At 39.3% G+C, this 72,089-nt stretch overlaps 4 protein-coding genes across 5 annotated transcripts; all 4 read right to left on the bottom strand.

Annotated features, from left to right (window-relative positions):
* Positions 1 to 20,388: 20,388 nt before the first annotated feature.
* klhl3 (kelch-like family member 3) lies at positions 20,389 to 37,535 on the bottom strand. Of its 2 annotated transcripts, none has more exons than XM_023398094.2 (15): positions 37,403 to 37,535; positions 35,797 to 35,955; positions 34,447 to 34,553; positions 34,238 to 34,359; positions 31,717 to 31,879; positions 31,349 to 31,458; positions 28,464 to 28,580; positions 27,742 to 27,891; positions 27,441 to 27,558; positions 26,641 to 26,838; positions 25,448 to 25,549; positions 25,211 to 25,339; positions 24,478 to 24,618; positions 23,778 to 23,921; positions 20,389 to 23,672 (listed from the first exon to the last, which is right to left on the bottom strand). In XM_023398094.2, the coding sequence occupies exons 1-15, from the start codon at positions 37,450 to 37,452 to the stop codon at positions 23,644 to 23,646; spliced, it is 1,839 nt and encodes a 612-aa protein (XP_023253862.1). In that variant the 5' UTR covers positions 37,453 to 37,535; the 3' UTR covers positions 20,389 to 23,643. The 2 variants fall into 2 exon arrangements, with proteins under 2 accessions (XP_023253862.1, XP_023253863.1); XM_023398095.2 differs by having other exon boundaries at positions 35,797 to 35,931; positions 37,403 to 37,497.
* Positions 37,536 to 40,899: 3,364 nt separating this feature from the next.
* LOC111648264 (heterogeneous nuclear ribonucleoprotein A0-like) lies at positions 40,900 to 47,441 on the bottom strand. Its single transcript, XM_087171781.1, has 2 exons — positions 47,315 to 47,441; positions 40,900 to 46,983 (listed from the first exon to the last, which is right to left on the bottom strand). The coding sequence occupies exon 2, from the start codon at positions 42,473 to 42,475 to the stop codon at positions 41,582 to 41,584; it is 894 nt and encodes a 297-aa protein (XP_087027907.1). The 5' UTR covers positions 42,476 to 46,983; positions 47,315 to 47,441; the 3' UTR covers positions 40,900 to 41,581.
* A 358-nt stretch (positions 47,442 to 47,799) lies between these two features.
* On the bottom strand, positions 47,800 to 49,573 carry hnrnpa0a (heterogeneous nuclear ribonucleoprotein A0a). The gene has a single exon (XM_023398096.2). It carries the CDS (start codon positions 49,490 to 49,492, stop codon positions 48,599 to 48,601), a length of 894 nt encoding a protein of 297 aa, XP_023253864.2. The 5' UTR covers positions 49,493 to 49,573; the 3' UTR covers positions 47,800 to 48,598.
* A 1,549-nt stretch (positions 49,574 to 51,122) lies between these two features.
* maea (macrophage erythroblast attacher, E3 ubiquitin ligase) lies at positions 51,123 to 64,810 on the bottom strand. The gene is made up of 9 exons (XM_023398092.2): positions 64,697 to 64,810; positions 60,301 to 60,483; positions 58,174 to 58,377; positions 57,691 to 57,813; positions 56,833 to 56,909; positions 56,531 to 56,639; positions 53,722 to 53,855; positions 53,249 to 53,444; positions 51,123 to 53,080 (listed from the first exon to the last, which is right to left on the bottom strand). Exons 1-9 carry the CDS (start codon positions 64,808 to 64,810, stop codon positions 52,985 to 52,987), a joined length of 1,236 nt encoding a protein of 411 aa, XP_023253860.2. The 3' UTR covers positions 51,123 to 52,984.
* Between the last annotated feature and the right edge of the window lie 7,279 nt (positions 64,811 to 72,089).

The raw sequence follows: 72,089 nt of genomic DNA, 5'->3' as shown, positions 1-72,089 counted from the left end.
AATTGCAAAACAACCACAACATGACGAAACATTACTACAAAGAGAGACAAAAGGACCATAACACCACCAGAGAGATGCAAAACAACCACTTAAGCCTCTTTCCCACTGGTCAAAAAACCTGCTAACATCAAGCTTTTGTTAGCAATGAAAAATATTAATCGGCTCTGGCTCGGATCAGCATTGAAGTTAACACCCGAGTGAAGCCGCTAATTTTCACCCCCTTTCCCGTTTTAACGTCTTTCAGAGCACACAGACAATACCCACACCCACACCCCACCCCTCAATAATATCGTTTAATGCAATATTTTGGGTTGGAATGTATCAAGATATTAAATTTTGGATCTCACCAAAACCTAATAACAATATGCTCGGGAAGCATGAGTCACACGGAATGATATCAACATGTGTTTCTTGTGTGTGTATTAAGGTCTAACCGAGTTGATTCAGAGAACAGGTACGATTTTTGCCTAAAATTCACTTCACACAGTATATCTCACTTTGTGCCCCCTGGGAGCCTTTTGTCTTGCTCTTTTGGCTTTGTCCTGCTGAATGTTTGTGTCTTTTACAAACCATATCCTGTAATTTCCCAGTGGTTTTGATGCCGTTTGGAACAATGACTTAAATTACTGAGCAGCACGGTGAATATTTCATTCTCCACCCCACTGATTTGAGATGGTGTATGAAAGACTAAATAGCACCAAAAGACAAAAGGACTGTGAGCCTATATACCCCACACTCCATCACTAAGCCTTGCATATTCAGTACTTCCTTGATACTGTGAAGGACGTCTGTGTAAATCCAGATCGTGCAAAGAGACTGCTTGAAACTTTCAGAGTTGATGCAGTGCAGGAAATCAGTTTTCAGAAATTCTCTACTCCCAAATCAAAAGCTTCCTATTTACCCTGTTCTAATAAGCTCCTTTATTAAAGTTTCAAAAAAAAAAAAAAAAAGATCTTTTGGAAGGACATATTAATTCTTAGGGAAAATATTTCATAATGCATGTTTCCTCTGAATAAAGCCTACCTCACCCACATTTTCTTTTCTCATGACAGTCTGTTCCTGTCATGAAGTCATGAACAGAAAAAAAAGAATCCATTCCACCTTGTCACGTCTTTCATTCTTCCAAGAGTCACAAGAAAAGTAGGTGCTGTGACCTCTGACCACTGAGTAAAAAGTTATTCACCCATTACGCGCATGTCAAGTAACCACACACAGTTTGCACAAAGTGAAATGCAAAGCACATACTCAAAAAATTCATTGTTAAAATGCCAACGTCACATTTCTGGCAGAATAATCAACTATCGACCCCAACCCCAAAACAACATCAACTACATATTAGCCTTTTTTAACTTCTAACCATAAAGCCTAAAGCATTATCCACCCTAAAATACCAAACAAAAAAAAATATCACAAGAATATTTTTCCCTAAGCTGTGAAACCTTCTAGAAATAGAAAGTTTTACCAGAATGCCAAACTGAAACAGCCTGTTATTATTCAAAAGTTCAGTTGCCAAAATCCATTTTTATTTAATTTGACATTAAAATTTATTTAAATAATCTGGTATCACAACGTCACGTCTCAAAGGGCCAGAGGGATTAACACCACTTCCCAACCCTCCCAGGTAGAAAAGCAGTTACAAAAATTAAGACAAAATGTGAGATATTACTTAATCACAAATGAATAATTTCACAGTAACATTTAAACGTTCTGTGCTGATGTACAGTACTGAGTCCAGAGTAGGACTTTCCATATAGCTCCACAAAATTAGTTTAGATCAGTCCAAAGTATAATTCCTGACCAAAACCGAGGCTAGTAAACAAAAAACTTGGACTCCATCCATCAGTCCACACCGAAATACTTCAACAAATATACTGCCATGAAATTTTGTACAGTCAGGAACACATCTTTGTTATCTGAAATAATGTAATATTGTTCATCAGCCCTGACATTTTAACCGTCTATCTCTATCCAAGAGTAAACATAACCAAAGAGTGAATGTTAAAAAAAATAGCAGTCGTGTGCTAGGACTTTACTAATTTAACAAAGAGATAAACATGTCTAGTTTCTGTTAGTGATGGTGTTTATTCTGAATCTGCAAGAAGAGAAATAAGGCCATTATTGTATGTGGTACATTTCCTTTTTTTGCCAGTACTGTATCTGTACTGTGAGTTGTACATGTAATGTTTCAGATATGCTCTCATGGTGTCTTGGGCCATTTTCTTACACACCAAGTTGAGAACTGCACCCAATGTCATTATCCAGAAAAATGCACCTGGTAAAAAGACACTATTTCTGCATGGAGTCAACTCTCTCATCGTCAAGTACAAACAAGCTGCTATATCTTTATCCTATCCATTTTAATTTTCAGTATCCATAATCCCTGTATTTACATAGGTTAACTAACAGCTGCATGGCAACCAAAGTACATAATATATACAGAGAACATGGTGCTGCAAGAACCAGCAGAGAAATTGTTGTCTCTAATACCAGCCACTCTGATACTACAGACTGTAATTTTACTGCATTTGTGTCTTTCTAACATTAAGGAAGTAATGACAGATAATGCTTAGAAAAATAACAGGAAAGTTGGCAGTTTAAACTTCAGATAACTTATCCAACCTTCTCTGCTCAGGTCACAAACTTTAACTATGATATTCTGGGCTGTCAGAATAATTCAAAATGTCATCTTTGAGTGGAATTCAAATAAGAGCTGTAATTCAGGATTGCAACAAGCAATCCCTAATTACAGCCCTTCCAAAGATGAATAATCAGCTTTTCTCAGTGAAATGAGTCTCATTGTTCTTTGTTGATGCTCTGTGGAGAAAAGCTTAGATGTCGACAAGTTAGTTCTGATCCCCAGAGCTTGGAGACAATATCGACAGTAAGTATTTTGGCAACGCAGCTCTTTCAGGCGTGATGGGTTTGTTCAAACCTGTTAAGTTATGGGAGCTGTCTGTTTGACATGATGAAAGAAAGTGATTTAGCACGTGTTTCACTTGATCTTCTCTCAGTCCACTTCCTCATGTTTCTATCTGTCTGTATCCATACAAATCCCTCCATTTTCTGTTTTCTTTGGATGGCTCTAATCTGTCTCCCCTCTCCCACCACTCATTCCTTTACAGGTACTTTAAAAGGTTGGTTTAAAAATAATTATTTCCACCCTCCTCTATAGCAGTATCCAATCATGCATATAATTTCGGCTTCATTAGTCCAGGTTTTCATCTACTTATTTGTGAGATTTCTGCTTCAAACTCAAAATAATCAAGAAGGATACACTCCTGCTCTCTGCTGTTGCTCACAGCATTTAAAACTTATAATTAAAAACTCATCAGCAACATGTCCCTCCAGAGACAGTATCCCTGTTATGCTGCATAATCTACAACACAAATGTCAACAAACAGTTTTTACTGGAACTAGGAGACCTGGAAAGCCCCTCTTTTAAAAACACTGTGGATGGCATTGGCCTTACTGCCACAACTGACAATGCAGAATTTATGATAAGTGGATATCAGTTCTCAGTATCGTGGATGAGAACAAACAAGTGCAACTTCATTGTTGTGATGCCATCCAGCAGGAATGTAATTTCTGAATTAAAAAGTAATTGTTTTTGTCCATACAGTATCAGTGCATTGACCAACACAAGGCTGATTCTAAAGCATTTTCTGATTGAAGATTCCACTAGCTGATAATTTATCGCTAAGTTTAAGTGTGATTATGTCAATGCAACTGCAATAACTCTGTTTTCCTTTTTCCTCATTTACCATGAAAGACAACCTCAAACAATATTTATGGTAGCCGAACGCTTTTTGGAAGATATTTTCTCGACTAATCAATGAATCATTTGGAGTATTAAGTGTCAAAAACATTGAAAAATGACTATCAGAAATGTCTTTAACTGTGTACGTGTCGAGCTCTCTCCACCTAAATCCCTCAGTTGTGTCTTTAATCTCCCTGAGCTTCGCATTATTTACATAGGGAGGAGTTTTACTGCATATTATGGCTTATCCAGTTCTGCAGTTCTTAAGCAGTTAAAGGATATTCTCACTGGGAGTTGTACATTTTAACCAGTCTACCTGTAGACAGTGTAGACAGGTGTCATTCCCTCAAATTTGTTTCGTTTAAGACAGAAGTAAACTTCAATCAATAATCACATGGCTATGGGCAACCAAGTACACTAACTAGTAGTGTGGTCTGAGGTTTTTCATCTTACCTGCAGGCTACCATAGTTCCAGTAAACACAGAGCAGTAAGATTACAGAGATATTGAAAAAGAAACAAGAGACATATTTAGTGTCAAGTCATCAACAATTACTCAGCAAGTTAAATTAAAGAACTTTTAAAAGAAGATTGACGCTTTGATCCTCCTGACAGGCACTGACTTGTTTAAACTCACATGTTTTTGCATGTTAATGCCACCCAGGAAAAAGGTGTTTGTCACCTGAAACTCAGATCTCATATCACAGCATGTTGTGGCTAACAGATAGGGATTAAACTATTCAATACTAGTTTAAGTTTACATATTAATTTTACGTAAGGTCAGAGGTTTGGAACAGTTGTACTGGGGATTTTCCGGCCAGTCTTTGTTTTGTAAAAATAACATTACCGCCTGTGGTGGGCTAGAAAAAAAATACCTTATACTTTATTTTTAAAAAAGCTAATAACTGAGACTTTAATACATCTAGATGCCTCTTTTAAGAAAAGTGAAATCTCAAATATCAAGACCTGCAGATATCATGTGCAAGAAAAGTAATCTTAATTCAAAAAGTCCCTGGAAAAAGCTAGTAAGTGGACACTGAGTTAAAATTACTTAGTCAAGCTCCTATTGTAAAAAGAAAACCACATCACTGCATCAGAGAATCATTCCTATAATGTGCTGAATCACAAATAAAGGTGTAAACTGCTTTTAAGATGTAAAATCTGACTGTTGAAACCCCTAAACTATAACGGGGGGGGGGGGGTCAGGAAATCAGACCATCCTGTCGCCACTTGAGGACTTCAGTCTGACAGCCTGCTGGCAAGTTGGTTTGTGATTGGTCAGCTTTGTTTGTCTTTTACCAGTCATTATGATTGGTGGGTTCTATTTATCCACATTGACCTGCTGTTAACATCTGTCATCTGTCAATCACACGCATGACTCCTGAGAGCTATCTGTCAATCAGCCAGTGTCAAAAGATGAGAAGGAGAGTGTGTAGAGGGAGGGAGGAGAGAAATGGTGGAGATTAAATCAAGGGAGAAGGAAAGAGACAAATGATAGGAGACAAAAAAAACATCAGACAAGAAAGAAAAAGAGACAAAGGTGACAAAGAAGGAATGAAGGGGTGAAGTAAATAGGAGAGAGGTAGGATGGGGAGAGGGAAGGAAGGACAGAAGTGAGGGAAAAAAAGGATAGAGTGGGAGTTGAAGTTGGTCAGGGAGTGAAAAGCAAAATAAAGAACGAGAGGAAGATTGATGAGGGATGAAGCATGAAACTCAAAGGAAAAGATGGCTGTCTTTTTAAAACATCCTTGAGTCATCCAAAAAATGTTAATAAATCAGTGGGGTGGGGGGTGGGGGGTGACCCAGGGTGGCACAGGAAGAACATGAACTCTCCTAAAATATCCAAAAAGATCAGAACAATACCCGTATTTCTAAGATTTTTGACTAATAATCACTTTAGTATTCAAAAGAATGTTTGTGAAATATCAGAAAGTAAAATTAAAAGTAAATTATATATTATGATATTTTCTGGATATTTTACTTCCCAAAAAATAGTTTTTCCCCTTTTCTTTTTTTCAATACATGAAATCTACTAGTGCAGACTGAAACAGGTTCCCCTTGTCTGAGGTGTGAGTCAAGGTCGGGGGCAGGGAGTTACTGTACCAGGTGGTTTATGGACTACAACACAATATGTGACAGTTTATGATTGTGGTGTTAATTCTTCTGACATAAATGATTTGTGAAATTAATATTTGCATCTTTGAGGCTTATTCAAACAGTAAATCATGTAAAAACTGCCTGACCTCTCCGCCTCACTTCTTTCCACACACATTATTCTTTTCTCTAAAATATCCTCTGCCAGTGCAAATCTCTGTCCCTGACACCACAACACTACAGCATTCATTATACAGTATCTCAGAGACGCTGAAAGAGTTGTTTTGAATGTGTGTGTTACACCTCACCAACAGGCTGATACTCACAGACAAGTTTTATTTTTTTTTACGTTTTTGAAGGCTAATACAGAAATTAATTTTTAAAGTTACAGTAGTCTAGACAAATAATTTATGACTCCAATGCTGTCGCAATTCTATCAGACACAAGTCTAAGCTTTTTGATAATATTTTGTCTTAAAGGGAAACTAAAACAGCTAAGAAAATGGAAACTGAGGCTGTAACTAACAGCTATTTTTATCAATTAATATGTCCATTATTTTCTCGATTAATTGACTGAAGTTATTTGGTCAATACAATGTCAAGGTGAAATCTCTAGGTGTCTTGTTTTGTCTGATAGAGTCCAAAATACAAATATACGGAGTGTCAAAGAAGACAATGGAAACAGAAGCCATTCACATGTCATGAGCGGAAACTAGAGAATTTTGACCTAGTTTCTTAAAAATGGTTCAAAACTATTTGATAATTATAAAAATAGTTGCAGTTTATTTTTCTGCAATCAACTGATCAATCAATCGACTACTTGCTGCAGCTATACCATAAATAATTACTTTTACTTTACTATCTTTGACCACAAACTGAATAAAAAGCCCCGACAAACTATTGGCTTAAAGTTGTTTCAGGAATATTTGCCATCATCACATTGGAGTCGTGTTTTATGTCAAAGTACTTGATGCAATCCAACATTCACTCTCCTATTAGCTCTGCTTTGGTCTCCAGCAACTGTGACAGAAATACCTAGTTCTTTAAAAGCTCGATTTTCCACTTTCATCACTAGTAAATTTCAACCCTACAGTCTATACTTGGACAGCTAAACCAAAACAATGAGCTAGAAGAGTCTCACGGCTGCATACAGGCGCAGAATTGAATGTGCTGATTGATGGATTGTATTTACAACATACTTACTGCAGCATACAGTTACCCTATTGCTGCTGTATTAGGGAGGAAAAATATTATAATTATATTACTACTATATTATAATTATATTACTATAATTATATTATAATAATATATAATATGTTAAATATTGAAACTGGACTCTGTTTTGCTGGATATGGAAAGACGTGGACTGTGTTTAAAAAAAGTGATCTTAATATCACCATTAGCGCTGTACCATGAGATTCAAACTATCAACTAACTAACTAACATCAACTATCAAAGATGTCCTAAATTGTTGTAAAAACTTTATGTGCAAACAAAATCAAATTCCAGGCTTTTAGTTAAAAACAGGTCAGGAATGTCCTTCACTCTGACATGACCATACAATGACACATTAAACCATCCACACAACTTCCTTCTCTTCCGTCACCTCTGGTTCCTGTTACTGCGTGCATAACAAAAAAAAGTTAGATTGGTGAGTTATGTTGACAGTTTAAATGCAGATCACACTCCTAGACCACTCCTGTCAAAGCAACTTAATGCAGATCCAGTACCAACTAATTTAACTTCAGCTTGTTGTTTATCACCTGGAGCTGCAGGGACAGTCTCACTCTCACATTAATACGTTATCTGTATGAAATGAAATTACTCATTTAGTCGTGTTAGCTTTTTTTTTTTTCACCATGTTCTTTGCGAGTGTGATCCAAGAGGCCAAGCATGTGATAACATTGACCTCGTTATATTTCACGCAAGGAAAAGTTGAGTGCAATTCAACTGCAACTACAGTCATTGTTGGTCACTGTGCTACAAAAAACCCATTGCAACAATATCTGTTACATGAGGAGAGAGCATTTCTTATTCCCAAGTATATTATTGCATTTTGTGTACTGTAAGTGTTCAAATCCAATACAACTTTTTAGATCACTTTCCTGATGCCAACAGATGCCAAGTTGTAAAATATTTATCCAGCTCTCTGAAATCTATTCTCAATATTGTGGAGGGAATTTGACCCATTGCCAAATTACAGAGGGTGTTTACTAATATCAAATTAATATTAAGATATATAGAATATCAGAATATTTGAACAAATAGTGGCAAACTTCAAAGTTCTTCAAAATACAAGGTGTCATCCGGGATGAGGACAAAATTGTGGAAGAACCAAAGTGGGTGACAAAAAACATTCAACATTTGTGACTGTATAGCACTGGGATAGGGTGAAAATATCACATATCTGTCCCAGACACGACAATAATCACTACCCATCATCTGCAATTTAAAATCCCTGAACTGAATTCTTGTTGTATGGCATTTCCCAGAATGAAGCAGCAGTTCAGCAAGTGTGCAGGAAAAGAAAATTAACTGCTGTAACTGCTTCATGTGTAATTCAAAAGTGAGGGGGTGTCAAGGTTTACTCACGAGCTATTCCAACTTTCACTGCCATTCATTAGGGTATGTAGACACACAAAGGCCCTCATTCACACCTTTAGATTCAAGATGAGATAAACATACTGACCTGCAAGTCACAGCATTAAGCAGCAGAAAGGAAGACCAGGGGAAGGGGGTGTTGGCATGGCAAAGAAAGGATAGCCAAGGCTCTGTGAGCTCAAGGACCTCCATCAATGACAAGAGTGCCTGTGTGGAGGGAAAGGATAAAGAATGAGAACTCGCTGAGAATTGATGCACACGTCATTTCATTTGGGGGTTCTCAAGTACATTTTTCTGGATATTCTCTATGATTTAACCTGACTTTATCGACTCCAGCTTGTCTGCATAATATTCATTGGGTTATTTTCCATTCCTCCCCATTTGTCATCAGTTTACATCGACGGAAGTTTTGATGCCCCCGAAAACCCAGTAATCTCCAGTAATCTGTTGATTTTGACGAGCAAGACCTGGGGGTGGGCAATATAGAAAAAAATCTTCTTGTACTGCTCATATAATTCTATACAGACAAATCAATATGTGCTGTGATATGACAAATGTAAGTTTTCTACAAAGTCAATTGAGAAGCTGTTTATAGATAAAATAACCAGATGGGAATGTCTGTCTGGCTAATACGGTTAAACAAATACCTGACAAATGAAAGTAGTGCACTTCATCACACTGTAATCCTGTAAATCCACTATTACCATACTGCAGCATGCTCACTGACTTGGAACATTTCCCTCAATGGCCAAATAAAACCAGAGATGAAGAGATCCAACCCCAGGACAAACAGCAGATCTCTGGTGGTTGATACATTTGCTGAACATCAAATTTCCCAGTATCAGTGGCAGCAAAATGGACATTAGAAAATCTCACTTCTAATCTAAATTTAAGTGCTGGCCAGTACAAAAGAATACACCTAACTAGAGACCATCTTGTCATGCCTGTCAACATGTTGACGTTCTAACCGATGAGTACTCAGCAGTCATTGCTAAATTATTGAGTACTCAGTACTCATTGGTTGGACCACACCCATCTTCAAACTTGGCCTTCGTTTTGATCTCAGCTACACACCTGTAAAGTTTAGTGACTATCTTGCACGGTTATGACGCTACTGTGTTGACAAAATCTTTCCACAGACAGACAGACGTTAAACACTTCTACCTCTTCCAAACTGCCACTGTGGTAATTCCCCCTAGAGTACCACATTTGGTCATGATGACACACACACACACACACAGTGAAAACAACACCAGCCACACTGTTGCGGCTGGTAATCAGCCTTATTTACAAAACAAAAACTGCAGGAAACACTCTTTATTGTAACTCGAAACTTAAATGTTAAATGTTAGTACTTGACTCAGTAGTAGACACAGTAAGTTGTCTGTGAAGTTATACTGCAGCTGAAAGATCCAGAAGAGGAGGAAATGTGAGCAATCTTGGATGTTCCTTAATGAAACATCTTTTAAATCTGATCTAAAATGCAGCCTCACCCTTCATAACGCGTACTATCCACATACTATTTTGAATGTTTAAGCGGCTCCAGTTCCATCATGAGATCCTGATGAAACCACTCCCCGAATCAATACCAATCGGCTGCATATCCTTACTTAGAAATCTTGCTATCATATTGGTGGTGGCATTTTTACATGCTTCTGCCAAAGGGCCTGCTGAAGCTAAGTGTCCTGAATAGTAGGGAGTTAGAAAGCTTGTACACCTGATGCTGCTCCTCTTGTCTGAGGTGCCTTCGCTGCCGGTCACTTGGTTGGCCAGCTAGCAGGTGAGTCCGCTGATTTGTTGTCACTGTTGTGTAAGACAGCTGCTTTGTACAAAGGCAATAAAACAGCCTTATCTCTGTTCATTATTTTTCCATCTTCAGTGTAGAACCCAAAATACGTTCACACAATACTTGTCAGATGTTTTAGTGTCGTGACTGTCTGTTCAGGACGGCTTTACTCGCTAATGCTCTCCATGTCCGTTTTCATAGCAAACAACATAACATTACTGAGAGTCAAGTTTTAGAGTTCCCTCTGCTGGATCACAAGGCAAGCTACTTGACTGTTGCACTTACAGACTGTAAATTTACAATTCGAAGTCATTACAGTTCAAATTGGGCCTGCACAATATGCAAAAAAATCATATTGCCATTATTTTGGTAGACATTGCAGTTGCGATATGAGTCATAATTTCAGCTGGAATGATCATTTTTGCATTTAATTTTCACAGGGAATTTTTTAAAATGATGATGATGTGATTTTTGTTGGGGCTTGTACGAAACAAACATGTTCCCTTATGTCTGGAGGATATGATTTGTAGGCTGGGGCATCTCTGTAGCACCACAACACTTATGCTTCTAACAATGCACAACAATGTTGTGACGCATTTCACCCGCGATTTTTTGAAGCTCCTCCAATTTGGATATTTAATGTTTAATTTATGTTTGAATTTCTAATAAAATGTGACAGCCCTAAAACACACACAGAGCACAAATTCAGAGACAGAAGTTGACTGTGGTTGTATTGCTCAGCTAACAGGTGTTTGTGAAACAAACTATGACTACGAAGCAAAAGGAACTGGAGCTGAAAATAAAACTTCCCCTGGACAAATAAAACTTTATAAAAACGTACACACACACACACACACACACACACACACACACACACACACACATTAGAAAGTGGTGTAGCTCAGGTAAATTAAAGTGGCCCATATGAGTGCAGGACAAGAACTTCATGTTCCTGCCAAGGAGGCAAGATGCTGGGTCTTGCATTGTCGTATAAAAGAGATGGAATGGTTGATAACAGTGTGTAGGTGTGGAAATTACGCAGCCAGTCTGTGGATTTCAAACAGCGACGGCCCTGTCTTAGAAAAGGAACTGGGCCGTCGGCATGAAGGAGTGGTGGGAAGAAAATTTGCTGTCAGACTCTGCAGGCCTGCTGCTTTCCAACAACAAACAACCATTGATGGAGTGTAGACTGAGAAAATAAGTAAAGGGGAAGAGATGGAGAGACGAGAAGGCAGAGACTTAAGCAAAATGTGTTGCAACTTGCAGTTAAAATCGGTGTCATGGATACTGATTTTAACTGTATCCACGAGTTGAAATCATTAACAAAACTTGATGATGTTTCAACAAAGGCTGTTCAGTTCCCGTTATCGACACAGTCGCTTCTAAATGGTTACAGCCTACAGCTACAGTTATTGTTAACGCTGCAATGTCATGAAGTCACAATTACACAACTCTGCATTGGGCTTTTAATTTTAAACATCGGAGAGAGGCAGTTGAGACATGTCGCGATACCCAGACGAGACAAGAGGCAGAGAGAGAGAAAGGAGAGAAAAAGACATGAGAGGGAGGTAGATTTAACTAGCTAACATTAAGTTAGATTTTTTATTACCCTCTGATATTCATCCCGACCACTGGCGTACTCGGTGTGCACACCGCCCAGGTACAACAAAACACCTCATAATCCGACTGGCCATCTGGCATACTGGAACAAATCCTGGTGGGCCGCTGTGCGTGTTCTGGGACACGGACACAAGCACCCCCAAGCAAACAGCAGTCAATCATACCCACAACCACCACAAATCAGAAGATTCACTTGCCAGCTGCAAACCAACTGAATTTTGAAAACATGAGGCACAGATGAATTATGCAAATTGATGACTTTGTTCTCGTACAGTGTGTTTTAAGAATAACTAAATTATGAATATGCTGTTAGTTCTGTCCAGAACACTGCATTGTGGGGTGCTGTGAACACTGCAGCCTCTAGAAGGCGCTAGCATGAGCCGAGAGGAGCCTGAAACACAAGGCTGCATTGTAACATTTTTGCTGATTTTGCTGATTTGACATGTCACACATATTAACAAGTTTTGAGAAGATTCACAGAGGAACATGACGTCCATCGGATTAAATTTAAAACATATTGTATCATTCCATCCATATTTTCACCAAATCAGAGCTGCAGAGACACTGACTCACATATCACTGCCTGTTGACACCCAATGACTTACAAAACCATTTCAAACTGCTGAGACTGGGAAGAATTTGTTCTCTTTTCTTAATGGACACAAAATTAATATTTCTTTAGTTACACAGCATTACAGGGCACAAAGCGGAGTGCACAATGTTTCGCAGCCTTTAGAGGCATGTGAAATCATAAATTGTGTCTTGTCTTTACATTGATCTGCTTGTATACATTCATCTGCATTCATTGGTTCATGTGTATCTAAAGCTTTTGAGCAGATGCTGTTTCCTTAACAGGGCTTGCTTCAAAGAGAGCTAAATCTAACAATTGACTGTATGGTTAACAGCACATTAATACAAGCAATAACTGATTTATGGTGAAACTTAAGTTTATTTTCATTGTCAATTAATCTGTCAATTATTTTTCCATTTATTTGTTTGAAGCTGTAGTTTATAAAATGATGAAAAAGAGTGAAAAATCTCCTACACAACTAAATCAGCTTATCGTTTTGGGGCTACATGAATTTATAGTCTCAAGAAAATCAATCACAATGTCATATATTAGAATCTCAAATGCTGTTCAGACAAAATATGCAATTACAAGACAACATTTTGAACTCTGTGAATACTATTTCTACCATTAAATGTCCATTATTCATAAAATATAGTCATTAGATTATCAATAATAAAAATAATCCTGAGTTACAGCCATAAATTTAACATTCCTCCCCTCTGTGCTGTAACTAACATGTCTTTTAGTCCCAGGTGGGAAGGTTTCTTAGATGTAGGCCATCGACCCTGAGGCAAGAGCTCAGTGTCAGTCAGGTTTCCAGTCGATCACAGCCTCCAGGTGTGAAAGTGGAAGTATAAACTGTGGGCTATTTAAACTGCTGCCCCTGTAACTCTCTCGCCCTCTCTCTCTCTCTCTCTCACACACACACACACACACACACACACACACACACACACACACAAAAGTGAATGGTTGGCTAGATTGATAGTCTGTGTGTGGAGCCAGCGGGCTGCCACACTGTGCAGCCGCGCTGGGTAATGAAAATTCAATGACGTGCTTGAATACTCTTTCAGTGTCGTGTAGAAAGTGATGGGGGACGCTGATAGAAGACAGATTTTCACATCATCTGTGGGACTGAGACCTGAGGGTCAAGAGAGGATCTTTAAACCCTCTGTGTGACTGTGTGTGTGACTGTGTGTGTGTGTGTGTGTGTGTGTGTGTGTGTGTGTGCGTGTGTGTGTGTGTGAGGTAATGCAGGATTAAAAAAGTATGTTTTTAAAAAAATTATATGATTTTCAGCCTCTAATGATTAACAAGGTTAATCACTATCAAATGTTTATTGTGGTAATGATTTTTTGTGGTATTATTTTATAAACATTGTTATCTTACATGAAATAATATGCAATTGTTAGCAATACCTCAAAAAGAGTTTGGGTTTTTCAAAGCCAGAGAATGATCAGTGTTCAGAATTCACTCACACACACGTGCACGCACGCACACGCACACACACACACACACACACACACACACACACACACACATACATACACACAGCTGTGTTATTGCACTGTTCTCACAGAGGATGACAATCAATACTATATCACCATCTTGTGGTTAAAAGAAAAACACAACATCACTAATAATTTAAACTTGACTTTTGTTGCATATCTGAACACAAATGTTATGGGAATAGTGTTGATTTAACCACACTGAAATTATTGAAGTGCAAGATGATGTATAAAGAACCAGAAACATCCCCAATAATCATGATGGGTTTTTATCATTAAAGACATACGCACATTATGTAGATAAAACTGACTCAACACATAATTATCCTTAATATTAAAATTTGGACAGAACTCTAACTTGACTTTAATATCTACAATCATAGATAAAACTTGAGGGAAAAAATACTCAATTAGGGACAAACTGATCAAGTCGTGATACTACTAATACTTTCCCTTTAGCTGCTTTTTAGTGACTAACTAATGTGGAACAGATTTATTCAAGTGAATACATATCTCCCTCAAAAAAGCAATAGAGGACCTGGTGAAGTGAGATGGATAAATCCAATCCAAGCAATCCACCTGATACACAGCAACGGGCTCGAGCACGTCAACAATGCAGCAGGTAATTATTAACTGAAACAAATCAAACTCACAAAAATCCCTGACTGAGACTTTGATCTTAGCAGTTTAGGTGTAATCAGTAAAGATTTGTAACTCAAGCTAACAAGCTAACACCATTGTTCTCAGTTTCCCATGAGGTCAATACTACGGATAATTAACTATGAGAAGGCTATGAGCAAGTCAACAGTCACAGTGTTTCCTCTAGGATTTTTTTCAGCAGTGGGGGGCATGTTCTCCGGCTTCCGCTACCACTGAACTTTTACAATATATATCTCAGCCATATACAATGTCAAGAAAAATAAATACCTTTGGTTTGTGAAAAATAAATGTTACTTCAACTCTAACCAGTTGAAAATGTAAAAAGTAAAAAATAAATCAAACAATAACATTAAATAAATAAAAATAATAAATAAACATATAAAGATCAGCTAGATGGGGCTGTAGAGTCAGTGGCAAAGTTTGCACCCAGGCTCATCTCTCTCTCCTGCACCTTCACCCAGCTCTCCCGCTGCTCTGCTCTGCTCTCCTCCACTTTGTTTAACAAGTCCTCCCTGTCTAATGTTACTTGTCTAATCAGATTACATTAAAAGTGTGAGTAACGTAACGCTAACAGCGTTATATAGTTTACACTCACATCACATCTGATTACAAGTGTGAACATTAAAATACAATTTTTTACATCATTTACGAGTCAGTAAAAGGCTTATGACGCTACCTGACTAGCGTCTTCTTCATCTGTTGTCTTTCTCTTCTTAGAGAAGTATCTGAACAAGCTCATCTGAAAATGCAGTCAGCAGTTAATACACTTCTACTGTACTACACTTCTCTGACTCTCACCTGGTGCCTGACGTGATGTCACTTTCAAGGCCGAGCTCTCGTGAGTAATTAACTCCAACAGGATCCCCCAACCCCCCCCTCCCTCCTCCCGCCGCTGTCGCGCTCATCATCACACAGGCTGTGCTGTGAAGGTGGAGAAATGTGGCGGTGGTGCATTTGCAACAATAAAATAAATAAATAAGAAATAAAAAAATTTGAAGGCGTGGCGGCTATGATTTAGCAGTGGCGGGCCGCTGGAGAAATATGAAGGAAAAGGGAGGAAAAATTGTAGTATAGTATACATTGTGTATTGAACTCAGTACAACAAGATACCAGCGAGAAGAGGAGACAGAAAATAAGTTAATGAGATAAACCTGAATGTTTTGCTGCATGTAGGAAAATTCTATCAGCGACTGACTTTTTTTAATAACATGAGAGTGAGATAAGTTAAACTATATTATCTATTATATATCCTTGTCCTGCAAATGTTCACGTTTGGGACCAGGTACGGTTAGCATAACAAACACTAAGTTACCCGCTAGCTAGCTAGCTAGGTTAGCAAAGTGTTAACTGTCTCCTGTTCTCCGGTCAAAGCACGTAGGGAAAAAACGAACTAGCTTTTTTTACTAGCATCATACACATTAAAACTGTAAGACGTTCAGAAAATAAACATTTACTTACCGAAAAAAACTGTATATCATCATCATCTCTCCAGTTTGTTAGTGACGAAGAATGAGCCATAATTACTGTGAACCGAAAACTCATTGAAACTAAATAACTAACAGCAAAACTGTCAGTGATAAATTATTCTTCCACGGACAAATATTGGGAAAAATAATATACAACACAACTGATTCAATACGAAACGCTAACGACCCAAGCTCTCCTCCGGTGACTGATCCTCCGGTGATCGACCTCCCGGACTGCCGCGCCATCGGATCAATCATTGCAGACCAGGTATATCAATCAAACAGCCACGCCCCCCAAAATACCTGTTTTTAAGGCCTAATATTTAATTAATTTGGTGATTATTTTCAGATGGACCACCAGAACACTGAACAAGAAGTGTGAATTTAGCCCATAAAACAGTAATGAGTTCCGGAAAAAATTAATCGAGTGAGTATTTCATGAGAGAAGTTGGTGTTTTTATAATGAGTGTGTATTGGAACCAGAGTTTTTTGGAGCCCGCCCCCAGCGGAACCTCGGTGGTATTGCACATTAAGGCACTTCCGCGTTGGCTTCACTTTTCCGCCCCGTAGACTACGTCCATTTTTATATACAGTCTATGACTACAGCAGGTTGAATCTGAAGCTTGGGAACAATAGTCTGTATGGGGGGGAAATGAAGGAAAAGAGAGGAAAAATTGAGAAATCGAGAGAAATTAAGTGAACTGATAGTCATTAGTGTCTCTGCTGTCCATCACAAGTTATTGGACACAGTTGACCAAACAAGACACTTAACTAGAGTATGGCACAGGAAGCTGCGGATCCAAAGGTCGCCGGTTCGGTTCCCGACTGGAACATGTTGCTACCCAAAATTACCAAGCATTGTAAATCTATCAAATATCACTTAATAAGTGATACAAATTGGATGGGGACTTCGTGTGAATGTCATACAGCCAATTAGCAGTTCATTGTGTTTTTTAGTGTTTACATAATGTCAAAATTTATTATTAATAATGAAATAATAATAAACTTTATATAGCAATGTAAGAAATATTTGTAAAAATCACCACACCTAGACACATACGTTTTGCATTTACTTTTGGCTGGAATATATTTGATATTTATTTTTAAATTTCCGACTAATGAATACAATAAGTATTGAAAGTACTGCAAGAATGTAATTCTGACTGATTAGTTTGCATGCTTTCATGCAATGTGGAACTGTTTGTTCCTTTGTTGTATTTTCATTATATGCTAGTGTTTGAATAAGTGAAAGATACTTTTGTAGAGATATAGCAAATTTATTACAAATTACACACACACACACACACACACACACACATAATTATAGAACACATACTAAGAAATAAATGAAGTGTATAAAATAAAATAAATAAAATTTAATAAATGAACTAAAAATAGAAGATAAATAAGGCTAGGAAACTATTAGAATAAGACTAAAATATAACAAGACTTTTTTTTTCTTTTAAAACTATTTACATTGTGTACACATAGAGACAAAAAATGTCACAAATCTATTTTTTATCTGCCCCTTTCCTCCGCATCTCCTCCATCCACTGATCAACTGGCATGTTGGCTTTTTGGGGACAGTATATGTGTCCATAATACTGACTGTGACCAGTTTCCTTATTGCGGGGCAGGCGGCACTGACTACATTTATTCTTTTCAACTGTCCAGGTGTAAGCCCTGCGGGCAGGTGGCGGAGAGGGAAGTGGGCCAGAAGGAGCCATCTGTTGGGCTCCAGGTACTTGTGGGGTTAGAAACATAAATGGAGCGATGACAGGGCCGGGGTTGGGGACAACAGGCAATGTGGCAGATGTAGGTGGAGGTGCCGGCGGAGGGAACAACGGCCTCTGAGCTGCAGACTTCCTCTTGACCGCTGCCTGTCCTGCTGTACTGTGGGGCAAGTGGTACTGATGCTGGGGGCCAGGGCGTGGGGGTGCAGCTGCGGGGCGCACCTGTACAGGTGGGAGAGGCGCAGAAGCAACTGGAATAGAGGCAGGCAAGTTGACCCCTTGAAGCAGAATACTACTGCCCTGCCTCTTCAGTCTCTTGTTGTTCCATTGAAACAGTGTTGTTTGACCGATCTTAAACAACTGCAGAGTAGTGCACTGCATTACTACGGCATTACCCAGGACCAGATGCCAGATCTTCCTGCAGTCAGTGACGATCAGAGTCCATCTTGTCAGTGCGTAACTGCCCTGTTTTTTGGGGCTCTTGTGAATGTTACACAGCTTGACACAGATGGACTCTACCAGACGACTACAGCCTGGCCACTGGGCTGGGGATCCTGAAGATGCCAAGGAACAACGTGTCGTGCTCTCCACACCTGGTGTAAATTCAGGTCTCTTTTTGGCACACCTGAAGCGTCCTGTGGTAAGGCGGACCAGGTGCCGCGCAGCATACACCGCTCGCTGCTTGTCATATTGCAGAAGGTTCTGCCACAGGGCTATAATTGTACTGGCCTGTTGGTTGCTGAGTGTTTGGCCAGTTTCACTCCTTGGCCCCACCAAGTACTCTGCCAGGCTGTCCACTCGGTCCATCCCTGGGATACCGTGCTCATCAACGGCCTGAAAAATATAACAGTACATCAAAATCAAGATCACAGGCAGAAAAGTAATACATCTGTCACAGTCTAACTCATGGCAGGTTCCCCAGAGGGACCAGCAGTTTGAGTGGCGAGAGTAGCTGGTAGGATGGTGATGTAGGGAGGGGAACTTACCTTTTGCTGAATAACTTTAGAGGAGGAGAGCGTTAGCCAGATTACGATAAACTGTCCCAAATCTTTGACTTGGTTTAGGCTATAAAAATAGAAGATTGCGTTCATGTCGGACACTCAAGGCACCTGTGTGAGCTGCCCAGTTAGCACACCTGTTCTCTTGAAGCTCCTCAGCCTGTCGCTGTCAGGCTGTCGCTATGGGAACAGGTGCCGGTTTAGTAGTTAAAGTTAGCTAATATATAATTAATATATAATTTTTTAACAAAACAAATATCAACACTAGCAGCCATACTATCAAAGACCTTAACCAGGTCCTGTCACTTCGTATCTTATAACCGTTAACAAGTGTATGTTACTTCTCGCCGATTTTTTTTTTTTTTTGGGGGGGGGACACATAGAAGATACATGCTCTTACTTTGAAAAGTGGAAATGGCATCGTCAGCAGGTGATCACGTGTTTTCCGAAAGTGGCCGAGTGATTCAATTTGTCGATTTTGATTCAGACTGGCGGAAGGTTTGTTTCAAAACTCCATGTGTGTAAAATTGAAATCCACAAGTGTAGAATTAAGATCCACAAATGCTTTTCCGCATCACAAATAGAAAATTGATACACAAAGTGTTTGAAAGTTGTAAATGTTCGCAAGATATTCGCAAATGCCTTTCATTTATTTGTAAATTAATTGAGTGTATTCACAGATAAAAAAAAAATTATTTATGGAATTTGTTTGGGTATTTATAAATCTGTTTTATATTTGCAAGACATTTTTGTGAATCTTCAAATTTATTATTTATGTTTGTGTTTACATTTACGCACGGATTGCCTATCTGTTCACACAAATAATATTGAAACAAATTTACCTCCATAAAAAGCAAATTATTTAACAAATAGTGTCAAATATTAATTTAGTATGAAGTGAGAGAAACTCACTCACCGCTGAGCGCCACAAAAATCCTCCTACAATCCTGCACACGTCGTCCACCACCCATGGTTTATTTAGTAATAAGTCCACTGAATATAAAATCTATATTCATCTTCACATGGAATAAATTAATCCATGTTTTAATGATGAGAAATCAAGCTAAATGACGACAATTTCTATTTTTCTTACACACTAAGCACTGTTGAGCACTGCAGGGAGGTCGCCGAGTCCCCAATTAGACTAATTACACCTTACAATCACACATCAAAGACCACGCCCACATCAGAGCAGCATTAAGTATCTAGACATTTTGCTTCAGAAAACGCAGCAATACTAACAATAATAATAATACATTATAATATTGATTGATTGTCTACATCACTTTTGTTGCAGGTGTTCAAGGTGGAGCTAATACTTGTAAAGTCTTATTGATATAATAATATACTAATTAATTTGTTTATATTTTGTATTACTATCTGAATCTAAAAAAAACAAGAAACTAAAGCTGACATATAAATGTAGTGGGGTAAAAAGTACATTTTCCTCCCAAGTATGAAAAATATATAAAAAATATAATTAAAATATATATAAAGTATAAAACAGCGTAAGGCATATATATAATTCAATATTAATATTCTAATATTGTAGGATATGTAGAGGATGCACGGTTAGAAATAAAGTTTCCCACTGTCCTTAAAATATATCACCAATTTTTATTTTTTATTTTGTGCTAACATTTACTTGACAAATCAGGCGTCTTTTTAGTTAATGGCAGATATTATTTTGTATAATGAAATTCCTCTATTGTTCAATGACATTTTCCATCAAACCAACATCTTTAGTGTGTCAGAGACCCCAGAAGGTGACAATACAGGCAGATAAAAAACCATCACTGAAAAGCTGCTCACTGTATGCTGAGTTCAGACTTGATGGAAAATGAACACAATCCATGTACCTGTCTGACCATCCTTCTGCTTCCATTTGTACAAAAAACCTTGCTGTGTATCTGTTCACAATGAACATAGGATAAATTAAACTTGACAGAGGAAGTTCTGTTCAGCTGAGTCAAAATAAACATCAGTCTCTATTGTCTTGTTGAAGGAAAATCCCTGTGTTCATGTATATTCTTGTCTGTTCAACCAAAATTTAAAAAAAAAAAGTGACAGGAACAGGATTCTCATTTTATACAAAACATCCTAAAGTGCTAAATGCATAATGTTACAATTTCAGACAAAGGAGCACAAGTCAGTTTAGAGCATTTTTGCAAAGTAAGCCTGCTTAGTATTTGTGTTGTTAATTCAACTTGTTTCAAGTCTGAAGGTTTCCAATCATTTGTGGAAACAGCTCACAAGCTTAAAACTATGAACATACACAAGTCCAACCTTCACAAACCACAACCTCACAATATCAACCGTTTAGTTCACAACATCCACTATTTATGATATTAAAAATATAATATCTGCACTGAGTAAGAACATCATTCATCTGAAAACTTCAAGGAGCAGCCTCACCTCAAGGTCCATTTAGTAGCTGTTCTGGAGCTTTCAACCAGGTCCTTTTTGTTTTCACATTAACCCTTTAGTGATGTGCATGCTGCAACACTAAAGTGCACATCCCACCTGCAGAAACATGAACACGCACGCACGCTCTATGCTATTTACCAGCATTCCTACTTGATGGTACCCAACAAAAAATAAAAGTAGGATGTGGAGTGGAGCTCTGAGAACGTGGAGCACACATTAAGCTTTTTAGGAAGGTGCAGCAGCTGATGTTTCCACATAAAGAGTGTCTGCATCATGAGGCATGTCCAAATGTTACCTTATCAAAAAGCTCTAACTATAACTGTGTGCTCCAGACCTCAGCACTCCAGATCCTGTCCCAGTTGTTCTGTCTGTTGAGGCAACAATATGAGCTCCAAATCCATGTCTGGAGATTTCTGCAGACAACAGGAATATTCAGTGATGGATCACTGACAGTGTCGCCAGCAAGTTTCAAGTTACTCCAAGTTTTATGCTGAAATCATATGAAGTCAAAAACCAACAGTAACAACTTTCTGGAAGACACGAAAAAACACATTCAATCTTAAATGTATGATTTGTAACATGGGTGGAAGTAACGTAGCACACATGACCTGTAAATTGATTAAATATAAAAAAAACAACAGTACAGTCTTTTAAGTATTTTATATACTTCTTGGTCAAAGGGCTTAGAAATGACAGCAGGTTGTGTCCAGTTTCTCTGTGATTTTTTGGAAGATTGTGGACAGAGGTGAAAGGTTGGCTGAGAAAACCTTTCATCAAACAGCTTCTATAAATCTCTTTTCTTAATAGAATCAAAGCTATGGCACCAGTCAGTCAGCTAAATAACTACACCTAAAATATAGCCACCATTATCTGAATGAATGTCAGTAGAGCACAAATGTAACATTATTAGGATGAGAGAACTTTGATATGAATAAATGCAGTGTAATCAATTGAACCAAAACAATAAATAGAAAATCCTAAACCTGCATCTTTTGCATTATAATTTTACAGCTGAATTTCTACAGTGCATTTTGACACACTCCCTTAGACAATGAACAGAAATAATTAATCATTTCAGTTTGTTACTAAGCGATAAAAACTTTTCCAGCATTATTCTGATTCTGATCATTAGAACTGGCACATTTTCTTATAATTTCTGATGAAATTATTGGCCTTTAAGTGTTGAGTTTAAATGCTCCCATGAAGACATCTGACAGCAGGTCAGTGATCCAGTTGGTCGGTCAGAAAGACAAGGCAGACATCCGACCAGGCCAATCGGTGAGTCAGCCATCCAGCCAGTGATCCAGCCAGTCCGCCGGTCTGTAGCAGTCAGTGCAAGTGTTCAGTGCATCAGTAGTGTGTCGAACAAACAATCTAGTCCCACTGCATCAAATCAGATCAACTGGTCTGGGTCTGAAGCCACAGAAGTGGTTATCAACCTCTTTGAAAACAATCTCAAAAATATTAAATATGATACTTAATTTGCATATAAGATGTTTTCAACATTCTTTAAAATTATCTTGCAGCTCTCTAGGTCTTTAGGTTGAGGACAAATACTGGAAACTGTAGGCTTTGCTAACAAGCACAGCAGCTCTCTGCAAAGCTGGTTTTCATTTAGTTGAAAAGCCGGAGCTGCTGACGATCAGCACAGGAATCAATCAACTTGGTTCATTTCTCAGGATCAAGCTGAGCAAATTGTTGCCATAAGATGATTAATATTATAGGAATTGTGGCAAGTCTCAATTTTAAGAAATGGCTCCCATGGCGTGCCTGGGTTTCCAGGATTATTGCAGCAACACTGTTAACACTGTAAGCAGAGTCTGTCTGAAATTTAGTGAACGGCGAGATTTGTGCAGTCGATCGATCGAGTTGATGTTTCCGTCAGCTGGTGCATTGAAGTATTCAGTTCCCTGGGTTTGATAAAGTCCATCACATGAACGCCACCTTTACACCACTGAGCATCTAAAGCACTTCACTCGGTTTGGCCTATCGATGTCAGCTGCTTCCTGACAAAAAGTCTTCCCAACATCAGCGTCTGAGTGAGTCTTACGTCAGCTGATACAGCTGCGTGTTATGTGCTTGGGATCTGGAAAACCTCTCACTAAGACAGACTAAGAGTTATTTTAAGCCTGCGCTCCTGTGGCTATTGCTTTTTATCCAGTGCAACAATGTCCTTAAGAGTCAGGATCTCACAGGGCTTAAATGGAAATAGCTTGGAGACAGCAACAAAATCAGGATGTGCGTTGGCGCCAAACCGTCAACATCCATCCGTGATTGTGTCAGCTGAGATTGAGAGCCTCCCGTCCATTTGGACAGCTTTATCACAGGCGTTACTTCTCTGCTTGCCTGTTGAGCTTCAGGCGTCATTGTGAGTCTCTGTGAAACTGGCTGTCGATGCAGAGCTGATGCTGTGGGATGACTGTGGTCATAATGGCTTGTCAATCACTGCAACTCCTGAAGAAGTGAGAACATGACAGACAGTGAGACAGAGAGAAACCGCTACATACACAGGCAAAATGTCATATTATATTGCCTGTGGTATGATCAGTTGAGACATACCGGCGTAGCTGCGTCCGTTGCTCATGTTGGTGGGAATGAGGCTCCATTTGTCTGTGGCTGGGTTGTAAAACTCTACAGAGGAGAGGTTACAGGACCCGTCGTCTCCTCCAATCACATACAGCAGTCCGTTGATGGCACAGACACCTTGAAGAGAGAGTTTAACATTGAACATCTTTGTTTGATCCTTATATATTTCCCTTCACCCACCCAACCAAAACTAGTAATTCACATTATAAATTTCCTGATTTTTATATTTTAGGGGAACGGAAAAAAATAATGCTTATGGATAATGCTTACATAAAATATAGTCTGTAAGGGCAATAAAATTTAAATTTGTCATTATATGTGCATCAGAATACATGTACAGTTCATTTTGTTATTATGAGAAGAACCTACAGCAGAGTGTTTTGCTCCTGGAGATAATCTGCTTTGTGTTTTAATGGGTTGTAGCTTATGAATGTCTTTCTACAGTAAGGTCTTTTATCAAGTTGGTACTTACATACTTGCAACCTAAAAATAATAGCTGTTGACTGGAAATGTATTTGTGATTATATAATTGTTGGTAAAGGCTTGAAACTACAGGATCAAAAACTGAAGCTTTTGCAGATTTTACCATGAAAGATCAATAGCGATAGCCATGACCAATGATCTTCATGATAATGGATTTAAGGGATGTGTGTGTCTGTGGGCGATATCTGACCTGCATTTCGTCTGCACATGTTCATGTCACAGACCAGTCTCCAGCTGTTGGTGTGTGGGTCGTAAACTTCAACACTCTTCCTCACTAGAGGTCCGTCATGTCCTCCGGCTGCATACAGCTGACCGCACAAAACTCCCACACCTGGACAGAAAGACAAGAGGAGGCACCAGTGTGAACACAGATGAAGTAGTAGCTGTAGATGAAGTTGTACTGTTGTCATAATACCATTTGATGTAATACACCATTCTGATTTAAAAATATCAAAACTTTTGATGCTACAACACTACAACAAAGTAGAGCTATCTAATGTTGCTGCTGTTCTTTTGACTGTGTGACCTATTACAAATCCGTAGAGTCCGATTTGGCTGATCAAAAGCCAAACGCATTTTGTGAACAAACTGACTCTTTAAGAAAATCCACTACAGCAATTAAACACTGTTTACTGATAGTTGTGTTGTTTCTCAGGTTCTTGTGTGTACAATTACAGACAAAGTTCACCAGGTGGCACTGTTGCTCCAGATAACACTTTTGCTAAAACCAAAATACTGCATCATTTACTAGAACACAATATCAACTAAAAATCTCCAGTTTGTAAACATGTCTCTTTTCTGTAGAGCCACTATTAAGGGTGAAAGAAGTCTTGTTTTGTTGCTCCTAGTGTGCATAATGTACTTTGTACTGAATGTAGAGTAAGATAAAGTGTGTAAATGTGTGTGTGTGTGTGTGTGTTTACCTGCTCCACTGCGCCGTGTGCTCATGTCAGCCACATAGCACCATTGATCAGTGACAGGGTCATACTCTTCCACTGTACTAAGACACTGACGGGATGCTCCATCGTAGCCTCCTACTGCATACAACTTACCTACAGACACACAGACACACAGCCATTCAAAATCAGTGGCATTTGGATTTTGTATTTTTGTTGAAAGAGCATTTGAGAAAACCCAGGTCACACACACTTCAGTCTTACCATCGACCACCCCTACACCCACACTGCTACGTCGGGTGTTCATGGAGGCCACATACAGCCACTCATTCGTTTTATAATTGTAGGCTTCTACTGTCGACAGACCTGAATGAGAGAGAAACAGGGATAGAAAGATACAAAAGAGAGAAGAACGGAAAGGCTAGAAAATTAGTGAGAGACTACATGTGTGTTCATCAATCTGTGGGTGTTAACATTCTGCATTCAGCGGGTAGATGTGTTAAGAGAAGAGAGGAAAATGGCTCCCCTGTCTCTTGTGTTTACTGTTAACACTGTAGTAGACAGTTTTGCTACTGCAAGCAATTACATCTGCTCACCCTCAGGTGGTAATGAGCGAGAGAGGACACAGCCACATAATGATGCTGAGTCAGATGGGGAAATTTGTTTTAAAGAACTGAACAGGGAAACTCAATCAGAGTCTTGCTCAGTCGAACCAAGTCTTTTACTTTACCTGCCTCATCTTTAGTGCTCATACATTGTTCGTCTACAATTTCATTTCTTCCAGACATTTCTTGACTGAATCTGTACATTTTTAGTTATCTTTCTTCTTGCAGCTACACCACACCAGAGAAGACCATAATACCTCACTTCACATCACATTATTTTCTAACAATATGTCACAGATTTTTGTAATTTTGCAGTTGTTTCAGAATCTGGAAAATATTTTAATCTGGCCTGTTTTGGAAAAGATGTGGTAATTTCTGTGTGTGTTCTGAGTGATACACACCCAGAGGCTTTTAACTATCAAAAACAATGTCATAATAAGGCTCTATTTGGCTCAACTTCTTTACAAGATCGTGCGATAAAAGGTGAGAAGTAGCAACTATGACAAAGCACCTAAAAGTATAAGGTTGTTTCAAAGTTTCATTATTTTAAAGTCTTAATCTATAATTACAGCTTGTATTTTACTTGAGATATTCCCCAAGAAACATATTTCAACACAAAACACTGTTATAGTTTCTGAAACAAGTGATAAAAGAAATTCTGTAAATTCTCCCACACTTTTTTTTTTACTTTTCAAGATTAGAAAATTTTCAAATGCATTGATCTCCAGATGTGCACAGCAACTGTTAATTAAAAAGTGGAAAGAGATAAGCATTAACTAACTACTAATAAGTACTTCAGCCACAATTGTGCAACCCTATGATGTGTATGTAACTGTGTGTGTAGGTTTGTACCTATACTTCCATTGAAGCCACCCACAGCATACAGTAAATCCCCCAACACAGCAGCTCCCAGTGTACTGCGTCTCTCCTGCATACTCGCCACTGCACTCCACTGGTCTCTCACTCCGTCATACACGTCCACCGTCCGTTCCCGCAGTGAACTGTTGAAACCCCCGACTGCATACACACGGCCTGCCATGGAAACAACACCTGGGGAAAGTAGGAGAGAATAAAATCAATTATTCAAAAACTGTAGGACAAATTCATGATTTGTGGAAATGTATTAAAATGTGTTCATGGAGCCTTTCTATTTCTGGGTGATTATGCCCACACTAGTGGTTTTGGAGGTTTTACCTCATTACAACAGACTGCTAAAGCCAACCTAAAATTTTTTAGATATTTTTTTTACTTTTCAGACAATTGACTATTCAGTTCATTTCACTTCACATAGACTTGAATCGTGTATAGTTCAGGAAAACAATTGTAGGGTACATTTCATCTGCTTTAATTTTGTCCAAATGTTAGGTTACTGCATGGAAGTGCAGGTGCAACAGGGATTACTTCACTTGAACGGAGAGGAATTTTTAGGATATGCTGTTAATTACACCAATAAAAACTGTGAAGCTCAAAAATTAAATTTGTCAGTTGATGTGTTGACTGAACTCCATGGAGGAGGAATTTTGCGTTGTTATATGTATTGTCAGATATTTCTGTTATTGTGTCACTATACTGCAAAATCATATTCAGCATGGAAAAGCTGCTAGTCACTCCCTAAGCAGCCACCCCACACAAGGTACTGTAGATATACTGACCTGCCCGGCAGCGTCTTGAAGGAAGGTCAGCTACTTGGTACCAGCGGTCTTCCTGGAAGTCGTAACACTCCACACTGCGGATTGCCTTAGGAGCCTGACCGCCAACTACAATCATCACCTGTACATGCACGTGCGCCCGCCCACAAACACACACACACACACACACACAAACAGAGTCAAGGCTAGACAGTTGAATCACTTAAGTGTGTTTACAAAAGAGAAGAAACTATAATTAATACTGTGAGCTCACGTTCTGTCTGTCAGCGAGCGGCATGTGAGATGTTTGTGTGTGTTTGTTTACCTTAGGGATGCTGATAGGTGTCCTTGGTCGGGTTCTGTCTGTCTTGATGAGGTGCCGCTGGTCGGCAGGCAACAGGTGATACTTCATTGCTTCTATAAGAAAATCTTTACAGGTGTTGTTGTTCTTTATCAAAGCCTCTTCCTCCACAATCTGAAACAGGGACACAATTCAGCCAAAAGTCACCAAACATTATAACTGTAAAAACACCAAATTGTGGTGCCAGTGGACAAGGGGATACATTGACAGAATATATATATGTGTAGAAGAACAAGTTTGATATTACCGACTACCCGGCACACACATCACGCACAATTAAGAGAACTTCATTTTAAGGCACTGTGGTGTACTAAACTATTTTTTAGGCTTTCTTCTTAACACACTTTTGAAAAGACAAAAACGTGTTAATCAACTGAAGCACGCTGGTGAAGAGCACCGACCCTATCTGAAGGTATTAAATTAAAGGCATATGGACTTGTTGTTACGTGAAGACTCTTTCTAACTGAAGCAGCATCTTGGTTAATTCACTAAACATCTCCAGGCCCTTACTACAGTATTTCTAGATGATGATTTGGTGTTACTCACAACTTAATCTAACTTATATCTAAGTTTAGTTACATTTTTTATGTAAGTAACATGCACAATAACACAGTGTGCGGTGTGACGTGGACAGGGAAAAGGGTGAAGATTTTAGAGAAAGAAGCAGAACAGAAAATGTATTTTACCTGTACCAGGTAATCCCTGGAAAGTAGTGGAAGTCTGACATGCTCCATCAGTTTGGGCATGTACTCCAGACGAGCCGGCTTATCATGCTTGATCCAAGCTATCATAGCCTCAAACACCTGGGAGAGAGATGGAGAGCTGAGTCAAAGAGCAGTGAGGGAGAGAACAGAATAGAGTAATAAAAATAGAAATACATGGAGACAAAGACTCAGAGATTGAGTGAATAATTAAGATGTATTCACATTTTTAATTCAAAGTCCTTGTCTTTGACCAAGAAATGCAATGATTCAAGTTTTACGCTTGAGCTGAATTTCCTCACCTAAGCACATCTGGTCAATCACTGCATGAGATACAGTGTTATTCACGGTTTTAGACAGTTGTTTTTCTGATGTTGAAAGGGTGTGAGGGGGTGGGGGGTGTTATACACTGTTCAATGACTTACAAGTACTCTGTTTTAAGCATTCAGACATTCTGAGTGTGGACATTGCACATGCCACGCCTCACACGCTCAACAATTTCACTCACTGTCTGTGTGAAATGCATCGTTCAAGCTGTAGATACTGTGTTCTTTCATAGTGAATTGCTTGTGCTTCACTGTCAGCACACTGAAGGTGGCAGACCTTTATTTTACACCCCTTTTCTATCCAAAACAGGATTTGGTGAAGGCACCACACCCTGTCAGTAATGTGCTGATTCAAATTCACTGATTTACACACATTCACACTTGATCATCTCCTGTTGGCCTGTGGAGCAGCTCCACTGGAGCAAACGAGGGACTAAGTACCGCTTGTTGTGCACAAAGGGATATTTACAATGATTGCTGAGAGAGAGAGAGAAGGTCAATACTCGACAGACTTTCTTCTCTTCCAGGGTTTGAACGAGCCGACCTCTAAACTCAAACCGCAAACCTTATATCAACACACAGCATAAGCTATTTCGAATTTAGATTTTCCACAAGCCACAAAAACGGACACACGTGCATATTGTAATACAATCCAACACAACGGTACTGTAATAACAAGTGTAATTCTTATAATATAGCGCTGCGTGTTGGTGTGTGTGGGTGTGAGTGTTGCATTAAATACTGATACTACTTCTGCTGGATTTCTGCTGCCGATAGCTACAGCCTATGTAGCTGACTTCACATGACACCACACAAACTGTAATTAAGTGGAAAAAATAGTTTTAACTCTAAGTTGGAGATATCAGGATCTCTTATTTCAATGAAATTAACTCCATAGTGTCTACAAACTAGAGGCAACATGGCAGTAAACATGAATACGGTTTAACTCTGATTATGTGAAATGAACCATTCGAGCTGTACCTACGTATTGCTTGTAGTTGTTCCCAGCAGGATATCAGCATCAGAGGTGGCAGACCCCTGATACTTCGGCTAATTAAATAAGAAGCTATGCACTGTTTACTTGTATGTGGTTTCACCTGCACATTTATGTAATACAATAAAAATATCCAGGGTAATAAACTGGATTAATTTCTATTTATCTGTCGTGACTACAGGGTTAGCAATGGGGGTAACCATCTTTAAATGTGTGAAAGCTCCCACGATGAAACAACAGGACGTTTTTCCACATCCTCAAAATGTGCCACAGGATTGAATTAACACACAAACAAGCTGAACAAGGACAAAAGTCGATGAATCCCACATCTTTTAAAATTAATGCAAAAGATGTGGGCAGTTATAGTATTTATACTTTTGTATTGATCCACCAATAATAAATGAGCAGATAATTCAGTGGGAACTGATTTTGTTTCCAGATGAAGCTGGTTTGACAGTGACATTATGACAGTGTCTGGCTCCCTGTGTGTCTATGTTTGACTGAACCAGTCACCTTGACCGCTGCTGCCCTGACAGCAGAATGACACATAGATGCTCCCTCTGACTCCTCCTGTTGACTGACTAACAGCAAACAGAGATGCCATCCCCTGGAATATGTCTGCCGGCCTAAGTCAGATAATCAGACACAGCAAGTGTGATGAGAACATCTGTCTTTAATACAGTTCCAGATCTTTCTCTGCTCCCATTAGAGCTGTCCCAGAGTCAGGATTAGAGTCGGCATCTCTAATCAATGCATCAACTCGTGGGGATGGGTTTTTTTTTTGTCATCTTCTGTGTATTAACTGGTCAGATGCTTGCAGTTCATTGGTTCGTGCCTTTTCTTCTTCATCATTACATCTTATCTACAAATAGGAGAAATATATATATCGTTCACTCTCCTGCATGTGTTGTGTCAGCTCAGCCTCCCCACACCATCCTCCTGTATATGACTCACGTTTTACCTAAAAACTTGAGTTTTACTGTCTTTGTTCACCATCTGAGATGTGAAAACATCAGATTTCCAAACAGTCAGAGACAGTAAAAGTTGACATCTTGGTCATAGCTCAGTAATGAAATCCTACTGCACTGCAGAGTGTGTCTTCTACGCTGTCAGCCGGCCACCAGCGCGGAGAGAGCTGGAGCAGCCAACAGAAACGAGTCGCACTGTTAAGCATTGTGATGCCCTCCATCTCCATCACCCATCTCTACTTCCATCATAGTTTACTTTTGTGGTTTGGACTCGGTTTGTAAAGTTTACAGCCTGCCACACTGTTGCTCCTGTGTACTGTGAGGCAGCTAAATAAAAGTGCAGTGAGTTGTCTCACAAAATGCAAGTCGACCTGGCCATTGACTCATCGACTTATAGAAACAGCCCTCGCTCCAATTATACCTCACATTTCTGAAAAGTCATTTGTTATTATTATATTTATTTATTTTGTGCTCCTGTAAAATCCCTTATGAATATAATTCTCACATATCTTTTCACGTTCAAGGAAACAGGCTAAACTTTGATGAAAAATTGAAGTGTGTGTCCGCGTTGTGCTGTCTGACCTTCTCCTCCGTGGAGACTGTGAGTTTGTCGCTGGAGATGAGGCTGCACACTTGCTGCAGAGTAAGGCCTAGAAATTCCTCACCCTGCACCACCTCTGTGAAATGCTGCTCTGAGAGACACAAACATGCAGGGTTACACACAACACAACTAATTATTTCACCTAATAACCTGAGAGAGTGTCTCTGGTATCCTTTTCACCATTTGACACTGTCACTTTCAACATGACATTTTCACACTCTCTGGACATCGTGCAGTTTTCCAAACATTTCAGCATATTTCAACCGTTACATTAAAGCCCCACCACCTACCACACCACACAGTGGCAAAGATGACTCAGGATTCGTGTTGTGAACAGCGGGAAGCTTACCAGCGTATGCGTGGGCCTGGTTGAGAAGCTGTGTGCATGTGTGCAGGTCAGCAAAGGCTCTGATGCCCAGACAGTTGGTGGGGTGAAGCTGAGACTGCAGGAACTCGCAACAAACCTGACGGACATCCATCAGCTGCAGGAGACTCGCTGCTGGCAGCAGAACCTGCAAAAAGGACACAAAAAGTCAATTTAAAGAAGAACTTATGCCCAAAGTGTTAAAAAAATGAAATGGTAGAGCACAGTTAAATACCACCCACAGCCAAAGAAAGGTGAGTTAGCCGTTTATCAGAACAACCGCTCTCCCTCCGATTAATTCATTACTTCAACAACCTTACTGGTCAGTCAATCAATTTGTGCATTAATCAACAAGCTACTCAACAATCTATAACGCAGTTATCTAGCAATCAGTCCTGAAAGCTGATCAACCAGCCAAACATAAACCTCTGTCAATTAGTCAGCAGGCCAGAAACAATTAGTCAATTTTAAACAATTAGTTGATAGACAGAAAATTAATGTTTTTTGATAATTTTGATAATGAATGTTTTTTTTGTCATATATTACAGTACAGTGACAGTGAGTAAAGTAATGTATGTATTTGCACTGCCATATTAGACCGCAGTACATCAGCCCTTGAAAACACATCAAATTTAATGTAGTTTGACACCTACAAATGACACTAGATACTGTGTAAAACTGATGATTGTAACATTATGATATACACTAAATTTGTATCTTCTTTGACTTAAATGTTGCAATAGTCATTCATCAACACTGCAACATTATATAAACATGTATCTATACAGGTATTTGTCAGAGGGATTGTAACATTTTATTCTGTCTCTATTGCTCAGGCCTGCAGTCGTCTTAGGTCTGTTAGCCAATCAGTTAGCAAAACAGGCAGGCAATGTACTGTTCAAACGGTGATGCTAAAAGACAAAGCTACCCTTTGATACGTCCCTACACATTAGCTTAACTAGGTCAGTGAGACAGTGTCTGTCTGCACACTCACTCATCCTCTGAGTGTGCACTGTTACTGTCTCCTCAGTTTTCCAGCTGCCCTGAAGGCTTATGTTTTCTAAAAGGGAGCATCAGGCCCGCTTGAGCTGTGCTTACAGCAGCTGTGACACACACAGACAGGCCTGAGGGTAGCACATACTAATACTGGGTAGGGCCTCTCTTTGCTCTAAAAACAGCCTCAGTTCAGTGACTTTGGGTTTCTGTATATAAGTGCATGAATAAGCAGCTGTGCAGGTGTACCTAATAAAGTGCTTGCTGACTGTATGTGAAGAAATGAAAAGTAAAAGCAACCTTTTACTGAATATTAGCCCCTAGTCAAAACACACGCGTCACACATTTACAAGTGAGCCAATCAGACAAGCACGCTGCTAACAGTGGGAGGATTTCCTGCTTCTCTCCATGCACACTTCCTGTACTAATAATCAGAGGAAATATCCAGCCTGCAGCTTGATCCTGGTGCATTTATTCAACCCCGCAACAGAGCCATGCAGACACCAGGAGTTAATGCCACAGAGATAAACAAGGTCTCAGTCCTGTGCTTTCACAGCAAAGTACAGCTCACAATCATTACCAGCTCTTACATCCTTTGTGGTAAATGTCTACTCCTCAGGCAGGTTCATTGTGGCCATTCTGAAACTTCAACTGAAAAACCAGATAATTAAAGGGATCAGGCCTTAAGGGACAACTTCCCTTGTGACAGGCAAAAACAGTGACATCCCTTGTGACAGGCAAAAACAGTGACATCTATAAAATCATTCAAAAAAAATAAAAACAGCAGTTTACCAACCAGTTATGTCACTTTTAAAAGTTCATTACACATCATGTGTATTTTGAATTAATAGTGTAGAAAAAGAGGGTTAGAAAGTTTGCAATAAACACTGTAACTACTGCAAACATCTTATCAAGAATCTTGCCTGAAACTGTTGTTTCTCCTCAACAATTTCTGTATGCTTGTTTTCCATTATTTTCAGTTCCAACTAGTTATGTTATTTTTCTGAGTTGTGCTCAAACTGGTGAGGAAAAACAAAAGATGTTTCCTTCTCAACAACAAGGAAGTTCTGTTACTGTGTGACTAATACTGTGAGCCCAGATCTTTTTGCTAAGAGCAACAGTGCTACTTCTAGTTATCATCATCCGCACTGTAAAACAGCTAGAAAATGTGACAAACATGAACTGAGCTAGTGTTTTGAAATACTGGTCCTCAGGCAGCAGCGACATGTTACTTGTTCAAAACAGAATCCTTCAACAGGGAGAAGGGAGGAGAGGACAAGCTGGAAGGGCTATATGGACATAACACACAAAGAGAATTGCTAGTATCCTCTTAATTCCTCATATCACTGTGTTTTTAAATGAAATTGGAGTTAAAAACAGTAAAAACTACCATTACAGAAGAAAAAAGTAAAGACTTCAGGAAAAACAGGAAAACATTTTTTTACCCGCTCTCACACCCTTCCTCCTCGCTCTCCCTCTTCATAAACACTCTAACACACACGCACTCTCTTACCTGTACATTGTCCTCTGTGACCTCAATCTCAGCGGTGTAAATGTAATCGACCAATTTTCTCAGGGTTTGCCCGTCCACCTCTCTGATCTCCACCTGATGGGCCTTGCTCTCACTCATATCACCTGCACACAGAGAAACACACAAATAAGCACACATTAGCACACACCCACAGCAGATATGATGCCAAGCAAACAGCAGTGTAAGTCTACCTGTGAACATGGCACAGAAGTAGGGGCTACAGGATGCCAGGACCACCCTGTGAGCTGGCACTTCAACGCTCCCTGCGATCAGCTGGACATCACACAGCAACTTTTTGCTGAAAGGTGAAGTGACAGAGAGAGAAAAAAATGCACGTTTGTTATTTTCATTCCCAGTGTATGTGATAAAGTTGTGTAAAAATAAATATGCATACAGGAGCCAGGAAAAAGGGTGCATCCTTTAAGACAAGTATGGGCCGGACAGCTGCCAGCAAATGTGCCAATTAAGGTGTTAATTACCAGGATTGTACTTAAAAACTCCTATAGAATACAATGATTTGTTCCATTTGGGAGTTTCACTATCAGGCAAGAGTGGCATACTAATTTTAAGCTGATTTAATGATGTATCATCTTACCCTTTTTCCTTTCTAACAACCAGAATGGAAGTAAGCTTTTAGTTTTATTGTTCGACAGTAACTAATTATTATTTTCATTATCCATCCCATTGATTATTTTTTCAATTAATATATAAAATGTCAGAAAATTGTGAAAAATGGCCATCCTAGTTTCCCATGGTCCAAGGTGATATCTTCAAATGTCTTGTTTTGTATGACCAACAGTCTAAAACCCAAACCGATTCAGTTTACTAAGTTACTTGTATTTACCTTAACAAATCTATCTACAATGTCTAATATACTAATCTGCTATCAACAACAACATATGAGCTTCAGTACATGGCATGTGTTGTTTTTAAGCATTTTAAGGGAGAGCAATAGCATAGTAAAACCAGGTAAACAGCGTTTTTTCCAGTAAAGAAAAAGCAAGACTCAAAATGCAGCCTCTTGTTTAGTGGCAGCTTTGCATTGTGGTGTGTTCAGGCCCCTGCCAGCAGACAAAGTGGGATATCTTTGATCTCTTCTGAAATGGACTTTTGCTTGTGAAACACTGGGGTAGTGGTACAAAGTGGTCTAGAAGAAGCACTTACTTTCTATTCTGAAGAAAAGACACTGAAACCTGACACTTATCACTGGAACATCTGTTCCAGGTAGCTGAATGGTTTGTATCAAATTGAGGCCAGCAACAACAAATACAAGATGGGTAACCACCAGCTGGATTTTTCTGTTTAAAAATGAAGCAGTTCCTCCTCAGGCAGAAGTAATTCACTCCTACTCTGACATTTTCAGACAAACCAGGTGGACCAAAGATGACTTCTCCATTAATACATTATTTCTGACTTTCTGGCAGAGTACAGCATCTTCACTCGCATACTGAAAACGGCTGGACACAGTGAAATGGCCAACTGAATACTGGCTTTGTTTTGGGTTTTTTTTGTAGGGACATGCGCCACTGTCAGCAACACACCTCCTCAGGTCGTTCATCAACTGGAAAGCTTTCCTCATATGCGTTTGGTTGAAGGTGTGCATCCCTCCATTCACCGTGTCCTCCTCCGAGTCCGTGGTGCAGTTCGGACGCGGTGAGGCCGGTGTGGCCACCAGACTGGTAAGACATGAGAGGCAGTGTCTGGATCATTGGAGATAGATGGTGACCCAACAGTTAGGCAAAGTACTTCATGGTTCATCTCAAGGGTTATAAAAAGAGGATGGGACAGGGACTAAAAAACTGGTAGAAGTAGTGAAGCCTCCACAATCAACAGTGGTAAGATGAGTTCTAGAAATATACTAATTTTGTTACTGTTGTCAATCAATGTTGTACTACACCACAGAAAAGGTTGTTTCGTAAATGTATGCCAGGAGCTGTCTGTTGGCTTGTTTCACTGTCTGCAAGTGTTAGCTATTTTTGAAAACTTGTATGACACCACTGACCCATCCTCCTTTAATAATCCTCAATTCTTCATGGTAATCTACTTTGGTTTTCATAGTACTCAGATGCTGCTGTAGTGTCTGCATAGTGTCTGAATCCTTTGAAGACATTTCAATCCCGTGGTTATATGGTCTCTTCTTTTTGGAGATTTGTTGACAAAATAAAAATTGTTTATAGCCAGCTTTATCTTTTACACACTCCTCAGACAAATACACAAAAAAAGAGGAAAAAAACAAAACTATTACCTGTTACCTAATATTTCATAAAGCAGCCTGACCACAAAGAAAAAAAACCCGCTGAAGAATCCTAACCCCACGAGGAATATTCTTGACCATATGTAAATTGATTTAAAACTTTTAACCGAAGGTGGTCTGCACTGAGCTGAGAGCAGGTGGCAGGAGGGAAAGGAAAATAGAAAACATGACAATCACCCTGAGCTCATCTGACAGAACATTTTCTTGGTTAATGTTTCATAGTGTTTGTTTGAAAATGACACCGTGGATTTACTCAACCGCATGTTATCTGGACTCTTATTATGACCCATCCTGTGTCCGCAAAAACAGTTTGGACAAATAATGATGCAGCACATACAAGCCATGGGAATATTATGATAAGTTAGGACACAACAGCACGAGTCGGTAAACTAAAGAATACAAAACACACTGCCGATAGGTTGTGGGTTTGTGTATAAAAATCAAAAGAAGTTTGGTAGAAAATTGTGTTTGTTTTGAGTTTGTTGTGCGTCAAGTTGTCAGCTTGGCTAGCTCTTAGCATTGCTAATCATTTAACTATCATAAGCTTATGACAGCTGCCGTTAGCTGCCATAAATAATTGGTCATATCGTGGTTATAACCAATTTTAGAAGCCAGTGCACATTCAGTTCACTGTCTGTAAGTAACAACTTGATGGCAGTTCCCAAATGTTTGCTTAGAGTTTGGTTTGGAGCAGCCAACGATGCTAGCTAACTTACCGAAGCTAACTAGTCAACAAGGCTAGCTTGAGTTCGTTTGCTGGGAAAGTGCTCTTTTGACTGACCGTGTTGGATTTATGGTCAGTAGATCATGTGGCCTAAAATGTTACCCAACAGATGTACATGCAGCGTGAATCACAGATTTACAAAATAATCCCCACCGCTAAACCAACTCACCCTAAAGACACACCGTCCATCCTCCCGGAGCCAGAGAGCACAGCAGGCATGAGCGCTGCACGCAGATCCCGTATAACCGAGAGGTATCACTCCGTAGTTCACAAAAGGAACCGACATACGCAGTTTATCACGGTGGTATCACTGACCAGATGAAAAAAAAAACTTTATTAAATGGGATTTATTTACATTTTTATCACATTATGTATCACATGTGTTATATATCAGATTAAAATGATCTGTTAAGGTTTGTGTCTTCATCTATTTTTATTGAAGTTATATATTAACAGCCACAGAGGCACAACCCACCCTCCCTTTGCAACAGGCTGCAACAGAACGTTTAAAATGTGAAATAACAAACCACAGAAATAACAATGACAAAAGTAATAAGTTAATCATATACACATTGATATAATGTGTTGATAAAGCTCAATGGCAAGATTAAATTCCTGCACATAAGGAGCACGACCTCCTTGGGGGTCCCCTTTTGACCTCCATTATACATTACAATTTCATTATAACCTCAGCCACCCTGAAACTGACTAGTACCCTGCAGCTGAAATGATTAGTTGATCAGGCAATTAGGTAACTGACAAACAATTTATTGATTAATTGTCTTTTTTCTATGCAAAAATGCCAAATATTCATCGATATCAGCTTCTCAAAAGTGAATATTTGCCAGTTTTCCCAGTTTTCTATGAGAGTAATTGCAACTATCTGGGGTTTTTGACTGCCTGTCAAACAAAATGAAACAATTAGAATATGTAAATTTTTTTACATTTTATACACTGAACAATCGATTGATTAGTAAAGGAAACAATTGCCAGATGTATTGATAATGGAAATAATTGTTGGTTGCAGGCTTACAGCACACATATGAAGAAATAATACTGCAATGCAAAAACATAAAGTAAATTAATGCAATTTCACAAAACACTTCACAATCAATGGCCATAGGACCCTTCAGAGTTGATATTGTAATAAAGTAGTAAATGGGGCTTTTGAGTCCATTGGGCAGTTACCCACTTTGCCCATTTGGTAATCCAGCCTTACTATAAATCCCTCAATTTTTTATTTTTTATCCTGGTGGTCATAGAATAGGCGATATAGCCTATTTTCTCATTTTTTTCTCTATCATAAATGTGATATTCAAGTTTTGAATGAAAAAAGTGTTTTTTCATTGTCTATTAATCTATTTTATTATTTTCCAGATTAATCGTTGTCTATAAATGATGTGGTTCATATGTTGTGATCTGAAGACTGAACTGCAGATCACAGCACAACCAGATGAATCAAAGTATCTGTCAACAATTAACATCTGTCACAAGGGGGGGCTAAATGTCAATAAATTTGATACAATTTAGCTTTCTGTTTTTAGTTTTTAATGAACATCATGTACAATATTAAATTGCATAAGCCCATCTTTACTATATGGAGAGGAGTCATGGGTTTGTTCAATGATGTCATGTCTTATTTAGAAATAGAGGGCCCAGATCATGTTCACACATATCACATATATCACTGTCTTCATTGGCTAGAAGTGGATCACATCAGTACAGTTCTCAGATCTTTGTGTTGCATTCCCACATGCCAAACAATTCATTTAAAAATACCACTGTTTGTTTATAAAGCACTGAATGGTTTCTGATCTGCTGCCACATTATGACCCATCCACACCTCTCAGTTCTGGGATGGAACTAATTACTGTCCACAGAGTCATTTTTTGTTCATATGGTTTGGCAGTGTTGCTAGATTTTGGCAAAATGTCTCAAGTATTATGTCTAACATTACTAGGAATGTGAATCCCCCACTCACAGTGTCTGCTATTTCTTTATGCTTAAGCCTAAGCTTGATTATATTACGCCAAAACACAAAATATTATTTTCTGGTCAAAGCTACTGGAGAAAATTATTGTTTTAGTATAAATGTGTGTGGTTAACTTTCTCCTTTCCTTATGTTTTTATATATTTGCTTGCTTACTTGTGTTTAAAGGAAAGACTAACTTGGTGTCTTAGTATTGGTTTTGGACCATCAGAAAGACAAGAGATATTACAAAAGATAGTCCCTCATTTGGTATTTTGATGATAGTGGTGGAGAGCACTGACACACTCCCACAATCTCCCATAGGTGTTGAACTCAGTTGGGATCTGTTAAATGTGAAGGCCACAGCATATGATTCAAATTTTAAATCACTTTCATCAAACCATTCACTGAACCCTTGTGCCCTATTGATGCCCTATTTCCAGGATTTTCCTTTAATCTCTTACCAGTCTGTATCACTATATGTATTTTCTTTGGTTACTTCATATATATACACATGTACTTCATGTGTACTCTGCTATTTTTGTGGATGTCATCATGGATAATCGAGGAAATTGGCGTAACTTTGGTGTGATTTAAAATGAAGCCATCACACCAACAACTTATCAATATATGTAGGCTGAGTTATGTAAACATTTGCTTGCAGAAGAGACTTGGCTCTTCAGGTTTTCATACCCGGAAATAGGGTCAGAGTGGTAGCTCACACATTTTTTTCTTTCTTCATCTCTGTTGGTTGTCCCTGCTTGCCACAGTTCAAAACACAAAAGCAATCAGGCATGTACATTTACTCTTAACACCAGTCTCTAAAAGATGGTGCATTGTTTACAAATTCTCAGAGCATAATTTCATTAATGGTCTGCAAGTAGACATCCCAACAACACCAAATTCAGATAATATTAGAAGAAAGATGACACACGTGGTGACTCTAAATGAGTTAAGCCAGTGTTCAAGTGGGTTAAGCTTTCTTAAAACAGACACTCATCCTGTGATGATGTCATTTACAACAAATTGGCTGCATGTGTGTGGGTTTATGGAGGTAAACCAAACCTGATTTTCCAGAAAAAACATTCAAATTGCATTTTCTTCCCCCAGTGAAACCATTTTACAAGTCAAACTGAACACTTTAAAATACTAATACTTGCAGAATAGGGACACTTTCCCCCAACAAAGAAATGTTCATATGAATTTTATATTATGGGCACGCACTTTTCAAAATTTACCAAACAAAACAAGAGCATCAAAATCATAAGTAAAATCATTTCACCGTGAATTCACGTGGGAAATATTGAATTTAATAAGATTGCAAAAGTTGAGTATTTGCTCATTGTATATTTAAATTATTCTCCAAAAATTTTAATTACAGGAACAAAACAGTTTAAAAAAAAAAAAAAAGCCGTTTTTGATGATGTACCAAATCAGTGGGTTAGACCTCTGCCTCCAAAGTATTAGCTTTGCCGGTATAAAATGGCCGATGAACTGGAAATGTGGGAATTTACAGGCAATACTCCCTCCTGGTGGTGGCTTTATGAACTCAATTCACAAGATTACAAAAGACATGAGGCAGATTACCAACTAACACTGATGAAAATCATCACACTGCAGCTTCCACAGTGCTGATATTTATGCACTCCCCTCTGAAATGTAACCCACAGGATTTGAATTAAGACTGCGAGATAAGATAGATTTTCAAAACATTAAAAACTTTAATAAAAGCAGAATACAACATAGGGGCGAACTGAACACATGGATTTCAAACAGTTTTAATCTAAACAAACGCCTGTAATGGGACGGGAGAAGTGGAAAAAAAGTAATTTACAGTTAACAAAACAGTCCGTGACATTTCTCCAAAAAAATACTTTGTCACGGAAGTGTTTAAGATCAAGAAACTCAAGCAATCGAGTCCCATGCTGCCCGACACTGCCACCAACTTCACTTAAAACCCTGAGTTCATGATGCAAAAATAACAGACACATCTGGCTGGTTTGCAAGACAAACAAACTCATTTCTGAGTGAGCAGTGACTGACATTGATTACGGCTTTACAAATGGTTCAAAACAAGTCTTTCCCCCAAACATAACAAAAGTACGATTCAATAATTCACAATTCTTAGTAGTAAAGTCCATAATGTGTGGAATAAGAGGACAGATGGGGTCCGGGTGGGGGAGAGCCAGGATCCAGAGGACAGTCTCATTCATTCCGTGTGGGTGATGGGCACTGCTTCATTTGAATGAACAAAACAAAGACCCCTCACCCCCACCTGGGCTTATATGATGTGTGTGTGCGCATGTGTGTGTGTGTGTAAATTCAAGTTCGTTGTAATCAGAATTTTCCCCATGAACATCTCAAAACTGGAGGAAGCCACTAATAGCCACCGCCAAATCCACCCCCCCTGCCGTAGCCACCACCGCCGCCGCCGCCTCTGTTGTAAGGAGCCCCGCTCCTGTAGGAATAGCTGCCCCCCTTCACTGCACCATAATTTGAGTGCTGCTGTCCATAGCCGTCCCCAAAGTCACCATTACTGTACCCACCCCCCATCTGGTTGTCGTATTCTTCGTAGCCCCCATAACCCCCGTAGCCTCCACCACCGTTGTAACCCCCGCCATAGCCGTAGCCGCCTCCGTAATTGCCGCCGTAGCCTCCTCCGTAGCCGCCACCCCCTCTTCCGCCGCCATAGTTTTGCATCCCTCTCCCTCGACCCCTTCCTCCTCGGCCGCCGGTGGACATCTCCTGCTTGGTCAGAGCTTTCTTCACTTCCACCTTGTTTCCATTGATGGTGTGGTATTTGGTCAGCACCGCTTTGGTTGCAGAATCGGTGTCCTCAAAAAAGACAAAGCCGAAGCCTCTCTTCCTGCCGGTCTGCTTGTCAGAGATGATCTCGGCCTTCTCCACCACGCCGAACTGGGAGAAGTACTCGGTCAGGTTATCCGGCTCAATGTGGTCTTTCACGCCGCCGACGAATATTTTCTTGACGTTGGCGAGGATGTCCGGGTTGTTCGCGTCCTCTCGAGCTATGGCCCTTTTCAGCTCCACGTTGTTGCCTTCGACGACATGTGGCTTAGCCGCCATTGCTGCGTCGGCCTCCTCCGGTGTCGAGTAGGTGATAAAGCCGAAACAGCGGGACCGTCCGAGTTGCTGGTTCATGACCACAACGCAGTCACTTAGCGTCCCGTACTGCTCAAAATACTTGCGGAGGCCATCTTCCGTGGTCTCAACATTCAGTCCTCCGACAAAAAGCTTGCAAAGTTTAGCCGTCATGATTGAATTTCTTCTGTGGATGGTATGATGAGACCGTCCCTCTTCTTCTTCAATGGACGACGTCAGGGCGGGCCGTTTGACTCAATCGCCATCGTAAAACGTATCCGTCGCTGATTGGTCATCTTGAAAAAATCTCCACCCACATTGGCTGGCGAGCGACTCACGTTTCTGCCGCCTTCTAGTCCTGTCGGAAATCTTAAGTTCCTTGTTAGACGCGTGGATTTCAACCGTTGTGATGGTTATATTCCTTTTTTTCTTACTGCTGTTGCATCGGATCTCTTACTGTATACAACTTTGTAAAAATGTAACACTGTAAAGTAAAAGCAAGTAATTGATATCTCTTTTTTTTTTTTTTAGCACATGTACTCCTTAAAATCACATGACATCATGAAGACCCCACAAAGTAAAACTATATCCCAATTAATTCCCTTAGCTTATATCACTGGTACTGTACAACCAGCGAACACAACTATGCAGCATAATGCCTACCTTTATATGAACGTAAAACAGACAGACATGCCCTTATGTTCTTTAAATATAACAGAAATCAACATTTTATAACATTATGACAGAAATAATGTTAACAACAGTTTTAGAACAGGACTATAACAACATTATTTGAGTACCCTTTTAAATTAACTTCCTTCAGATGCAGACCACCAATGTTCAAACTGTACTTCCAACATGTAGCTGTTGAGCCACCTACAAAGTTGCATAACCTGACTGAGGGCTGATAAGGAATCGCACTTTTTATTAAAATGCCAATTGTCTTACCCAACAATTTTCAATGTAATGGCCACCAGCTGATCCACTTAGAGTATTTTCCCGTTCTTAAAATACTGTAATTCTTCATAGTACCATACGTTTAATATTTGCTCTGTGGCTGTGCTTGACATTTAAGAACTGTGCCTTTAAACTGTGAAATGCAATCTTTTTTTTAAACAATTTAATCTACATTTAAATTACACTGGTCGTATGGTAATGGTTCTCAGAAAGTTTTTAAAATTGGCACATACCTTAACAATTTTAGGTTAGCTGTTCTCAATAAATGAAACTTGTCTCCCCTCCCTCCCCAAGCAGCTGATAAAAAAGATTTTTCAAGTTGCTTCTCCAATTTAGTTCAAAACAATCTACAGCACATTAAAACATGATGCAACACACCCATGTTTTCAGCCAGTACTTGCTGTAATTGCTTCCACTGCCAATTTTTGCAGTACTTTTGGCACAGCCTTGTCACCATGAAACCTGCAGCATCGGTTTTGGGAAACCATCCAACTGTTAAACTAGGTCGTCAAGTTTTGTTTTTCATAATTTAGCACTACACTTCTATGTTGAGTCTGATTCCCAATTTACATTCTACATACTTGCAGGTGCCCTGTGGAGTTTCTGACCTCTAACAGGCTATGGAGCAGTTTTACTAGCTGTGGGTCGCCATTTTGATTATCTCGTGCATGTGCATGAAGCTGACATGACAGACTCCTGACAATGATGTAATACTGTTCCACTGACTTACAGGTGGCACTGTGCCAAGGTGAGCAGCAACGTGCCATCAAAGGCAAGGAGGAATGAGACTGCAAGCTAGTAAACATGGTTGTAAGCAATACAGGGCTTAAAATAGTTCAAAAATCTACTTTGCAAATGTTTTATCAGGAAGTAAATACATTGTATTTAGGTGAGTGAAGAGAACATAACTTTAGTTTACAGAAAGACTCCACAGTGTACCTTTAAAATAAACACAACCCTCATGCTATACAGAGATACAGAAACCAGGCTTGCCTACTTGGTTTCCCGAAAGAGGCACAAAATTATGACATTACTACAGACCAATCTATACCAGCTCCTGCATATACAAGCACCAATTTAATTGGATATACATTACATTATTCACTATTCCAAAGTCCCAGAGATGTACTCAGGAATTTGTACGATGCCAACCTGGTTGAATGAAAAACAAATACACCCACCAACTTTGGATCTTTGGCCTCACAAACCATATCTGTGCAACAGAATGAAAATAATCCGTGTGACCTCCATTTGACACCCCTTTGTGATGGGTATCACCAGTGGGAAACATGCAACTATGCTCAATGTAAAAAAACAAAAGTAACATAACAAGTCTCTTGGTATATAAAAATATAGAGATTTATTGTGGATTCATAAAAAGCACGGCCAACATAACAGATGTTTCCTTTTCCTACGGGATGATCAGAAGCATCATTAATCCTATAAAGGGGACAGAAGTAAAATTTACACTCCGATCGGCATGTCAAGCATCAGTCAAACACAGTATTGTTGTCACGCACATTGTTGCTACTTATGTCACACTAGGTGTTATGAAACATCACAGCACATCAGACAGGATTTAGTAACAGGAATGTGCTTTCCTTCAATTTTGGGGGAATGAGCGATTACCGTTTGACTTTCAGTTATATTTTGTGTTGAAGTTTTAGTGCTTGTTTTACTCATACCAATACAGCTAAGACATCAAGTACAAATTACAATGCCAATAAGTATAGCCACTTTCCGGCATTATAAAGTACTGTATATAAAGTCTGATGTGTTGTTAAATGTCCTCAACATCAAGAGTTTCTTGATAAGCTCATTTTTTAAAACCGATAAAGAGCATTTCTGCCTTCTTCTGTGAGAGCATGATAGAGACCACTTCATGCATCTTTGCTGCTTAATTAGCAGCAACCTTTAAAATTTAACATTGAAATCAAACCAACACTATCCAATTAGGACAAACACACAGCCCTGGTCAACAATAATGAATTTCCTTTTAGATTCTGGTCAGCAGACTTAAAGATCCAAAAATGTACAATGACAAACTCACAGCAGACTTGAATATTTCCTCAAACACGGCACTCACTGGCCTCCCACTGGCGCCTGAAACTTAAACTGGTAAAACTGTGCACCTCTCTGTTCCATGCCAATTTTAGGTGCATTAAAGCAAAAGTATTACAAACAAACTGTTGTTCATACATTGAGGCTGTATGAACACTGTGTTTGTAATACTCTTGGTCATTTCTGGCCATTATGATCAACCTCTTGTTTATCTAACTACTAGCATCTGATATCCTGCAACACCTCCTGTTTATGTCCTCAAGTGGCATATTATATTTAACAACACCTGCTGTCTTTAAGGCTCAAGGGCAGTGTAATACAGGGAAACGTGGGATCCCCCGAGAGAGATTCCACACAACATAAGGGGAATTTGACGGGATCAGTCCCAGTTCATTTTGTAGCCTAGCAGACGTTTCACTGCAATAAATTTTAGTTATTTATTCATAGATCCTGTAAGCCAGCAGACATCTTTGGTGTGTTTAATATAATGGTTTCTCAACTTTAGGTCAATGTAGGGATTTATATGCATTTGAGTTTCTGTCATAGTTCTTTGTTTTGCAACAAGTCTGCGGAGAAATGTAGCGTCCAAGCTTCGTTATACTGGATTTTCAGCCAAATGCAGAATGCCAATGACGCAATTCACATTTCATTAAGACATGCCTTGGACGAAGATTATCACGCTTAGGATACAGCCATGTGTAACTTTGGTTTTACTTTACTATGAAAATAACATACAACCATATAATGTGACTTAAGTCTGACACAACCCTTTATGGGATTAAATCCTGTAAACATTGTAGACGTAAAAACACAAGACAACATTATAACCATTTATTGTATTTTGAAACACACAGTGCTCAAATGCAAGATTCTTCTCCAGGAAAATCAGTTGTTCAGTCAGTGGTTTCCAACCTGGGGGCCCAAGATAAATCTGAGAATTAAGAGTTTAAAAAAATAAAAATAAATAAATAAATAAATAAATAAAACTATAAACCCACACCACCACCTTTATTTTTCTCATTTTTAAAAATTTGATGCTACACTCAGCTCCTTACCTTACCTTCTGAGGACAAATTCAAAATGTACATACTTAAAATTGCCACCATACCTGTGTTGGTAATATCAATGGGATAAATCTGTGACTTGAGAACAAGAATTTAATAAAATGTAGCTTTTCTCTTTTCCCCCTACATTTAATACTGAATGTTTGTACCTTTTCAGGAAAGTAAAAATCATTGAAATTCAACATCCTAAGAAAGAAACGCTTATATCCACACTAAAACCCTAACCTCTTATGAGAGGTCACAAGAAGATTGTTTTGAAAGGTCACGGGCCAAAAAGGATGGAAACCCCTGGCTTAAGTATTGTGGTGTAACAGATCACTTCACAGGTCCATTGTTCAATCACCGCTGGGCATTGGGAAAAGAACGTTTCTGATTGCACTGGAGCACTGTGTTATCAAAATTCCCCCAAACATATTCAGTAGACCCTGTCAAATTAGACTCATTCAAATGCATTTCGACCACTCTGGGGAATCCTTTGTGAAAACTGACTTCACCTGAGGGGGAGAAGGCACTACCACTCTCCGGTCCCCCCGTCGGCGTGGAGACACACACCCCATCGTTTTCGGGGTGATGTCCTCGTGCCCAGGTTACCGTAGCAACCTGGAGGAGATGGGAGAGAAACAGAGTGAGTAACTGGGGGGAGCAAGTTTTCTGGAGGAGACACCAATTTCCTTGTTCCATTATCTCATTTAATGGTGGAACAAAATCTGGGTCCCCTTCCACCCACTTAAAAGTTCATTAAAGATCAAATTAAGTAACCCCCCCACCCACATTTGTTTTTATTTTAAGATTAGCTATATAAAAGGCGCATTGAGCTATGAAGTGTCAGTTAAGTTGTTTAAGATTAAATAATGGCACACTTGTGCACCATCTCAAAGATAATCCATACATGGTTGACCAACACAGAGTGAAGACAGGTTGATTTACATACCTAGTTTGCTGGATGTGGATATCCTAAAGAGATATTTCAGACTCCTATCACAATCGACCCCAGGTAATCAACAGGGTCCTGATGTAGCCTACAAACAAACTGCTACGGCTATTTTGGCTGGGATAGCCTACAGGAATACAAGTAAGAACACCTAAATGTAGGAATAATCAAAGATAAATATCAGAGCCCTCATGTCCACATATAGATATATATTCAAATATGTAAAAAGAAAAATATTTAAAAAAAGGTTATATTAGCAATGTCTAAAAACCACAATTTTAAAAACAAGGTCAAACCCTACAAAGCCTACATGCATTGGCTGTGGGTAGACTACAACCATTCGGTAACCATTTCACCCACCTGAGAGTAAGGGAATAAACTGTGGGAAAGATGCCATGTAACTAAAGATCAACAAGATGGTGCCACTTATAAAACCTGTGGATGAAGCTTGAGGAAGCCTGGTTAAATAAGTAAAATAACTAAGCTAAGTGGTATAACGTTTTATTTAAAATGAACATACATAAGCATACCAAAGTGTTTTAACAGTAGGTTTGTTCTCCAGACATGAAAGTATACAATATACATTAGATATTGCTACAGGTAAATGGAAAATGAACAATATTTGGGTTGAAACTAGTTCTATGCGTGAGTTTGAGTACAGTATAGGGAAGGAAACAAGGAAACTGGATCCTGCAGTGTCACTTTCCCGCCTTTGCTGAATGACCAAAGTAAATAATTATACAAATTGAAGTTATCAGTATAACATAGCTATGAAATCCAAAACCACATAACATGCTTTCTCAAACTCATACATTGAAAAATCACACTAATTTTACTCCAGAAAACAAAATCTAATCTAATTGCTTAAAATGTAAATATTAGGATAATCAGAACTTGTCAGAAAAACAATCCTACATCGAAATTTTCAAAACAACGGGTGAACCGAATAAAAAAAATAATCAACTCTAAACGACAACCACACGCCATCGGCGTGGGAACATAAAAGGGATCACTGTGTGTTTTATTCTTCATGTTAATGTGTCCTAGTTGAACGGCAACAATCGCTGCTCGTTATTATCAGGTTTTCTGGGAAGTGACCTTCCTACCTGTTTGGGTTTTTGAGGTCTTCATTATGATTAGGGGTGTCTCTGTCCGTATCTCTGCCATGGTTGGGTTTCACGGCAGACGCCCCGTAACTGAATTTGAGTTTAGTCGTTCAAATCCTGGCTGGAGGTAATTTGTGGCAGGGGGATGGGTGGTTGACTTTCCATTGTACAGTCTCATCTAGTAGCCGCCGCCGTAGCCCCCCCTTGGGTAGCCACCACCGCCGCCGCCTCTGGTGTATGGGGCAGCGCTCCTTTGACCACCGAAGGGCCCTTTCATGGGGCCATAACCAGACGAATGCTGGCCATAGCCGCTGCCAAACTCGTTGTAGCCGTTTCCACCACCATACCCACTTCCCTGGTCTCCATAGCCGCCCCCATATGGTCCGCCGTACCCTCCGTAGCCGCCACAGTTGTAGCCTCCGCCATTTCCGTAGTTGTAGTTTCCGCCGTAGTCCCTGCCGCCGTAGCCATTTTGATTTCCCCTCATGCCTCTACCTGGTCTACCCCGAGGCGCCATAGCGCTTCTGTTGGCCGCCTGCATCTCCTGCTTGGTCAGGGCTTTCTTAACCTCAACCTTGTGTCCATTGACAGTGTGGAATTTCACAACGACCGCCTTGTCAGCTGCGTCGTGGTCGGTGAAATACACAAAGCCGAACCCCCTTTTCTTTCCGGTCTCCTTCTCCGAGATGACTTCGGCCTTCTCGATCTGACCGTACTGGGAGAAGTATTCGGTCAGATGTTCCTCTTCAATGTCGTCTTTCAGGCCGCCGACAAATATTTTCTTAACCTTTGCGAGTGCCTCTGGCTTGTTAGCGTCTTCTCTCGCCACGGCCCGCTTCACCTCGACAGCATTGCCGTCGACAGTGTGCGGCCTAGCCGCCATTGCTGCATCGGCCTCCTCTGGTGTGGAGTAAGTTACAAAGCCGAAACAGCGGGACCGCTGCAACTGCTTGTTCACGACGACAACGCAGTCGGTAAGCGTACCGTACTGCTCGAAATGCTTGCGCAGGCCATCGTCGTCGGTGTCCACATTCAGTCCACCCACGAAAAGTTTGCAAAGCTGGTCGGTCATTTTTGAACAACAGTGAGATGATAATCTCTCAACAAAGTCAGTCGTCTGTTAATCTCAAAATGGTGGCGGGGGGAAGAACGCAGATGCATTTATACCGGAGGCGAAGCTTGAAATTCGGCACCACCTCTTCCGGTCCACTATTCTTTCTCTGTACAAAAAAAGACAACCGATATTCTGTGTAAAGGCTCTAAAACGATATAATGTAAAACCGAAGCAATAATGGGGAATGGGCTTATTTAAGAAAAATAAATTTAACAACACGTTTCTGTGTTGTGACGCACAATACCGTTGCGGGCAACACTTGGGAGGGCGGTTTGTGTGTCACATGGTATCCAAACCTATCGATCAAATACAATTGTTCTAATTTCTATACATATGGCATCCGTAAAAATAGAAACAATTTAGTTCAGACACATTCTTATAATGATACTTAATACTGTATACCACAGATTGGCCCTGATATTAATTTCGCAAATTGAAGCCCGAGTTAATAAAATACTCGTATGCTACTAGATGGGATCATAAAGAATACACGGGTTTCTTTTATCTTTGATAACATTTTCAACCTAAAATCAAACTTACCGTGGAATCATTTGTAAATAACGCTTAGAAAGCAGCGCTAGTGCCTATGGTCTTGCCTTAGGGTCGCCTTGTATGTCGGGCATTACTGAGTGGTTGCTGATCTCACTATCTGATAAAAAGGAAATTTCATCCGCAACAGCAGCTTCGTTCGTGTGGTCAAGAATCGAGGCAATTAGTGGTTTGGTTACAATATTCCCATTTAAGAAATTTAAAAGTTTATGACAGTGAGTGAACAGGCACCAAAACAGAAACCTTTGCCAATTCAACGTTCATTTTTGTTGCAGAACACCTCCTACTCTGGTATATATTTTAATTCAGTGAATAAAAATCTATAGCTAAAAGAATTTAATAGTTAATTACTAGATATTTCATTGTCAAAAAATGTGATTATCAACCACTGATTTCAGTCAATTAACGTAAATATGAGGACTTTCTGCTTGTTTTATGTTTTATATTTGTGTAATTAAAATATATTTGGGTTCTGGATTAATAGGTCATAAAAAACAAACCATTTAAAGATGTTACATTAAGCTATTTAAACTTGCAACGTTAATTTTTCACAATGATTGTTAGTTGCTTGCAGCACACCATAATCCTTCATTTTGATGTAACAGTACACGAAACCTTGCTGGTAGCACATGTACTGTCTCAAAACTGAATTTGCACTTTGGTGGATTAACGTTTATAATTTTTGTTTTTTCGAAAAAGCAACATATAATCAAAGAGTTGATTTGTTTGTCAAATTTACCTAGTAACATAGTTCTTTTATACTCATGTATTGCCATGAAATCGACATTACAGACAAGTGATCAACACTACAGTATATTACCATCTGTATGCATGCTCTTCACTGCTAGACGAAAAACGCCCACACAGAATGGCGACCTCCTTAGACCATGGAGATTCAGGTAGTTTCAGGTGAAAGACAACACTTCACTGCATTTCCACTTCAACAGAATAGCAGTGAATATTTTACCCTACCGAGGCTTATGCTAATGCTGATTTTAGAGCCCATAGAGCAGACATAGCAAATAAAGAAACACCAATATCAAAGTTGATGGAAATTTTTATGAGGCATATTGCTCATGAAACAATCCCTTCATCTATTCTACCAACACAAACACACAGGACAGTCTGTGTCTTTACAGATACAGTTCCAAATCATTAATGGACACAAATGAGGCAACTTTTGGTTTGTCTATGAATCAACAAATGGAAGAAATGATTGATCACAAGACTGATCATGTTGAACATGGAACTGCATTTTGGATCGCTTTGTATGGGTGTTGTTATATTTTCACAATTTAATAATTATTTGTGCATTAGTTGACAATGAAGTCAACCTTCATGACCTATTGCACATTGCAGATTTGTGTGTCCTGTTCTCATTCTGTTCCCTAGTCCATCCATCTTTTAGAGAAAGTCATAAAGAATGAGGATGACTAAAAGTTTGCAAGAGAAGACAGTATTGTTCAGCCAACAGCCTAGTTGAGGTTTCTACCCTGTCTCTAAATGAATGTTTCAAATAAAGGAAAGATTGTGCATTAAGCTACATGAAATGTTGATGGAGGTGGTGTAAACCCTGTAGAATGTTGGTACCACAAGCAGCTTTAACATAAGCAGAGTTAAAGAGAAACATATCTGCACAGTCCTTCACTTTATTATCTTGTTCAATGTTGGAAAATAGTTATGAAATTAAAACTATTTGGGTAAAGTTGAATTAACTACAATCACCCATGATGAATATCCTAAATTCACTGCACTGAAATGCACTCATTCGTTTAGCTGAAGAAAAAGAAGAGAAACTGGTTGAGTTGAGCTGGAAATGGCAAATCTCACACACAAAGGAAGACATCTTTTTCATTAAAAAAAAAACATCAGAGATGGTTGTCTTGTTTGAATATTGCGTAAACTTCATTATGGTAGTAAAAACACCATAACTAATATTATCAAGTGAAACGATCAGCTTCTTCAGAAATGATAAGTTATACTGAAGAGCCAGTTAACTTGAGGATACTGTGGGCTATATCAGGATAACAACAGCCAAGAAAAGACTTGTTTAGTTCACACAGCAATCTTCATAGAAGGTTAATCTTTGTTGTCATTACTTGTCTGGAAACCCCCTAAATTTATACACGAGGATGATCAATTTCTATCTAATATTTACATTTGAACAGGAGCCTAGTGCAGCCCAATCAGGCTCCAATTTCACAGCCAAGCAGCGGTGAGATGCAAAAATGTTAGAGTTTAACGGAGGCATTTAACACATATGCCCTTAACAACCCACCAAAAAACACATGGCTAGAAGACAACAGCATGCATCACGTAATAAGATGCTACTATGAGACCAGGCAGCCATGTTTGTTTTAAAAAAGGCCCAAATCTCATGTGTTAATCTGGTTAATGAAGTGAGTTAACACAGTCCTGCCACATGTTATTTAAGTAACAAAGGAACACAACTAGTAAAAAGGAAAAGGCAAAGTAACCTCAACAAGTTTTTATTTGCTGTAGTAAAATCAAACATCTACCTAGCAGTTTTTAACCCCCCTCCCTCCCCCCCTCCAAGTCCTTTTCTCTAGTTTCTAATCTTCAGAGTGAAAGCCTGTAAGATAATGACAATGTTGATAGTCCATGTGCTTGAATGGATCAGATGAAACGACTTCTAGCCACATCTAAGAGTCTGGAAGGAGAAGAGCCCAGTGTCTGTGTGATAAAATAGGAGGGAGTAGGTGAAAAGGAGTCAATCATGTATTGGGAGGGGGCATATTGGGTGTGTCTGTGGGGGATTGTGGGGAGGGGGGGCACTGGATCACAGCTCCACAGGTGGCTCTCTGAGTAGGCCAGGTCACAGGTGAAGGATGACAGGCCATATTCAATCATGTTAACACTCAGACAGGCTTATCTGAGTGATCACATGATGTAGACCTTCTCAGCCTGAGAGAAGTTGAAGACTTCTTTGGTTCTGGGACACACCACTTTGTCATCTTGGCGGATGGACAGAAGGGACTGGAAAAGATGATAAGCAGAGGGTAATAAATTACACAGAAAAACAATCATCACAGCTGTTTATGACTTTTTCTTGCTTCTATACTTTATTTCAAAGTGATTTAACATAGAAACAGTTTCCCACAGTCCCTGTACTCTCAGCTGTAGTTCATCTTGCGGTGTACTCACATTGTAGCCATAGACATATCCATTAGGAAGCATCATTGGAGGGTTGTTTTCATTCATGACCTCCCCAGAGATCTTACAGACTAGTCTGGAGTTGGCACAGTGGGCCATGGGAAGTGGCTGGGCCAACTTGTTTAGAGATTTACTGCACACTGGGCAGTCTGGGTTCTTAGAGGTACCATCCTCCTTGTAGCATTGACTGGAATGGGCATGGAGGTTAAGGACAAAAATGTATGTCTTTCAATGAACATATCTGTCTCTGTGTTATTGTGCATCTCACAGCAGACACTTCGATTAGACAGTAAAGAGCAGAGACAAGAAATAGGAAAAAGAGAGTGATAAAGACACAATTTGACAGATCTAAACACAATATAGTCACACATACTACTAAACTACAAGGACACTCCCTGCATTTTAAATCCTATGTCTGATCGACCTCCAACACAGATTTAACCTAATAGAGTAAGGTAGGATACGGTGTCTTGATGGCAGACAGACCAGCTTGTAGAGTGATCGTGAAGACAGAGTTGTTTCCAAGCTGGTGCAGTCTGTAGTTGTCATATCGGAACTGCTGGATCAACATCTTCCAGCGGGCTGGATCCAAAAGATCCTGATGGAACAGTACGAACAAGACAGAAAGATTTTTTTTTACACCAAAAGACCCAGTATTACTATTTGTGAGAGTGCACGTACAGTGAAGCACAGACTGTAGTGTTATATAAGCAATGCAAATCCATACAAATTAAACTGACAAAGAGAACACTAACAACTTCTCCAACAAACGGCTTATATTCCTACGCAAACAATGTTTATCTTGCAAAACATTTTTGACTACAAAGTTTTGAAAAGCACATCATACACGTGGGGTATCTTAATTCTCTTAACTGCATCCAAGATTCCCTCACATGCATCTTAGTGTTCCCCCAAAAAACAAAAAAAACCAAAACACTTTATTTATGTTATTTAAGTCATTTATGTGCACTCATTTCATTTCAGCTCAGTGTGAGAGTCTAGTGCGCTTTGCTGTCATTTACGGTTGCGTCTCTCCTCTCTTCTGCTTCACCATGTGTGTGTGTGTCTTAGCCCCTCCCCACACACACAGAGTGGAGAAAAGGAGAGACGCTGACTGTGTCACACATCATGCTGCTTGATGATGACTGATGATTCCAGAACATGCTATCTACAAACAGGGCAGCAATATGGCAGCTTGTTTGGTTCCGTGTAAATATGCAAAGGCAGCACAGTGATGGGGTATTTTTAACAACAATATAATGGGATCTCTGTGTAAAAGGGGCTTTAGTCTCTCCCAGTGAAGAGGCGAGGAGAGAATTAATGAAGAAATATGTTTTTAAACACATCCTTTCATTTGACCTGTCATCTCAGATAACGTCTGATTCTGATGAACTCAGCACATTATTGTATTCAGCTGGATGTCTTTGGCAAAGGATGGTCTTGTGTGTCCTTGCTCATGGCTCCTAAAGGATCCCTCCTCACTGCTCAGAGCAAAAATAAGACATTTGGGATGGCCTTCAAGATGGAGGACAAAAACGATTTCCTGCACGAACAATGATTAAGGTGCAAGAAACTATCAAATAAAGGAAATGAGATGTACCCCAGATGCATTATACAGACAGAATCAGCCAGTAGCCAGGATGTGCCGAGACTAAATTTTTTACAAGGCATTATATAATGTCAGTCTGTGCTGCCTTTCCACATGTCTTTGGAAATCGGAATCAACACCATCAGTGTACTAGAAGATTCCAGAGGCTAGAGAATAATAAAGAGAATAATAATAAATGTAGAGGGGAATGTTTTGGTAATAAGCATAGAATACTAGAGAAGAGTTACAATGGTAGTACAATGGTTTTCAATAAAAACCAGTCCCAGTAAAAGTGCGTGTGTGACTGGTACAACCTGAACAACACACAACCTAGAGTCCAAAAATGGTGTAAAGTTGACTCTTCAGTGAATCATATATGCATGTGTTTGGTGGGTTGAAAATTTGGAAAAACAAACACAAAGAGAATCACATTACTTTCTACTGTCTTTGCCAAACAAAATCTTTTCCCTCTTTGAAGCCAGCAATGTGGAATACTACCTGCTCCACTTTTATGAGTGTTAACACATCAATGCTGAGCAACACCTATGCAACTAATTTTGTTATATTCATTATTAGCATTTGGCTCCCACAATTAATTAAACATGATGAGCAATTATGCCAAGGCTTTGTGTTTAGAGCTTCAGTCCTGTTCACGCATTGACTTGCTCTTCAATCACGGCTGTTTGTTTGGAGCAAACTATGATTAACAGCTCATCAAACACATCTGAGGTGGTTGGCAAGAGTTTTTCACTACAAAGACATCTTGCATGTATCATGTAAATACAATTTTTTGAATGTAGTTACACTTAAATCCTTTGCATTGAGCTGTGTGCTATGGTGGTAACATTACTATTGAGTCTAATCTCATTAACATGTAGCTTCAAGTTTTCACACTAAGTCATGTAAATGAAAGGACAGTCCTCAATATTTGTTTCCAAATATGAACTGGTAACTGGTGTGTTCAATGTTCAGAAAATAACTGTGATGATATTTTTAGCTAAAACTGTGCAGGTCTACAAATATGTTGGTGGAAGACAGATTGTCAGTCCTGCTTCTGTCACACTGGCATAAGAAGCTGTCCAAAATTTTGTCACCAGTTTGGCTGAATCATCTATTTTTCTTGTGCAAATAGCCAAATGCTTTTTGAGATAAATTATTGTTGGAATGATGCCATGGTACAACTCTTCAACACTTTCTGAGAATAAAAATAACAACATTGCTTCTGACAACAGCTGCCCAAGGACAAGTCTAAAGCAGCTCAAGAGGAAACTGAGCATGTATTTAAAAAGGGACAAGAGAGGCCCTCTAGTGGCTGTTCTGTTGCTATAGCACCTTCTCTGCTTGATCTCTAAAAAGTGTAGTCTTATTAGTAATAAAAAGTTGATGCCATTAACAAGTATCTGTTATGTTTCTGATATATCAACAGTTTGCACAGGCATGTTGTTCATCATGTATACACACAACTGCATTGAATTATACCACTGAGTTTGTGTCCACAGGGAAGAACATTTAAGCAGACTGGTCTGTTTCAGGTCTGTCAATGATACTGGTTTTTCCATATGTGAATGGTAGACACTCGATGATATACCACTATATTCCTTGCTTGTATGTGTGTGAAAGGGGTCTGACCAAATAAAATCTTATACATATACATATTTACAATGGTAAAAGACCATAAGTGTTACCTTGTATGGGGAGATGTGTGTATCTGATGGGAAGGCCAGCATCCCCATCACCTGCCGAACCTCATCCAACTGTCCACCCTCTGCTTGGCTGAAGTGTTTCCTTGCATGTCTGACATAGACAAAGAGATACATGTGCACAGGATCAATGGGTGATACACTGCACATGTGTTAATGTTCTACTGGCTTAGAATTTAAAAATAGGTACAATTGGTGTAAGGGTTTAGGGTGAAACAGTTAATGTGTAATGTCAATGTTTGTAATGACACAAACAGTGTGTGTGTGTGTGGTTCTATGTCCAATACCTGACTGCATCCATGCGTTTGTTTTGTCTGATGAGCTCAATGAACTCCTGGATTCTCAGACTGAACTCAAGACAACTCTGCCAAAGAAACAGACAAAAGATGACATTAAGTTTAAACAACTTAAATTCTTTTCGTTTGCCTTTTTCTGAACCTAGGACACCGTTGCATGCAGTAAACTGATCTCTTTTATAACTGCTGTGGTACTGGTGGATTTCAAGCTGCCTTTCAGTACTTAATTTACCAAATACTTTTGTGACAGAAGAAAAAATATAAATATATCCTAATGCTGTGGCTGGTAGAGCTTGAAAAACTACCAGAGTGTAGCTAAACTCAGCCTGCAATTTTGCTTGTTTAAGTTTTTTTGATCGTCGTGTGACCAATCGGAAATTTCACAAATGCTCACAAACAAAAACTGAAACACCCAACACAAAGAAGCACCAGACCAACCTTGTAAACTTACAACATTTGGCCATCTACCCACTACGACGTTGACTCTGTAAGTAACAGCTAACTGGGAAGATTATCATGCATTCCTGCAGGTTTGAACTCTACTCAGGACTTTCTACTTTAATAGGATAATCTCAGGATTAACACTTTAACGTGCTTCCAGTGTCAGAAAGGCAAAACACCCAGGAAGAGTAATTAAACCTCAACACGTTTGTTCCTGAGTACAGACATTGTTACACTGTTGACTATTGTTTAGAGAGAGCAGAAATATTCAACATACAAAACCAATAGCATCTGTTCATATATTTTTGCTTGCTTGATATACTTTTACATTGTTTTTAAGTATCTGTCAGGCCTCAACTTAAACCTGTTGGATTAATGAGGCTAAAATTTTAGTCATAAATGAACTACCTTCATCTTGCGGAGGCGAGACTTATTGTCGTGGCACCAGGCTAGGCAGGTGGCTGTCTCCTGCCTCTCCAGAGACTCTTCCACCTCCTTAGCTGTGAGGAACATCTCAATGTTCACCAGATCCTAAAAATACAGGTGAGTAGATGTGTTAATGGAAAAGAAGGGAATCAGAAACTAAAGACAAAACAACATAAGTTAATTAAGTAGGGAACAGAGGATTAAATTAAAAAACAACTTGTAAACAATGGATGAACTAACTTAACAAAAAGTGTTTCACTTCAGGATAAGACAACTCACAACACACACACACACACAATAAAGGTTATGAAGTAACACTGATAGTTTGTGTTTTAAACAAGGTCAGTGAGTATTACTTAATGTGTCATTTAGTTTTCTTTCAGTGTGAAAGAGTATGAACTCAAAGAACTTCCAAATACTTTGAATGACCTTGAGAAAACACAATAATGACACACAGACAGTTACCTCTATACCACTCTGTCTGGCCAGTTTAACAGCTGTGTTGTAGTAGCCGCAGCGTAGCAGATGCTCCACCATCATGCGGTCCATGCGTTTCTTCTTCCACAGGTTGACTGAGGCTGGCTGGTCGCTGCTGTGCTCCTTTAAGTGCTCGATACGACGCTTACACAGTTTGGCGCTCTCATCTTCTGCTTGGATAGACTCAGCAGCCTACAGGACACACACATGCAAGACATTCAAAATACAAGATATTTACAAAAAGGTGAATGTGCAGTATGTAAAACAGAAGCACAAGCTCAAATTATAGTGCATTCAATACTAATACTTGTTATAACTGCACTATTTCAAAACATGTGGCATTGCTGGATTTCCTAAAAAGAAACTGAGCTTATCTCCTTTTGGAGAATTTGGCTGAGAAAATGAACTAAATAAAGTCTAATTAGATTCATAACATGCAATAAAGCTGGATTTGAACAGGAAGAAGTCCAGATTTTTTTGTAAACTTTTTGCAATACAGCTGATTACTACAAACTGATATGATAATCTGCCTGGCTGCCCTCACACTGAAGCCAGACCACAAGACTAACAGCTGCTTCCTGTTCTGTGGATTAACTGTTATGTGGTGGAGGCAAGTTGGGTGTCATAACCATAAAGGCTGAGGATCACACAGATTACAAATGGGCTTCCATTGTTACATGTTATATCATATCACAAATATATTCTGAAGTGTCAAAACAGTAAAGAAACAGTGATGAACAGTGTTGTATCATTCAGTGAATAACTGCATTCCTGGGTGCAATGTTCCATGCACACTGACACTTGAGATTAGATTTATTTGAAAAAAAAAAAAAAAACACTGCATAACACTGGCTTTGTAAACATTACCTATGTAGTTTATTTTCACACTCAGACTATCAGATTTTATTGTTGACTACTTCTCTCTACACCAGCCAGAGTATTTTAGTATGTGACAAGTATCTGCTGTACAACATTTTGGCACAGAGGAAAAAAGACCTGTAGAAGTGTGTTTTGATCACTTGTTTTCTGTCATTTTAGAAAAGACCTGCAAAAACCAGCCAGGCAGCATTCCACTGCTGACAAACACAATCCACCAAGGCCAGAGTCATGCCATTATAAAGAAACCACAGCCATAATAATGTGCTTTTGTCAACCGGGGCGAGTAATGTGGCTTTCAACAGTTGGCTCCAGCTGGAGGGAGATCTTGTTTATAGATCAGATACTGCCAGCAGTGTATACAGGTAGTACTAGGGCCAAAACTAGTGCTTGCATTTTTCAGCTACTAATTACTGAATAGTATTTACAGTAATTTTTTTTGCTGGTGCAAGTCTTTGTCTTGCTCGGAACTTTTCAATGGGGTATCATATAAGATGGAGGTTTCTCGGGCCGTGTGCACACTAACAAGCACAGATGTAAAATAATAATAACAGATTTTTTCTGTTTAATCTCCATCCACCAAAGGCCTGGTTTTGAAAATTATCTCCAAAGTGGTTACAGCTGAAAAAACTGGCATCGAAGTGCAGTATTGACAGAGAAAACAGAGCTTAAAAACACAACACATGACTGATTGTGATAAACCTTCCACAAACAAAGCTGGCGTATTTGCACTTGCTAGCTATGTTAAGCCAACTCTTCTTTGCCACTGATTATCTCTGTAATCACTTTTTTGTTCAAGACAATGACAAAAACCTGTCATCAGCTTTACTAGAACACAAAATAAACAACCACAGAGAAAATCTGAGGCGGCAGACATGTACTCTGCTAAGATCAGGCACAGAATGGCCTGTCTGTCTTATCTCTCCACTCATTTCTTAATAGAAGGTGGTGGTAGAATTTTATTTTCTGTTTGCCAAGTTTGACTGAAGTAAAAGACAAATAAGTGAAAGAGATTTAAGTGTTTTTGTTTTGCATTTCAGTGTGAATAGCACTAGAAATACTTGGATACATGGATTTTCAAATTAATCAAAATCAGTGAAGAGATCGAGTTCCTGAAGTTTCAAATTCCAAAACTTACCATAAAGGCAAGGCCTAACTCACCAATTACACTTACCAATGACTGCGTATGTTTGTACTTCCATGAGCATGTAGAAGTGTGCCTATGTGTGTATTCCTCACCTTCCTCTTCAGGGCGCTGAGTTTCTCCACCACTCCATCCAGAAGTGACACCACGGAGTCAACCACCGGAAAGCTGCTCAGGGTCTTCTCCAGCTCTGCAACCACCATCGTCACGTGGCTCGTCTCCCGGTCGATGTTCTTCTGAGCTGCTCTGAAGCGTTTGTTCAGAGTCTCGTAGGGGACCTGTGAAGACAATGCCATTGGATATTTTTTACCTTGTTGTAGGAGGCATGCTGGTTTGGCTAATGGCACAGAGAAAACATGCAGCTCAGTACAATTTTATGAAGTGTCATAACAGTTTAACAGACCCATATGAAAATGACTTTTGGCTGATTCAGGTTTGTATTTTGGAAAATGCAGAAATTTGTTTAGATGGCTGAGCTGTAATGGACCTTGTACATATCCTTCCATATTGAGAGGGTTACTCAATAGAAAAAGAAGTAGTTTGCATAGATATCCTGTCTTGGAAGGACTAAAGAGACCAGAGCAAACACAAGCCTAACTTTTTCCCCTGCTGTTAATGTTTCTTCCAAAGATATCACAGACAGTGGAATGAACTTAACATTACATAGTGTGCTCTTTGATGCCCTATGATCTGTCTTCTCGCAGCCTAACTTCATAACTTTTTTGCAGCCAGCTGAGTCCAAGAACTGTTCAAAAGAAACAAAGTAAAACAGGGAGCAGTTGTCCGGTGTCCACTTTTTCAGACTGCAACAATCCTGCCTTTCTTGTTGCTGCTATCTACAGAGTATTTGATCATTGTCATGTACAATTTCAAACAGTATTTTGTTAGTAAGACTGTACATATCTAATACATCTCTAATTTGCCGGGTACCAACTTCATATGCATCTCACCTCGAATCATCACGATCCACTTAATCCTAACAAATTCCTGTTTAAGATTTTCCAAACACTTGTGTATGTCTTATTAGTGAGGCTTCTGATTTATTGATTATTTCATTGTTGGCCTTGCAACTGACTTTCAAATCAAAGAACTTGTCTTGAAAGCCTTTTTACAGTTTATGACCTAAACTACAGTATATTAAGAAGAAAAGCTTTAGAATCTATTATTTTTCACCTCATCTTTCACCATAACAAGTCAAAGTATAAAGCATGTGCCCTCCACTGGCAGGTAGCTACAGTTTGCCTATTTTTAGTGATTGTGGTACTTAAAGCACAATGAAAACAAAAGTTTGAAAAAGCAAAACAAAAAATATTCATGAACCAAATGCTTATCATAGAAAATTTTAAATATATATTCAACAAGATCTGGAGACAATTATCTAGGATCAAACCAAACAGTACAGTGTTTTTCTCCCTTGTACTACAACATAAGATAACTTCACAGACACCTGTAAACTAGCTTCATGTGACCATTGTGTTTCATTCTCTGATGTGTTGCATTAAAAAACAAGTGGACATTTCCTTTGAGATTGTTTTTCTCTTTTAAGTTAGAGCCAGGTTAATTTTTCAGATCACTAAGACTGGAGAGGAAAATTATACAAGATTGCCATGCAGAATGACAGAATAAGCAATGTTGTTGCTTGGCTGGAATTTGGGGAATTCAGCTCTAATTTTGTAGAATTAAAGCCCAGAACGGGACCCTGTGATTCAGATATTTAATTCTACCACAGAACAGTTTTGCATGCACTAGTAAATATTCATTATTGTCCTGTTGGCAGAAACAGAGGGCTTATTCTGCTCAAGAATGTGTTTAGCCTCTGTATGAGACGGAAAAGATGGAAAAGACATTGCCTTTACGTCCGTCTCTCCAGCATTTATTTTTCCTGATGGCTTCATCAAGATCAGGGTTTGCCACAGACACGTTCAACTGGTCAATGTTTGACCAGCAAATATTGAGTTTTTGGTGACACACCGGTGGCCTAAGATCAACAAATTAACAGTGGGTCATGAAATGAAAGAGTCAGTAGCCAGATAGATGGTGATTACAGCAATCTGTAGATAAACACAAATTAAGTTTTACACATTCATAGAATTTTTGGTGTAGGTTGGGGTGTAAATAGGGTTGTGCAATACAGTGATTAAGACCTCAGAACCACAGAGGGATGTCAACTGGCAGAATGACATGCACCAATCCAACTTCTTCTCTCCTAATATGATTCCAATACCTCACCTCAGGGTATCTGCCAATACAGGATGTAATACTGAAATAGCCGGATATCTCCCAATGTATCAGGCTATTTCAGAACTGTTTTTAATTAATGTAAAACTCCTTTAATCAGTCAGGTATTTATTTCACTGGAACAGCCCAAAACAGGCATCCAAACCTGATTATTTATTCTAATAATTGTTTAAATCAATTTCCATAAAATTCACTATATCCTGATATTGATGGTGTTATAAATGGCAAATACCATGAATTACGATGTCTAATCTATATTGCCCACATATGTAAAGGGGCAAACAGATGTGACCTTTATTTAAAATGTGTAATAACTTTGCCCCACAAAGATTTTTCTTTCAACTTCAACAGATCTGGTATGGAAATTAGAATTTTGAGAAAATAATAAATATTCCCTTTTTTAAATATGACTGGCCACTAGAGCTTGACAGTGGACATGTAATTCTGTCATGAACACATTTCAGACAGCTATTATAGTGCTAGGCTAACGGTGTGTGAGTGGCTGTCTTTCATGATTTGTAGGGAGGCGACTCATTGCACGAGACAATGACAAGCCTGCTCCTAACAGAACACATTATTCTCATTAATGATAATCAGAATACTAATAATCATTACATGGCTTGCGTAATTTTAATAAGTCTGAATGATAATTTGGGCTCACCTTGAAATAAAGACACAATCTCTTAAATATTCAGCATTACAATGTCAATAGACTGTAGTGGGCCTGTACTTCTTGCATTCAGGCAGCTAACTTACAAACCACTGCCTAAAATCATATGTTAAATGACAACACGTGAATATATGGGTGAACAAACCTTATGGTTAACCTTACACAGATCTGACAGAGAAAAATATACAAATACATCCTCAAGGACATAATATCCAATACATACTGTATATTGTTGGCAATGCAGATTAGCAGCTTCCTCAGTGTCTGTGTCGGGCAAAACATTATAATTCTGCTCAACATAGCTCCAAATGTAATCAACACTGTTCTTCCCCAGCTGTAGCCTCCCATTTGATGCCAATTACAACCATCACTCCTGTCTTAAAATGGTGCCCATCATGTATCATCCTTACTGCAGCATCCAGCCAAAGACAGACACATCCCCAAACCACAGCCGTGCTTTCTGAACACAGAGACATCCTAACATCGTCATCAACACTAAACGCCACGTTATATTCATCATGGCAACATCACACCATTAGTTACCACACAAAAGCTGTCAATACATTGCTACTCACAGCCGTGCGTTATTTGACGACGCTTTCTTTCTCCCTGAGACGGTTGAACACAGGAAGCAGCCCGGACCTGTTTCAGCTCGTCTTTTAGCGGTGGTGTCGCAGTAACGTTGTGTGGAATGGAGGAACAGTGCGTGTGTGCGGCGGCAGGCTGTGATTTCTCTCGCTGGCCATTTTGAAGAGCACACAGGCAGCAGCGATCTGATGACACTGCGCTAACTCGCAGGGCTGCTTCTCGTAGCGTTACGAGCTCTCCCCCCGGTGATTTGCACCGATCCATCTTCCTACCAGCTAGAATCTGCATGCTCGACGTTACGTGTTTGGTAGGGAGGCTATTCATGTTTTGCGACGATAAAAGATTGATAAAACTGGTTTTGCCACAACAAGCAAGCTAGCAGGCCAATCACGTCTGCATGGTATTTCATTGACTGCGTGCCTGGTTGTTGAAGGGACGAGCACCCATGTTGTTTCATGTTCTGTCAGTGATGTTCATTGTAACGTTTATATCAGCCTCTAACTGATTGCAACTGCCAAACGGTCGACTCTCCAGTGTAGCGTACTCGTCGGCGCTAAATTAATTAATGTGTCACCATCGTTTAATTAATACAGCGTTAGCTCGGTAACTGACCTGTCATAACTACTGTGAAGGGACCACATTGTCAAAAACAACAGGCTTAAACTTGAGCTAACATTTCTGAGGCCCTCGACACACTCAACGCCAAGTATGAGAGCTCATTAAGGCAGTAATGAAGCCAGCTAACTAGCCACCAACAATTGTTATTGTCAAACTCCCCAATCTTTACTGTCGTTTTTCAAACACAGGTAGTTAGTGGACGTTGCTACCTGGCTAAGCTAGTCCAGCTAACGTTAGCCTCCCTGTCAAGTTCGCTGCCCTCGCTATCTAATGAACTACTAATCCCCACTTTCCTAATAACATCAACTGCATCGTGTCTTTCAGCATCCCGGGAATCATTAGACTACCGATATATGGAAGTTCCAATTTTTGTTTACCTTCAGGGTTGGATATTCTTGGACTTTGAGAGCCATGGACAGTTGAGATGCTGTCTCTTGCACCGCCATCTTGGTTTTGTGGTTTTCTTGTGGTTGTTTGTGTTTTTTTTCCATCAACCCAGAATGGCCTTACTACCTCACTACCGCCACCTGGTGGGACGGTGTCAGCACTGACAATATGTGGGGGGTGGGGTGGGGAGGTGCTCTGTATAAGATTTTTTCAGATGCTTTTCTTATCTGAAGAGACTTCTAATTGCAAGTATTTGTTGATTTAAGATAAGATGCAACATGAAACGATGTTGCCGACCAAAGTTATTATTGAATATTTTCATCATCAATTAATCTGCTGATTATTTTCTTGATTAAGTGATATATCATTTTGTATGGAAAATATTGAAAAATGTCCACTATAATTTCCCAGTTTTCAAATATCTCTCTTTCTATCTATCTATCTATCTATCTATCTATTTTTTTTGGACCAAAACCCAATACCCATAGAAATTCAGTTTACAATAATATAATTATTATGATTATGATGTGATTAAATCGAGGATGTTATGTTATTACTTGTGTCTGTTTGTTGGTTTGTTTGTTTATTTGTCAGCAGGATTACACAAAATGCATTCTGGGACAGGCTCTGTTATATATCAAGTAACTCAGAATTTGACTGAAACCACAGAACTGTTAGATTTCAAATACCAGGCAGACTAGATGACATCAGTGTGTGGTGTAATCAAATTTAATCAGAAATGAATCAATTGATGTCATTATCAAGCAAAAATGCCAAAAGTTCAGCTTCCAGCTTCTCAAAAATGAGGACTTTCTGCATTTTGTTTGGTTTTACATCATAGTAAATTGAATACTTTTGGGGTTTGGGACTATTGCTTGGACAAAATAAGCAACTGAAGGTGTTGCATTGAGTTCTGGGAACTGTTCATATATATAAATATTTCTGACATTTTAGAGACCACAATCTAAAAATTATTAATTAGATTAACTGATAATGAGACTAATCGTTTGTTATAGCCCAGCAGTAGTGCCCAGGGGTAATTAGTCACATTCAAACATTCCCATAATGCAATACATAATACAAATCACTATTGAGTATATGGACTATATGAACCTTCAAAAAAGAGGGAACCTGTGTGAAGAGGAGTGCTAATGTGTGACATACTGACAGTCATTACTAAATGTTACAAATGAGAAGCAATAAGATGTAAGAAATGAAACTGGTAGCGAGTGGTGGCAATAAAAAGCTGATGTTAATGGGAATTTTAAAAAATATATATATTTTTAAGGAATTCTAAATCATGTTTTTCCATGTGAAACCCAGTCTGGGATACAGTTCAGGACAGTCACCTGAAATAAAACCTCTGGAACCTAAGATAGGAATAATATAACAATATTTTATTCCACTAATGATAATCAAGTAATTTGAAAAAGAGAAACCACCCTCTATCAGGTATCTTTATCAGTACATCTGATTAGGGTAAGCATTGTGTAATTTCTATTGATATTGAAAATACAGACTATAGTCCATATGAATCTCCCCTACACCCGTTCCATATCATGGCCACATTTCTTTTCCTGTGTGAGTGAGAGCTCCCTCCCCCCAGCCGCAGTGAGCATATTGCCATTGGCCGCTGTCCAGTGCCAAGCTGTGCTGATTGGCTGGCACAAACTGTAATCGCTTACAATTGGCCCATTATCTGCTGCATGCCCCCCATCCCCACACCCCCCACACAGCTTTGGAACAAAGTGGAACAGTGGACACAGAGAGAGGAAGGTGATGCAAGGTTTGTGATGTATTTTTGGCCCCATATCGAGTGCTTCCTGTGTGTAATTTGTGTGTGTGTGCGTGCGTGTGTGTGTGTTTGAATGTGTGAGTTTATGTGATACTAGCGGCTGTGCTGCAGTAAGAGGAAATAACTCTGTGCCAAGCTAAATAAAGGGGGGGGAAATGAAAGTGTGTGTACTTATAATATGAAGACTTGTTTGTGTGTGACTGTATGAACATATCTATTTTTGTTTATGTGGGTACAGTGTGTACAGTGTGTGTGATAGGGGGGGGGGTAATGTTTATTAATGAACAACTTGGCAGGGAAATTGGTATCTCTGCCTCTTTAAAGATGGATTTTGCCCAGAGTGGTTGTTGAATGTTGGTGCAGTTCAATGAATCTAGAAAGATGCAATGGGTCTTTAATTCTGACGGACTCTTGGCTCTTAACATCAATTTTCATCTTAAATAATGATTTTATCAAACAGTCAAGATTAAAAAGTTCTGTATAAAACCTCACCCGGATGATATCCCAGTCTCTTTAGACTTTAGAGTAGTTTCAGAGTCTGCAGGCTTTAAAATGTACATCCTCTGAACCCCAGCTGGGCAGTGCACTCTTCTCATGACTGTCTTCATTGGCTTATATCATTAGTTAAAGAGCTAAAGAACTCAAGAGTTAAGAGCTGGATTAAGTGTCATTTTAATAATAAAAAAGAAAATCATACGCTATAATTTGTGTGCCAAAACTGAACATTTTAACTCAACCATGCTTGCTCTTTCATTATTTGAAGACTTTGTCAACTGTGCGTTTAGAAGAGAAACTTTATTTTAATTTGTAAGAGAAAATTCTGTTCCTATTGACGAATAGCTTTAAAAGTCACTCATTATGTATGACTGTCAAAAGTCATGCTCAGTGATCCCTCTTTAAACAAGTTTATACAACCTCTTTAAGAACCAATTCCCAAATACAGTAGAGCTGAAACAATTAGTTGATTAATTGATTAGTTGAACGATCTGCAACTACGTACTTTGTCTTGTGTGATAGCAAATTTCCCTCTTTGGGTTTTAGACTGTTGGTCCGACAAATCACAACATCTGAAGATGAGATTTAAAAATTTGTCATTGGATGACAATTAAAAAACCAAACTTGAGAATCGACAAATAATCAGCAGATTATTTGATAATAAAATATAATGTAAAATACAATGTAATTTCATGTCCTGAAGTAAAGAATCTAGAACACATCACACACTGTAAACGAGACCCCTGAATTATCACTGACATTAGATGTTTAAGTGTTTTAAAACTAAATTGACCTTTTTCTCTGTTGAGGGAGGAGACAGTGTCGGCCTGTCCTGACTTAGTTTTTTTCATCTTGACAGAGATTTCAACTGCCAGCTCTCTTTTTTTATTGAACACACGAGGGACATACAAGAACTCACAGAAGATACATACATATAATATAATACAATATAGACATTATCAAAATAGATAAAGAGAAAAAAAACAATAAAATATGGAGGGGTTACTGCATATTAAAATATATATAGAAGTATATAAATAAAACATAATCTCTTCATCTCTGGGTATTAAAAAAAGAGGAGCCAAGCCTTTAAAATAAGGGGCATACAGTATCAAAACAAGAAGTGAGAAGCTCTCTAACTATGAGCTAGTACCTCTAACCTTGAGACCTCGTGCCATTACATTTTACAGACGACTCAAAGTTTTTAAATTCTCAGCATCCAACTTTTTCTGATATTAAAGATCCTTCTTCCTTTATTCCACACCCTTTTCTTATCCCTCTCCTTCTCTTGCACCCCACTCTGCTTCTTCATTATAGCTACTGCTTTCGTTTGCCACCCTATTTTTTTCTCATATCTTATCTACCCTTCCTTCCCCCTTCACTTTTCTTTCCCACCCACCTGCTCCTCCTGTCATCTCTCCTGCTGGTCCCACCTACTCTACCTCCTTTTGCTCTTTGCTTCCTATCTCCCCTCTTTCCTCTTCTACATGTGGGTTAGATTCTTCATGTCTGCAGGATCTGTCTCCTCCTATAGCAGATTAGATTGCTAGTGTCTCCAGTATCTGCTCTGTCGTCTGTAGCAGTGTCCACATTGTTCTCCAGCTCACTGTCAGTATCCATATATCCACATGGCTGTCTGTGTATGTGTGTTAATGTGTCTGCATCTGCACGTTTGCAGCTTGTGTGATTGGTACAGTGTGTTTGTAGCTACAGTATGTGTTGTGCATGTATGTGTGTACATCCACGTGTCTCATGCATCTCTTGTGTGTGTATGTGTACACGCTTTGTTGCAGCTACATTATTTTGCATCATGTGTGTCAGCGTTTGGGCCTGTACCACAGTATGTCAGGGCAGTTGTTGTTGCATGCTTGTATATCTATTTCTCTGCACACAAGCTTGTATCTTTGTGCATGTGCAGGTATGTTTATCTTTGTAATTATGTGTCTATGTGTATATGTATGTGTGTGTGTGTGTGTGTGTGTGTGTGTGTGTGTGTTTGCGATAGCTCTAGGTCTAGCTGGCTGTCAGTCTTGATAAGGCCAGCGGTTGGGAGGCGTTAGTCGGGGCTGCTGCTCGCCTGGCCTCCGCGTGGTGGATCTGCTGAGAAGGAGCTGAACCATTAGACACGCTGCAGTGACTACAGAGAGAAGAGAAGGGGTGGGAGGTGGGGAGGGTGGAGATATATGGTGTGAAAGCCAGAGATGGGAAAAAGAGAGTGAAAGAGATGCGGGATTGAGGATTTGTTTGGGGGTGGGAGGGTGGAGGGTGGTTTGACGGAGTGCAAATAAGATTGAGAGCGAAATTGGGAGGGATACAAGACAGAGACCAAGATGGGTAGATGGAAGAGCAGGAGGTGAAGAGATAGAAAAGGGACGGGGGGGGGGGCAGACAGAGGGCAGGTGTAGGAGGAAGGTAGATGGGGAGGGAGAGTGAAGAGAGATGGGGTGAGCGGTGGAGAGGTAGAGAAGAAGAGAAACTGACAAGGAGGAGGACGATAGAAAAAAAAAATTGGTTGTGGAGTGATAAAGAGAGGAAAGGGTGTAACTGTTAGTGTCCACCCTCACAAAATATACATGTGTCTGTCACTGCCTGATTTGCACACATGAAAAACTGAACAGAGCAATTAAATAAAAACACTGTAAGGCAGTGAAATCTTTATCTATCCTGTCACCTCTTTCCTCCCCTCCCTTCATTTCTTCTCCATGTTTTCCCCTATGTGCAGCATTAAATATTCTATCGATCATTAAATGTTCCTGCCTTCTGAGAAGCATTTGTTCCGTCTTCTCACTCCCCTCGTTCTCTCTATCTCCCCCTCTTTTTGTGCTTCCCTGTGTAGCTACAACAATCCAGCTATCATCGCCAGAGCCTGTTTTTCTCCTCTGCCTGCCCTGGTTTAGAAACACTGAATATGTTTCATGGTTCCTCCATCTCCCCGAGGAGCATTTGTGTCTTGCGTGTAAGAGGTGGCTGGAGTTGAAGTTGCCATCGGCCTTGTCAACAGGATAAGTGTGTCTGTAGCTTCTCACAATGTCGACTGCGAGTTGTCAGTTTGAATTTGGTGTGAGAACCAAAATTGGACTTGCACACCTAACCAAAGTGTTGTTATACTGTACATGCAGGGCAAGGCAATAGCTTCAGTGTGTGGTGTGATAAGAAGTATAGTGTTATAGAGATATTTGTCAGTCAGCAAATTAATCAGTTTAAAGACTGAATTGGCATAATTTGTTCAGTTTATGGTTATTATGACATGACATTAAGCAGCTCAAGTGCTTCTTAAAATAGCAAGGGGCTGATGCTCTCTGCAATGTGGAGGAAAATTCGATGCATCACCCCTTCACATAGCCTCTAAATCCCATAGTAAAAGTATCTGTTGTGATTCGAACAGTATTTATGCTTCAGTACATGAGCTTTTCTTGCCTCACATATCGATAGAAGCAGATTTTGTTGGACTCTTTATAGTGTTAAGGTGAAAAAAGAAGAACAAGGTGTCATGTTTTTTGAGGGACAGGCTGAATTTGTTAAGTGCAGATGCCACTGTCAGCTGCAGTCCAAAAGGTGACTTCAAGTCAACTTCTGCATGATGAACATGAGGGGTTTTACAAAAGGGGGTATGTACAGAAATGACACAGACACTGCTCAGCGCTGCTATGTGTACTGGGTAAATTTAGTGTTTACTCCTTGTTTTGACAAATGACTGAGTCACGTCTACTCCCACCCGGACTCCCTCTCCTGGTGTGGACATTATTAAATGAACACACCTAGAGTCACAGGGATTAGTGGTGTCAGTGGTGTTTGTTACAGCAGTCACAAAATATGCATGTTGCTCATTTTCCTTTGAAGTTGAAAAGTAATTTTGAAGCTAATGAGCTAAGAATAAAGCCAGTAGTGGATGACAGGAATGATGGGAGAAAGTGGTGTAACAAACGATCAAAGTTGAGTCAGCCTACCGACAGTGTTTAAAACAACAGTTTCCCTGACCCACCGCCTCTTTTTGGATTTGAACAGCTCACCCACCGGCTGTCTGTGACATTTACCAATAGTGAGGATGTGATGTAACCATCATTGCTACTAAACTAGGTTAGGCCCTGGCAGTTAAAGGGGCGTCTGAGGCTGCTTATATCACTGTGGTTATCAAGTGGCCAAGTGTAAATGAGTGATCGTAACGTCACCACTGCAGGAACAGAAAAGCCAGCCACACTGACATACACATCAAACTTCCAATTAAACAACAAGAATTATACACGATATCTTATATTTTAATGGGAAATAAGAATCAGGAAACTGAATTTGAGCTCTCGGCCCAAACAGAGAAATCAGTACCTGTTGCAAAGTACAGAGAGAAAATGACTCTGTAATACACAGACTCAATTAATTTGACCTCTTTTAATGAGACTGTGTGAGGGTGTGCTACAGGAAAAGACAAAACTCTGATTCAATTATGGAATCATAGACGTGGATTAATTAGACTATTGCCTGAAAAGTTCACAATTTTGGAAATAGCCACAATACTGTACATATGTTAATAAAATAAGCATAACGCAACTCTTCATGGAGGTAAATTAACATCCGTGTTTTTATTTTTTCAAAACTAGATTTCAGTAGTTGTGATTAAACTAAAAAGCCAAAGAGATAGCTTCCCATCCCAACCCATGTGAAATACTGCTGAGGTCTCTTTAAAACTCCCTGCAAGCAGAAACACATCTTTTACAAGATAAGACATATCAAGGACTCCACGTGTTGTTTGTCCCACAAATAATAATCAGCACATGCAGCTCCAGTTTTGCTCTGTAACAACGATAATATTATCAAAATATTACGTCATCACACACTTTTTGTTGTTCTAATAATTCCAAAGCACTTGAAAGATTGCATTTACACAACCAGAGAGTATGTTCAGGTTCAGCTTTTACTCAAGCTACTTTAAAAGGTGGAGTATAATATCAGATGTGATGCTATTTACCCACTTTATTCAAAAGATGCACCTATATTCATACTTGCCATGTTCTAGGTGCAACTGAAATAACTTTATTTGCAAGTTTGAATGTTTTGAAAGAAGGCCAACACACTTGGATCTCAGAATTGAATTTGTAGAA

Source organism: Seriola lalandi, unplaced genomic scaffold, assembly GCF_002814215.2.
Source record: "Seriola lalandi dorsalis isolate HSWRI2012SDOR001 ecotype SW California unplaced genomic scaffold, Sedor1 jcf7180002054972, whole genome shotgun sequence".
NCBI lineage: Eukaryota > Metazoa > Chordata > Actinopteri > Carangiformes > Carangidae > Seriola > Seriola lalandi.
This window is presented reverse-complemented; position numbering and strand designations above follow the sequence as displayed.

What these genes read in the sequence shown, in the direction of transcription:
- hnrnpa0a (XM_023398096.2), bottom strand. Translation starts at nt 49,492, where the DNA reads ATGACCGACCAGCTTTGCAAACTTTTCGTGGGTGGACTGAATGTGGAC.
- LOC111648264 (XM_087171781.1), bottom strand. Translation starts at nt 42,475, where the DNA reads ATGACGGCTAAACTTTGCAAGCTTTTTGTCGGAGGACTGAATGTTGAG.
- klhl3 (XM_023398094.2), bottom strand. Translation starts at nt 37,452, where the DNA reads ATGCCTGCTGTGCTCTCTGGCTCCGGGAGGATGGACGGTGTGTCTTTA. An exon ending in TTGATGAACGACCTGAGGAG is followed by an intron (nt 34,554 to 35,796) that starts GTGTGTTGCTGA and finishes TTCACCTTTCAG; the next exon opens with CAAAAAGTTGCTGTGTGATG. An exon ending in CAACGGACGCAGCTACGCCG is followed by an intron (nt 23,673 to 23,777) that starts GTATGTCTCAAC and finishes TCACTTCTTCAG; the next exon opens with GAGTTGCAGTGATTGACAAG.
- maea (XM_023398092.2), bottom strand. Translation starts at nt 64,810, where the DNA reads ATGGAAAAAAAACACAAACAACCACAAGAAAACCACAAAACCAAGATG. An exon ending in AAGAATATCCAACCCTGAAG is followed by an intron (nt 60,484 to 64,696) that starts GTAAACAAAAAT and finishes TTGTCTTCACAG; the next exon opens with GTCCCCTACGAGACTCTGAA. An exon ending in AAACGCATGGATGCAGTCAG is followed by an intron (nt 56,640 to 56,832) that starts GTATTGGACATA and finishes TGTCTATGTCAG; the next exon opens with ACATGCAAGGAAACACTTCA.